At 35.1% G+C, this 72,089-nt stretch overlaps 6 protein-coding genes, 2 long non-coding RNA genes and 1 pseudogene across 11 annotated transcripts in view; 5 read left to right on the top strand and 4 right to left on the bottom strand.

Annotated features, from left to right (window-relative positions):
- The first annotated feature begins 14,945 nt into the window (after positions 1-14,945).
- LOC125212153 (Late embryogenesis abundant (LEA) protein-like protein) lies at positions 14,946-16,354 on the top strand. The gene is made up of 2 exons (XM_048112235.2): positions 14,946-15,227; positions 15,444-16,354. The coding sequence occupies exons 1-2, from the start codon at positions 15,002-15,004 to the stop codon at positions 16,241-16,243; spliced, it is 1,026 nt and encodes a 341-aa protein (XP_047968192.1). The 5' UTR covers positions 14,946-15,001; the 3' UTR covers positions 16,244-16,354.
- A 1,589-nt stretch (positions 16,355-17,943) lies between these two features.
- LOC125212152 (receptor-like protein kinase THESEUS 1) lies at positions 17,944-22,349 on the bottom strand. Of its 4 annotated transcripts, none has more exons than XR_016137065.1 (4): positions 22,001-22,349; positions 19,127-21,824; positions 18,423-18,712; positions 17,944-18,349 (listed from the first exon to the last, which is right to left on the bottom strand). XR_016137065.1 is itself a non-coding variant. In XM_089068270.1 (2 exons), the coding sequence occupies exon 2, from the start codon at positions 21,725-21,727 to the stop codon at positions 19,241-19,243; it is 2,487 nt and encodes an 828-aa protein (XP_088924396.1). In that variant the 5' UTR covers positions 21,728-21,824; positions 22,001-22,349; the 3' UTR covers positions 18,917-19,240. The 4 variants fall into 4 exon arrangements, 1 of the variants encoding a protein (XP_088924396.1); XR_016137064.1 differs by having other exon boundaries at positions 18,423-18,638; XR_016137066.1 differs by having other exon boundaries at positions 18,423-18,468.
- Positions 18,060-18,603, bottom strand: LOC148930394 (phytohormone-binding protein-like). The gene is made up of 2 exons (XM_089066454.1): positions 18,423-18,603; positions 18,060-18,349 (listed from the first exon to the last, which is right to left on the bottom strand). The coding sequence occupies exons 1-2, from the start codon at positions 18,601-18,603 to the stop codon at positions 18,060-18,062; spliced, it is 471 nt and encodes a 156-aa protein (XP_088922580.1).
- Positions 22,350-28,617: 6,268 nt separating the features above from the next.
- Positions 28,618-30,489, bottom strand: LOC125212154 (uncharacterized). Its single transcript, XM_048112236.2, has 2 exons — positions 29,734-30,489; positions 28,618-29,224 (listed from the first exon to the last, which is right to left on the bottom strand). The coding sequence occupies exons 1-2, from the start codon at positions 30,258-30,260 to the stop codon at positions 28,846-28,848; spliced, it is 906 nt and encodes a 301-aa protein (XP_047968193.2). The 5' UTR covers positions 30,261-30,489; the 3' UTR covers positions 28,618-28,845.
- Positions 30,490-37,883: 7,394 nt separating this feature from the next.
- Positions 37,884-41,845, top strand: LOC125209551 (DNA (cytosine-5)-methyltransferase CMT1 pseudogene; annotated as a pseudogene).
- A 3,389-nt stretch (positions 41,846-45,234) lies between these two features.
- On the bottom strand, positions 45,235-46,975 carry LOC125195953 (uncharacterized). Its single transcript, XR_007171805.2, has 2 exons — positions 45,579-46,975; positions 45,235-45,493 (listed from the first exon to the last, which is right to left on the bottom strand). It is a non-coding gene; the product is annotated as an uncharacterized LOC125195953 (long non-coding RNA).
- Positions 46,976-47,515: 540 nt separating this feature from the next.
- LOC125192620 (uncharacterized) lies at positions 47,516-48,266 on the top strand. The gene is made up of 2 exons (XR_007171437.2): positions 47,516-47,581; positions 48,040-48,266. It is a non-coding gene; the product is annotated as an uncharacterized LOC125192620 (long non-coding RNA).
- An 11,303-nt stretch (positions 48,267-59,569) lies between these two features.
- Positions 59,570-65,438, top strand: LOC125211475 (Cyclophilin-like peptidyl-prolyl cis-trans isomerase family protein). Its single transcript, XM_048111287.2, has 12 exons — positions 59,570-59,776; positions 60,499-60,756; positions 60,845-60,934; positions 61,771-61,866; positions 62,624-62,731; positions 62,923-62,972; positions 63,169-63,268; positions 63,805-63,858; positions 64,430-64,588; positions 64,677-64,799; positions 64,877-64,926; positions 65,036-65,438. The coding sequence occupies exons 1-12, from the start codon at positions 59,642-59,644 to the stop codon at positions 65,145-65,147; spliced, it is 1,335 nt and encodes a 444-aa protein (XP_047967244.1). The 5' UTR covers positions 59,570-59,641; the 3' UTR covers positions 65,148-65,438.
- A 6,408-nt stretch (positions 65,439-71,846) lies between these two features.
- The window catches only part of LOC125215436 (Peroxisomal membrane 22 kDa (Mpv17/PMP22) family protein), a 2,928-nt gene continuing 2,685 nt past the window's right edge, over positions 71,847-72,089 (top strand). The window contains exon 1 of the mRNA XM_048116859.2: positions 71,847-72,089. This exon is cut by the window's right edge and continues 283 nt beyond it. Coding sequence (XP_047972816.1) covers positions 71,908-72,089 — 182 coding nt within the window. The 5' untranslated portion in view covers positions 71,847-71,907.

The raw sequence follows: 72,089 nt of genomic DNA, 5'->3' as shown, positions 1-72,089 counted from the left end.
CCACCAATTATCATTATGGACCGAAGCTAAATTAACCTCAAAGCTGACCAAAGCAAGATTTGCACCTTTCTTCCCATGCCACACGCGATTTTTGACATAATTCTTCTTTTGGTATCCATATTCACAACAAAGGAAACAACTATCATATCCTTATGTTGTTTCTTTTATGATAAACCCTTATCCATAACAGCATTCTCAATACACTTTTTCTTAATGCCCTTTACTTTATTTCTTGAGATACTGACCAGATGTGCAACACCAAATGCCCAAGAAAGTCTTTAGAATTCAAGCTTAAGTGAAGCAACGTGAGACATTTTCATAATGTGTTCCCTTATGTTTGCCCTTTCCCTTACACTTTATTGAGATCAGGCATGCTTGTCTCAGCTTTATATTTTTCGCAAAACGTTCCTTAATTTTGGAAAGGTATTCAATGATGATATACTTAGATGCAGCGCCTCAAAAGGCTACTGGGATGCTATACCTAATCATCAGTTGACTTACGCGATTCGAGTATTCCCACTTCTCATAGTTTCTTCTTTGAGTAGAAGTACTATCGCTATCGCCCGTAGGAGAAGTAGGTTGCTCAATCCTTAACGCGTAATCCAGATCCATGCAACCCAGAGCAATTAGAATATAATCATTCCAATCCATTGAAATTTGACCCATTAAACACTGACATATTATTCATGCTGCAAGAAAATGCAGAAGCAGTCATCATAATTGAACAGAGAACAAAACCGAAATAACTATCATCATGCTCACATAATAAAATTCAAATAAGAAGGTAACATCTCGAGGTACCGACACAACTTCCATATCAAGTCTGTGGATAGTAATATGAACTTGCAAGTGGCAACCTTTTGCAGTAATCAAACACTGACAATAAGATCATGTCAAGTAGTGTCCACATGTGGGCATCACACTTATTCACACAAAGACTAGATAATCATCACGTATTTATCACCACAGGTATGTGTGTATCTCGGGCCAAATATTAATCTTCCTGTGGGCCGACTAATATCCGCATCAAAATACACCCACACTTACCGTTCCTAACAGTCGCAGTAAAGAAGTCTAGACAAGAGAGGTTACTGTTGCAACGTCTTATTTCGACTAATCTATTTTGAACATTAGTAAATCATATCAAGGTACCTAGCACAACATTCACATTAAGTCTTGTGGCAGTAATGTAAATTTGTAAGTGACAACCTCCTTACAGTGATCAAACACTGACACAATAAGATCATGTCAAGTAGCGTCCACCTTTTGGCATCACACTACTTGCACGAAAACTGAATAATTGTCACGTGTTTATGATACGCTCGGATTTTGCACTGTTTTAAGGCCATTATTTGGTGCGTTTTTGCTGTCAAAATCACTCTACATGTCCAATAATTGCATATTTTATACATTTTGGTATTTTAACGTGTTTTGTGAGAAATGTGCATATTTGAGCCGAAAAAGGGAGTCAAAACGCAAAGTCTGGAAATCTGGAGTTCAGACGGCGACCAGTGAAGTGTAGCAGCCCGCCTCGGAAATTCGTTCTTGGAAACGAGTCTCGCCCGACGACCGCCGGAGGTCATGCGGCGGCCCGCCGCCGAAGGTACCGAGACTCTGGACTGCAATGCGGCGACCGCTGGAGAAGATGCGGCGACCCGCCGGGAAAAGCGGCGAATCCGATTTGACCTAGATTTGGGCCCAAGATTTACCAGATAGTTGTTTTTCTCTGTGTTTTTATCTGCATCTAGTTGTTTATTGCTTTCTATTGCTTTTAGTTTTCAAAAGTTTTCAAAATCTTTCGGTTCTTCCATATAGTAATTGAGTCTTAGTAGAAGATAGACAGTATGTGTTTGTTTTCCCTATGTTCGATATCTGGTACTGACCTTTAGCTATACTATATATACTCTGTATACTTGCAGGTTTATTTAGTGCTAAAAAATAGTGCATCAATTTATCACCAAAGGTATGTGTGTATCTCATGCCAAATATTAATCTTCCTTTGGGCTACCTAATATCCGCATTAAAATACACACATCAATAAAGGGACATGAGAAGAACAAGAATTATTGAATTTAAAACTTTAATAGAATTCTCAAAGAATTCTTAATTCTCAATTAATTGAGAAACTTTATGCTAATTAATTATTCAATTTCTTAATATAAAGACGTTAAAAAAACCGTCCACACCACAATAAATTGAAACATTAATTCACGTTCAATATATGCATAAATTTTGCCGAAAGGAAATTCACGCAACACCAATACACCAACTAAAATCATACATGCATAAAATCATAGTTGAAATTATCAATTCATCATGAATACTTATAGTCATTCACCAAAACAAGTAAGAATAAAAACCCAAAACAGATGCAAAAATCCATAAAACCTTAATCCTTGAAAATTATACAATTTGCGATATTCGGAACCGAAATAGAATTAACACACAAACGTAACATATGTGAAACTGTATTCTCAAAACTTAATCTACCAAAATGAAATATGGGTCTTATGCTGAAAATGAAATATGATTCAAAAGATAGCTCCTTGACAACTTATTGAGATTATATGAAGCTACAAGGGTTTTCTATTTCAATACGAAACACATATCCTAAGTATTACGTGCTTGGATGCTCAAAAGGTCGAAATCCTAAGAATGTTAAGAAATTTACTAAAAAAAACTCAATGTTCAGCTCGTGTTAATTGTATTGTAAAGGATAATGATAAATTGATTGTGACTTGTATTGATTCCAATCACAATTATACTCTTGAGCCACAATTTCCTATGTTAATGTCGAGTAACCAAGAAGTAACTTTGCATATGAAATGGTTATTGGAAATCGAGATATTTCAGGTTATAGAACTAATCAAAATGAAACGACGCTAGAAGTTATGGTTGTTGGTGCACAAAATTTAGGTGTCAATAAGTGAGATTGTAGGAACTTTATTGATAAAAGGAAAAGCCGAGACATGGGGAAGGGAGGTGAAAGCTATACATGGGTTGTTTTTGCGGATGCAATTGCAGGATCATAAATATCAGATTATGGTTGTTGACGATGAATGGTGACTACGTAATAAGATGTGGGTACATCCTCATAGCATAGTTGCATATGAAGATTGTCCTGATGATGTCAGTTTTGATAAAAACATATCTTGTGAACAAATATAAGATTATGCTGAAACATTCGTCCCCAATGACAACTTATATTTGTTCACAACATAGGTTGTATCAACACTAACAACATCATGGATATCTTCATATGCAGCTATGCCACGAGGATGTACCAGCATCATACACAACCACCCTTCGTCGGCAACATCCATAATGCGGAAAAAAGTACTCCCTCCGTCTGCGAATAGGAGTCCCATTAGTTTTTGGCACGGGTTTTAAGAAATGTTAAGAAAAATGAGTGGAATAAAGTTAGTGGAACAGGGGTCTCACTTGTATATATTAGTTATAAATGATATGTGAGTGGAATGAGTTAGTGGAATGTGAGGCCTCTTTACCATTTATGGTAACTATGAACCGGGACTCCTATTCGCGGACGGACAAAAATGGAAAAACGGGACTCCTATTCGCGGACGGACAAAAATGGAAAAACGGGACTCCTATTCGCGGACGGACAAAAATGGAAAAACGGGACTCCTATTCGCGGACAGAGGGAGTATTATCTTGCAATTGCATCCGCAAAAACAACCCATGTGTAGCTTTAGCATCCCCTTCCGCAAGTCTCACCCTTCTCCTTTTATCAATGAAGTTCCTACAATCTCACTCAGTGACAATTAAATTTTGAGCACCAACAGCCATAATTTCTAAGGTAGTTACATTTAATTAGTTCTATAACTTTGAAATATCTCGATTTTCCAATAACCGTTTCATATGCAAAGTTACTTCTTGGTTACCTGGCATGCACATAGACAATTGTGGCTCAAGAGTATGATTGTGATTTGAATCAACACACGTCACAATCAATTTATCACTATCCTTTACAAAACAATTAGCACGAGCTGTACATTGAGTTTGTTTGTTAATTTTTTAACATTATTAGGTTTTCGACCTTTTGAGCATGCAAGCGTGTAATACTTAGGCGACGTGTTTCATATTGAAATAGAAAATCCTTGTAGTTTCACATAATCTCGATAAGCTGTTAAGAAACCATCTTTTGAATCATATTTCAGGCATAGGACCCATATTGGATATAACACCATTGCCTAAACCATCACCACAGTCTAACCAATTAGAATCTACGATCACATTATTTGTTTTCTCATATTATCTTCCTTTTATGATAAATCATGACTGTAGACAAAAATATCTTTATAAAACTTGTTCAACTTCATATCTTTGCCCATGTCGCCAAAAATGTTATCATATACGTCAGTTCAAATCATATCTTCTTTATAAAACCTAAACTAAATGAAAATTGGATCTTGTACATAAAACATTAGAATTAGTGATGCCAGAATAATTAATCCTTTCCGTAAATCATATTTCAAGCAACAAATATATATTTCGAATAGTAACCAATCAAGACATTTGACTATAATTTTGCTTATTTTTAATAGTTCCACACATAAAGTTTGTTATCGATATACAAAAAAAGTGGACACAAAATAATTGTTTTGTATATCAATAACAAAATAATAGTTTCACAAAATAACGAGTGCTGTCTGACTTAAACTTTATACGGAGTATTATAGTAGTAGTATATGTGAATCTCAAAAATATAACTAAAAAGAATTGCAGAAAAATTGGCCTTAGTTTTCATTTAGGTGCAGTCCCAAAATTGACATAATAAGCAAAGCAATTCTTGCGATGTCATAATCTATCTAGTTATATTTAACTGAACATGGATAAATAAAAGTACAGAGGCAGTACCTTTAATGATTTTTTTTTATCTTGCAACGCCGACTTGGATTAACAATGGTGAAGATTAGAGGAATTAGATTAAGATTTTTGAGATTTCTCGAATTGTTGACGGCGATCAATGAAGATTGTTGAGCTCTTCTCGTGAATCTTGATTGATATATGGAGTATTATTTAGATAAAGATATTTTATTTGATTTGATTTTCCTATTATATTATTTTTTATTCAATTTTCCTTTCATTTAAAAAATATAGGCAAAATATAAATTCTATGTATTGAAAAAAAATAACATAATGGTACTATGGCATAAAGGCATTATATTTCAAAATCACAACCGTATCTCTTAATCATGTTGTCTATTGTAAATTAACTACAAATTAGTGTTGCCTTATTTATTGAACAGCGATAATAATGAGTACGTAACATAATTTTATATGAATAACATATTGAATAGACTGAATGTTGGAAAAACAAAGGAGCCGTTCCTCATTTATTGGAGATGAATTCCTAAACAAATGGAGTTTCCAAGTGTGTAGAATTTCAATCTCATTTATTGATATATTTGAAGGATCTCATCTATAAATACTAGGATAATGAGCAAATGTATACAGTATACACAACAAAATGAATGAATATACACTACAAATATTTCTCTATCTACCTCTTCTTCTAATATATCTTACCAATCTACTCTATACCTATCTCGATTATCATCTTTATACTAAAAATACCCTTAAAAAAGTTTCACAAATTGAAATCTTTTTATGGGCCAGCACGTTGTGTTTTCATTTCGGCTGTGAATTGGGTTCGGTTGGCTTTGTGGTTTATTATTTATAATAATATTACAATAATTGATGAATACTACCTCCATATCCAAAGGCCCATGACTTAAAAAAAAAAAAAAAAAAAAAAACTCAAAACTAATTCTTGCCCACCAGTAAAGATACTCTTCATTTCCCACACTCAATGTCCGATCATCACGAACTTTAGCGAAAGGTAGATCACTCATCATGTATTATATAGACAGAGAGAAATCAAAGTTTACTTGTTAGATCTTATTAGTTACTACCTCCGTCCCCCAAAATTTGCTACACTTTGACCCAACACGGGTTTTAAGAAATGTAATGGAAAGTGAGTTGAAAAAGTTGGTGGGATGTGGGTCCTACTTTTAAAGTATTAGTTTTATAATAAAATGTGAGTAGGAATGAGTTAGTGGAATATGAGGTCCACTATCAAAAATGATAAAAGTGAAGTGTATCAAATTTTCAGGAACGGACCGAAATGGTAATATGTATCAAATTTTCAGTGACAAGGTAGTATTAATTTTGAAGTGGTTGATATTTTCAACAATAGTAGCGTCATTTATATACAGAGGTTCAAACGTTGTTCGATCGTTCTGAAATTTTAAAGAAGTAAACAACTCATCCAACTCCATTTTTCTCGAAGGAAATTAAATATGAACAGTTATATTAATCATTATTAATTTCCGAAGTGGATAAGTTCAAGATGCTTATTCCCAAATTGAAACATATTAAATGTTTATATTTACTGTTCAAATGATAAAAGATTGGATTTTTTAATTGGTCTTATTGCAGCAAAAAAAGGTGATACCGTCGCCTTAGCGGCCCCCACACTCCGGTACGACATCATGTGAGAGGTTTAAATCAGGGTACGCATTAGTCCGTTAAGGGGGAGGCCTTAACCCACTGGCTGCCAGAAGCTCATCTCCCAAGGCCTCACACTTGTGCCTAAGAGATGGAAGCAACTACATGACAGCAGTGGGATTCGAACTCAGACTCATTACAGCAAGATCTGCCCCTCTGTTGCCAACTGCGCTACGCCCCTGCGAGCAATTAAATTGGTCTATTGACTTGTAGCAACGACGTCCATTGAAAAAACTAGAATAAAAAATGTTCAAGCTGAAAGGATATACAACAAGAGTAAAATAGTTTCTACAATTAACTACCGTGTCTAATAAAATATAGTGTTACTTAATTTATAATGTATATTTTTTTTAATACTATCACTTATTTAAATATTTTGTTTATAACTATCCTCTCAGTTCTGAAAATTTATCACTTATTTCTGTTTTTATATTTCCCTTTCATTTTTATCATTTTTTATATTGGACCATACATTCTACTAATTCATTTAACTCACATTTTATTATTCCTATAAAACTAATGTATAAAGATAGGACTCACGTACTATCACCAACTTTTTCAATACACATTCTATTAACATATACCGAATCTAATAACTACAAATTACAAAAAGAGAGAAAGAATTATTTATATATTCACTGTATTCGACTCCTCAAATTAAGATTTCTGCATTATGGTCAGTACCCATTGCTTATCATATATAAATTTTACTTTCGTTGTATCCCTATATTATAGAAAAATTCAAGGACGTCTTCCCACTTTTCTAATATATATAATTAAATATTCTTTTTATTCTATAAAAATATACATTATTTTCTTTTTAATCATATTAAAAAAGGATATACTTTTTAATTTTAGAAATTCATTTCTCTCTCATTCTTCATAAACTATACTTCGATAACTTTTATTTGTATTTTTCCTTTACTTCTTTGTGTACTCCCTTTGTCTTACTGATAATTCACTTTTTTTTTTTATTTGTCCCAATGAAAATGGCTTATTACTGAAAATAGGAACATTTTTATCTCTGGTTTATTCCTCCACTTATTTTATTCTTTTCACTTTATATACAAAATAAAGTTGCATAAATTTTTAGAGAAAGTCATCTTTCTGACTGGGAAGAGTATTAAAATTCATGTCTAAGTAAGTGTGCATACTCTTATGGCCTCTATGGTGTAATTAATATGACCTTATTTTATGAATAGAACTATATTATTTTCTTGGGAAGTAGCAAAATGAAATGAGTGTCTATTGAGACGAGAGATTGGAGTATTTTAAGGGCTTGTTCACTTTTACTACAAAAGCGTTTGCAGAATCCGAGCGAGAAAATGGGAATTTGGGAGTGGATGGGCTCTACAGCTGAGGCGGTAAAGCGGAACGTCCCAGATGTGAGGCCGTTGCTTAACGCCACCAAAACTTGTGGTAGTAAGATCGATCAAGCTGTGAGGGTCCATGGTCTTAACAGGATCTATCAAATGATGCCCGCTGATCAAATCAAATCTATAATTTACTGCTACACCACCAAATTCGCCAAAAATGCTGCCATCTATGCTCTCCACCAAGGCTACAAATTGATACCACTTAATTACCTCCAATTTTCATCTATGTACGATGTGGCCACGGTTCAAATATCGCCGGTTCCGGTTCGTCGAATGCTGGAACCGTAACCGGCCCGGATACCGGTTATCCGGTTCCAGTTTAACCGCCGGTTCCGGTTACTTACCGCCGGTTTTCCAGCGGTTCCGGGCCGGTTCCGGTTCTTTTTTTTTTTTTTTTAATTTAAATCTTATAGTTATAACTTTTAAATTCAATAGTAGAATCCAAAGAGAATCGATAACGATAAAGAATTGCAATTTTATTGATTTGAAAGCGGTCGAAAACCGCCGGTTTTCTGACCGAACCGCCGGTTTGTGTCAAAAAATCGCCGGTTTCTGACCGAAAACCGGCGGTTTCCGACACCTTTTCAGATCCTACGCTGCAACCCTACGCCTACGCCTGAACCCTAGCCCCGAACCGTCGGGAACCGGCGGTTTTGTGTCAGAAACCGCCGGTTTTCCGACCTTTTTCAGCCCTACGCCTGCAACCTAGGAACCTACCAGCGACGGCTACATATTCCCGGTTAACCGTCGGTTCCGGTTGCGTATTTTTTTACCCGTAACCGGCCCGTTATAATCGTGAAACCGGATTTTGAACCGGAACCGTCGTCCGGTTCTGATTCCGGTTCCGTCGTCCGGTTCTGGTTCCGGTTCCGACCCGCCGGTTGGGAACCGGCGGTTAACCGGCGGGCCGGTTGGGTTTGGCCACCTCTAATGTACATGTACATATTTTTGTCTGAAATCGTACTCCTTTTATTCCTTCATATTTGAGATATAGTGTGTTAAGTGTTAAGACCATCTCCAAGGATACACTAAAACCTAAAATGGGATATGTATTTAGTTCAAATAGTACTCCAAAACCAATCTCATTTTGGTTTTTGGAAAAAAATACTCCATCTGTTCCTTCATAGTTGAGTCATTTTCCCATTTCGGGAAGTTCCCTCATAGTTGAGTCGTTTCCATTTATAGTAATTTTTTCCTCTCTCTTACTTTACTCTCTCTTACTTTATTCTCTCTACTTTATTCACTTTTTACTTTATTCTCTCTACATTTTTCTCTTTCTTACTTTTTTATCTATTTATTTAACACACTCAACATTCATTTCTTAAACTCCGTGTCGAAAAGTTACGCCTCAACTATGAGGAAACGGAGGGAGTACCTATCTTTAGGTTTACACTAAACTCAAACCCAAATTTTTTTTCAAATTTTGTGAGTAAAAAAAACATATTATAGAGAATATTCTTTTATTTTTGAGTTTGGTGTAAATGATTGGAGTTGAATCATATTTGATGTGACATTTACACTAAAATGAGTTTGAATATAGTGTAAACGGTTGGAAATGCTCTAAATGGGGAGATAATAAAGTAGATAAAATAAGGAAAAGAGAAAAAAAGTAAGAGTAAACTGGAATAATAATAATAATATAAAAAAAAAAGAGAAAATGAATTAATTATTGTTCCCTTGTTGCTTACTACTACCTTCGTTCCTCAAATATTGTCCAACTTTGAACCGACACGGGCTTTAAGAAATATAATGGAAAGTGAGTTGAAAAAGTTAGTGGAATATGGGTCCTACTTTTATATATTAGTTTTATAATGAAATATGAGTAGGAATGAGTTAGTGGAATATGGGGTCCACTAGCAAAAATGGTAAAAAGTGAAATGAGACAAATTTTGGGGGACGGACGAAAATGAATAAATGGGATGAATTTTCAGAGACAGAAGTAGTATGTAATAGAGGTATTTTTTTTGACATGGATTTAAAAAAAATTATTTAAATAAGTTAAATGAAAGGATAATAAAGTGAAAGGGATAAAGGTAGAAAAATTAAGCAGTAGTAGTAAAGTAAAGAGAGACTAAAGTACTTTTTGCCAAAGATAAAATGACTCAACTATAGTTAGATAAGCCAAAAAGAAATACTCCCTTCGTCCACGAATAGGAGTCTCGTTTTTCCATTTTGTTCTGGCCACGAATAGGAGTCCCGGTTCATAATTACCATAAATGATAAAGAGACCCCACATTCTACTACTACCTCCGTCCCCCAAATTTTGACCCAGTTTACTATTTTAGTCCGTCCTTAAAAATTTGACACACTTCACTTTCTACCATTTTTTGTTGTGGACCCCATATTCCACTAACTCATTCAAACTCACATTTTATTATAAAACTAATACTCCCTCCGTCCCCCATTAGGAGTAGCACTTTGACCGGGCACGGATTTTAAGAAATGTAAAGAAAAGTTGGTTGAAAAAGTTAGTGGAATGTGGGACCCACTTTTTTATATTGGTTTTATATTAAAATGTGAGTGAAATGAGTTAGTGGAATGTGGGACCTACTTACCATTTATGGTAAAAGTGAAGTGCTACTCTTAATTAGGGACGGACCAAAATGGAAATTAGTAACTCTTATTTGGGGACGGAGGGAGTACTTTAAAAGTAGGACCCACATCCCACCAACTTTTTCAACTCACTTTCCATTACATTTTCTAAAACCAGTGCCGAGTCAAAATGTGTCAAAATTTGGAAGACGGAGGTAGTAACTCATTTCAATCACATATCATTTAAAACTAATATATACAAGTGAGACCCCTATTCTACTAACTTTCTTGCACTATCTTTTTTTAAAATTTCTTAAAATTCGTGCCGAATAGAAATAGAACTTCTATTCGTGGACGGAGGGAGTATGAGTCAGCCATAGAGTGATGGAAGGAGTACTATTAAAATATTCTCCACTTGAGTTGCCGAGAATTTACCTAAGTCACAACACAGATGCTAAATAGGCTAGAGATTAGAGGAATTCTCTAGATTTGGTAAGTCCTGAATTATTCATAACTGCATATTTACAATATATGCGTGGCGATCAGTTGGACCTTTGATTAATTCAAATTTAATTGGCCTCCTCCTTTCTTTAATCCACAGGAGTTCCAATTTGAATTGTTGTGCAAGCGACTGAATTCATTTCATTTTAATTGGATCCATGAAGAAAAAATCACGCTCTGTAGGATTTGAACCCACGACATCGGGTTTGGCAAACTAACCGACTTAGTTAGCCTATAAATAGGCTTAGTGTGTGTGCACAAAAGAGCTACGTGTGCATGTGTGTAGTAAGAATTAGAAGTGACTAAGTGAGGTTAAGTGAGTGCGAGGCGTGTCCTCGGGTGTCTTGTGAGGTTGTCCTCCAAGAGTGTATTTTGGGGGTGTCCTCAAAAGTGTTGTAGTGTTGTGTTGATGTTGTGTCACCATCGTGTTGTGTATTGGTGTTTCGTACACTGTCGTCGAGTTCGGTTTGTGTGTTATTATTATTGATCGAGTTCCGCTGATACCCAACAAGTACAATATATGAAAATGAATCAACTATGAAGAAACTGAGGGAGCGAGTAATTGATAAATCTTACTTCTTGGGAATTGATGAACCGTGGCTTACTAGCTTTTGCTACCATCAAGAGCTGAGAAATGAAAAAGAGAAGAGGAAGACAAGAAGGTTGATCACGAAAAGTTAGGATAACAAGAAGTTAGTTACGAGCAGTTAGAAGATGGTAGTTACGGGCAGTGGATGTGGTATCAAATAGATGAGGCATCTTCGCTTATGAATTGTAACGAGAGGTTTTGTGGCTCAGCAAGTTTTGGTGAACAAGTTGAGATTGTATCTTCATACTGCATTCCACCATTTGTATTTTTTACCAATACTCTATTTCCGAGAATCTCTTTGATAGTTCATCATCTTCTTTAATATGTTCGCGATAGAAATAAAGTTTGCATCATTGGTATATATGTTAAAGAAGATGATGAACCATTAAAAAACTCTCTTTGTATATATGGAAATAGGTTAATGGTGGAGATACAAATGGTGGAATACAGTATGAAAATATAATCGAAGAAGAATGTACAGTCTCAACTTGTTTAGCAGAACGTTTTGCTGAGCCACGAAACCTCTCTCGGTTACAATTCATAAGTAGAGACGTCTTCTTGTTTATCTATTTAGTGTCTTCCACTGCCCGTAACTACCTTCTCCTTAACTGCTCGTAACTAACATGGTGATATCCTAACTGTTCGTGAACCACCTTCTCGTCTTCCTCTTCACTATTTCCTTCTCCAGCTTTTTACAATGTTATCGTAGGAATGGGATGTTGAATTAAAACAAGGGCGTAATGATGTGCAGGTGGAGTTGCTGTTTCGAAGATCGTGTCTAAGACCATCAAAGATGTAAAGAATGATAATCTTAAACTGGAGAGGACAATTGCGCGCGCCACCAGCAGAGGCAGCAGCTAAGAGCGCAGAAGACGTGATCAATGCTTTTATGATGAAGGAGTTTTTCGGCAATCGGTTCTTTGATCATCTAATGGTCTCTCAAATAGCAAAAAAGGAAGGAAAGTCAAGCTGCACTACTCATCAACCATCTTAATTATCTATCTATCTATCTATCTATGTGTTAAGCCACCTGGGAAAAACCCGAACTGTATTTTCGTAGTTTGTGTCTATCTATCTATCTATCTATCTATCTGGAAAGGACCTGAACTGTATTTTTCGTAATTTGGGTTTGTGTCTATCTATGAATATATGTTAAGCCACCTGAAAGAAACCGTTTATGGGAACTGTGTTTTCCTATTTTGTGTTGTTGGATTTTATTTCTTGTTTGGGCAGTTGGGTATGCATATCGCATGAGCATAGAGAAGAAAAGCATCTCTAAGATCACCAACACATTCTCATTAGCTTCTTCCAGAATGAGAAGATGACTGATAAAGGACAAGATGTGATATGGTTGATATGCATACTTACCTAGTTATTTTTAGTTAGGATTTGATTAGATTTTAATCGCACCAGGATTCATCATAATTTCCTATATAAGGATGAGTCTTATTATTAAGAGGCATCTTGGAGATAGAACGGTATTTAGACCGTGGGATGTGAGGATTATATTTTCTTGTATTTCATTCAGTTAAAGTTAATTCCATTTTACTCCGTAGCAAACACAAATTCCATTGGTGGGTGCACACCAACTTGGCAAGCGGCTGAGGCTGTACAAACAGAGACGTTTAGGATACCGGTGAACGTCCAGCTCAGCCATTCGATTGAAATGTTGAGATCAAACTTAGAAACTTGGCCATCACCTACATATGCCACATCACTGCAAATTACTCATTTATTCATATAATTCTCAGATTGAGATCTATATAGATTACTCGCAAGAGTCTCGTATTCTATCGAATAATTGAGCCATTGTAGCATTCGAGTAATACACAAATATTGTCATATTTATGTTGTTTTCTGCAATGTTTAGATTGTATTTTCTAAAATGTTACCTCTCCCAAAATATTAAATCTCAGCTAATAACATGCATGTGCAGACGATTAATTAATCACTAGTATTTTGATAGAATTAATCTATATTCCTAATCTACCAAGAATGACAACAAAATTATGAAAAGCATAAAACTGCAAGTAAAATAAAATACAGTATGCCATGAGCAAAGGGGGGGGGGGGGGGAATGGAAATTCTGAGAGAATAGAATGAAGCACTTGCGGAGAATCATAACATGAGCATAGATCAGAAAAATTAAGTACTATAAAAAAAATTAAAATCAAAGTCAAAATGTGATGGATACTTCCTCACTCACGTGCCGCTATGCAATGGAATTGACAATTAATTTCAAATTAAAATAAAGTCATCTTAGTTGTTACTAACAAGTGGATTAGTAATTTTAAGCTCGTTAATCCCAATTTATCTATGAATATGTTTAGGTAGCTTGGCTTGAAAACCACCGTCAAAATTCCAAACTAAGATTTAGGACGCAAGATTAATTATTGAATCAATTTTGCATTTTTTTTTTCCAATTATTAAAATGAAGGACAATATCGTTTTGATAGGCCAATGCCATGTTAATGTCAGTACACAAATTATATCACTGGGCTACTACAACGGTTTATCACATGGATTTGTTGGTTTTAATATTGGCAAAATTTATAATTGCACACTCTATGTCCAATACTAGTAATTTGGCAGTGAATGAGACATGTTTGAAAGCAATATTAGAACATCTACAATAATCATACCCTTTCTATAGGCTAGCAAATGAATTTCCCACAAATTTCATATGTCACATCATCAAAACTTCCTACAACTCAACAATAAACTAGCTGACGCCTTGGTCAAACAAATAAATTCACAAATACGAAATAAAATTCGACACGAATACGGAGAAAGTGAACAATAAGTTTTGTACCCTTAAAGTGCGAAACTAAGATTTGTGTAATAACCTCAAAGAAAATTATAACAAGACCCCCGCATTTAATAATTGCTGCATGTGATGTGAAGCCAAAACTTCATAATTTGGAAATGTCAATAGATTATAGATTGTGCAATTAGGCCTAACTCCTCCCTAATATAGTTTACATGTATAAAGCACTACCGATTTTGGCCAAAATGTCCTTAGTTACAAGTTGGAGAAACAGAATCATTTGGTTTAAGATTATCACCAACTTGCATAGCACATTCCAATTTCCAAGTCTTTACGAAATTTGCGCTGCATCAACAAAACAAATCTAAGCAAATTCTCTCTCTCATGCAAGATTCTTCTTGCTATACATTAAACTAAAGAATAATGAATTCTATATTTTTAACTTATATACAACTGACTTTTCAGACAACGACTTTTTATGTCCAAGTTGTGGCATAGTCAATTCTTGCCAAAACCATAAGCTAAAAGTCAACTCTGTGAAAACATAACATGTACCTTTGGGTTTAACTTACTTAATCAATGCATCACCCATGATTTACAAATTGCAATTGGGCATTAAGAAAAAAAAAATAGACATCTCAATCTAGTTATAAAGCAGTAGCATGGGATGTCCGAAACCTCATCAACTCACTCTAAACTAAAATCATGAAACTCACCCTCTCCAAATGTGTGTTCATCATTCTTTTGATACATGCATCTCACGTTTGTGCAGTGTATGAAGAGACAGTGGTGTGCACCAACAAAAAGAGCCCATGCTATCTCAACAAAATAAGCTGCCCCAAGCAATGCCCCACCAGAAAGCCCAAGGATCCCAAGGCGAAAGCGTGCTACATCAACTGCGAATCTCCAATCTGCAAGGCCGAATGCAGACGTAAGTTTTCACATTAGTGCCTGTTTAGTAGGCATATTAAGATAACTCAAGATAATTAGAGTAAGATTTGCTTTAAGATAAAGATGGGCTTTTAGTGCCTAACATGGGCCTCATCTTATCTACCAAACAGTCAAATAAGCACATATAACTTATATATCTTGGCCTTATCACCCTGTTTTTTCAACTAATTAACTAAACTAGTTGAGGTCTTTTCAGACAGGAAGCCTAGCTGCAACGGCGTTGGAGCAGCATGCTATGATCCGCGTTTCATTGGCGCAGACGGCTCTGTTTTCTACTTCCACGGAAAGAGCAGCGAGCACTTCACCTTGGTCTCAGACACCAACCTGCAGATCAACGCCCGCTTCATAGGCCATCGCCCTGCAGGAAGGAGCCGAGACTACACATGGATCCAATCACTAGGGATTCTCTTCGGGTCCCACAGCCTAACCGTGGAGGCCACTAAAGCGGAGAAATGGGACAGCAGCATAGACCACTTAAAATTCATGTACAATGGCGATGAGGTCGCCTTGCCCCAAGGCTTCCTGTCTTCGTGGAAGTCTGAAGGGGGCGAGGCGACGCTGGAGAGGGTAGCGAGCGCAAACAGCGCGATCATATCCATCCCGGGGATCGTGGAGATTGGGGTGAATGCAGTCCCTATCACAAGAGAAGATGACAGGATTCATAACTATCAGATACCCGCTAATGACTGCATTGCACATCTGGAGGTGCAGTTTAGGTTTATGGATCTGTCGGGGGAGGTCGAGGGCGTCCTTGGCCGGACTTATAGGCCGGACTACGAGAGCCATGCTAGGCTAGGTATTGCAATGCCGGTGGTGGGAGGGGAGGATAAATACAGAACTACATCTCTTCTTGCACCAGACTGCAAAAAATGTGTGTTTTCTTCGATCAACAACGGGGGTGGAGAGCCGGTCCGAGCCTCGATTAACTATGGAAATGGAAGGATGGACTGCTCTGATAGATTCTCTGCTGGAAATGGGATTGCCTGCAAGAAATGATCTAGTATAAGATGAATGTTTGTGTTTTCATTACTATTAATTAAGCTGCTTTCTTTCTTTATGAAATTTGTTTTGTTGTTTTTTTTAATAAAAAATGGACCGTTTTCAATAGGGATGAGAGTTATTCTAACTTGATTCGAAATTGTTTTTATCCTATTTTACCAAAAAAAATCTATGAAATTCTGGTCAATTGCAAATTCGCGTTGGTTTTATGCTCTCCACAGCTAATCACTTGTCGGGGGAATTGTTCACATAGATATAAGTGGATGATAAATATAACTTTGGATTTAGTTGATGGTAAATATATACTCCCTCTTTCCCATTAGAAATGAAACGTTTTCCTTTTTAGGTTGTCCCATTAGAAATGAAATGTTTCCTAAAATAGAAACAACACTTTCTCTACTTTTTCTTCTCTCTTACTTTACTCTCTCTTCATTAACTCACAAAACACCACTGCATAAAATCTTGTGCCGAAAAGCAAATATTGCATATTTATTGGGACGGAGGGAGTATTATACTAGTAAAATAGTAAAATTTATTATTTATTTTAAATTATGAAAATGGATTACTAGTGTATATAAGAATTAATGGTTTTATATATAAGTATATTTCAAATTCATACTCCTTGCGTTCCATAGTAATGGAGACGTTTCTTTTCGGCACGGAGATTAAGAAAAATTGTGTTAGTTGAGTTAATAAAGAGAGAATAAAGTGGAAAATGAAAAAGGCAGAGAGATGAACAGAGAAAAAAGTAAGAGAGAGTAAAGTAGGTGTAGAAAAAAAATATTGACTTTTATTAAAAAAAGAAATGACTATATTATTATGGAACGTACCAAAATAGTAAAATGACTTTATTATAATGGAACGGAGGAGTAATATTTTATGAAAGTGCTTGTGATCCAGTTGTTAAGCTGGTGGTCAATACCTTGTCAATGAGCAAGGAAGAACACTATCGATAATTTATTTAAATATTATATATGTGAGAATAGGTTCAATCGTTTCACAATTTATGGACAAATTGACCGATTTCACTGGTTCAAAATGGCACATCATGCCACTGATTTTTATACCATATTTACAAGCAACCAACCAACTTAACCCAACTAATTACTTTTTCAATAATAAATTAGTTTTATTCCTTTCACATGACCAATATTTATCTAACCGAATCATATATTTTTCGGATGATTTATCAGTGACCACCCTATTATATACTCCTCTGTCCTGTTATTGAAACATTTTTCCTTTTAAATTGTCCCATTAAAAATAAAACATTTTCTTAAATGAAATACCATCATGTCTACTTTTTTCATCTTTCTTACTTTATTCTTTTTTTATTAATTCATAAAACAACAATACATAAAACCTCATGTCGAAAAGCAAATGTTTCATATTTAATAGGATGGAGGAAGTATTTATTTTTATTATTATAATTTGAAATATTTTATTATTGTAAATAAATGAAAAGAAAAACAATAAATGACAATCTAAGAATACGATATGATGGTTTCAATAAGGTACCTTACCTACTCACCCCTACTTCTACCGGTGAATGCCTAGGAATTACTGACTATCGTCTTTTGCAAATATTATTTTCTTTACTTATACTTATTTTTTATATTTAATTTTTTTTATTCTGTTTTGATATCAGCAGTCGATATTTTGTTAAATTGTTCATCTCTTAATACAAAAATCGAAAGTTGTGAAACCATCCAACCGCATGTTTCAGAATCAATAACAATAATATGAGCGATCACATAATAGGAAAGCAGCTGATGCAACTTATTTATTTGCCAACATACATAAAAGAAGCTCACTAATTTGGTTCTTGCTTCAGCAGAAAAGCTTCGAGTTCCTTGATGAAAGCGATTCCAGTCGTCACCGTTTCCCCTGGAGGCGCATTCGTCTCTTGGCGTTCAGTCTCATAATCGACTGTGGCATCAACTAGAGTTTCCGAATCACCAGTTGCAGTGAGCTGGAACGTGTTTTTGTAGTAGGTGAAGCCTAGGCCAAGGCGACCCCCCTCGATCACTTGCAGCCCAATCCGATGCACACTCTCATCGAGTTCCACTATTTCTTCCTTCTGGTAGCTCATATTTGGCACACCTAAAAACATCCTCAGCTTCAGATCCTTACACAAAATGATCAAGATTCATTCTTTTAAGTATATGTAACTCACCAGTGCCAAATTTGAAGTGGTAAACCGTGCCCAGGCGGCCGTCTCCCTGCAACATCTCGCCCTCCGTCACTAAATTGGGGATGAGAATCGGAAGAAGAGCGCTCAGGTCGTTCACCAGAGCCCCCCATAGGAGATCAATTCCCACAGAAACCTTAACTTGCCCCTTTTCTTCCCTTTTCATTGCCTTTTTTTCCTTCTAACAAAGGATTTGTTGACCTTTGGCAGATATAAACAAGAGAAAAGCATCTTTATGTCTGAGAAGATGCCTATTGTCTTGTCTGACCTACAGACTATTGGTGGATTTTTTACTTTTTTAAAGCTTTTCACTATTGAATATATAATGCTAGAGTCCAAGTGGGAGAAACTCCAAATCAACAACTCCATATTACATAAATCCAGCTCTTTTACTTATATTTAATTTTTATCAGTGTCTTCAAAAGTTTATGCTTTATACTAATTCATTTAAACAACAAACAAAAGGGGGGATTTCTGCAGAACTTACAATATGATTGTAGAAACAAATGGATTAATCCAATTAAATATAGGGATACATTTCATTGGGATATATGCAAAAGCAACATGGATTTGCTTTGCTTTGCCCCCACCAAACTATAGTCTATATACTATACATACACTCATGTTTGTATTTGTATTATTAGGGGAAAAATAAGGAAATTCAAACAATAGAATGAATAGCAAATCACCTTTGTATACTCAGAGTCATGTAAAATCTGTAGCTCATCTTTGAATCCGAAAGTCGAGTCCAGTCAGAATGACCGATCACAGAGATGCAAAATCAAATCGAGATTTTCCATTGTTCACCTGCCACGAGGATTCACTAGCTGAGAGAAAACCGCACTGGTGGCTGCATCGTCGTCTGTTCCTGAGTTAACTCCATCTATCATGCTCACGCTGTTGTCAAATGGCTCCAGCGGCGTTAAGGCAATGCCAGGGATATGGTTTGTGCTATTATCATCCGGCTCCATAAGGGCGGATGTCGTCTCCTCCAGCTGGAGAGCATACTCCAAGTTCCACAAAACATCTCCCATGGAAGGCCTATCGACACCGTGCTCAGCCAGGCATTTTTCTGCCGTCTCACCGAATTTCTTGAGAGAAGCACTGTTTACCTTCCCTACAAGATTCTTGTCCATGATATGGTCCAGCATTCCCTTCTTTTGCCAGGTCATCGCCCACTCGGCAATATTCACTTGCTCTCGAGGAAGAACCGGGTTGAGGGCTGGTCTCGTGCAAAGCACCTCCATGAGAACCACACCAAATGAGTAGACGTCCGATTTCTCAGTCAGCTGTTGCCTTCTGAAGTACTCGGGATCAAGGTATCCAAAGCTACCTTTGACAGCTGTGCTCACGTGTGTCTGATCAATGGCTGGTCCGGCTTTAGACAGACCAAAATCGGCCACCTTTGCAACGAAATTCTCATCTAGGAGTATATTGGTTGTTTTCACATCTCGATGAATGATGCTCTGTGCCGCTCCAGTGTGGAGGTAATGAAGCCCCCTAGCTGCACCGATACATATCTCCAGCCGCAGTTTCCAGGAAAGGGGTGGAAGATCTGTTCCGTAGAGATGGCTCCGGAGAGGCCCGTTAGCCATGTATTCATACACTAAAATCATCTCAGACCGCTCATCGCAGTAGCCAATAAGTGACACAAGGTGACGATGGCGGAGCTTGGACAACATTTCAATCTCAGTTCGAAATTCAGCAATGCCTTGCTCGGATCTCGGATTCCCTCTCTTGACAGCCACCCTAGTTCCATCCTCCAGAGTTCCTTTGTACACCCTACCAAAACCACCAACACCGAGTAGCATGCCTTCATCAAATTTATTAGTTGCATCCATTATTTCTTGAAACGTGAAGAACCGGCCAAGACTGGAAGAACCTAACGAGATGCAACTGGCTGTACCACTCTTCTGAGAAACAGTAGACATTTTTGTCATAGTCAAAGAGTTCCCATACAATGGCAGAGGAAGCCAAGAACTTCCTTGGTTGGCTTCCTTTGACCTACGAGCCACAAAGCAGAAGTAACACAATCCACAAAGGAGCAATGCAACCACAGCACCAACCACAGAGCCGATTATGGTACCGGTTTTATGCTTTTTGGGAGGCAGCACGAGGAGAGTATCCACGGGCAAGCTACCAGTTAAGCTTTTGGCATCATTGCTGATCTTCATGATTTCAAGACCATTCAATATGGCATTTGGGAAATCAGCATTAACGTCAGGACCAATGCTTACTGTGAGAGTATCCGAATCTGCAGGAACTTTGGAGACAAAATCTGTGTAATATGGCACATCCAAGTTGCCAGCTTTATTCGATAGATCCAGACTCCCAACAGCAATATCAGTATTGATGTATAGGTTAAATATCAGACTATTCAGAGATTTGCTCACAATATCACAGAAATGCACCCGCAAGAAATACGAGAAACTGGGATCAACTTGGAGGACCCATGTAATGTTAAAGTTCACATTAGACACGCTCGCATCTCCCATGGTCTGAGCAGTAGCATAGACATAATTAGGAGCTATCTCAGGTGCAACAGCATCACCATATTTTATATTCGAAGGGCTGACAGAGACGTTAGACGCAGAGCTGTTCACATGGAGATACTTGGCATCATTCTCCCAAGTCCTACTCAAAGTGTCGTTCTCAGCAGTAATAAGAGGACCGCCCATATTCAGACGATAGATGGTCTCCAGAGCCAGCCCGGAAAGGCCGTCAAACTGATCATGTGGCGACACAATAGATGCCTGGTCAGGAATCAAGCTGTCCGGGGCAGACACTACTTCAATGGCATTCACAAAGGCCACAGAGCCATTGGCAGGAATGAATGTAACCAACATGCTGCTCGAAGTGACATTGACTGAGTACTCTTTGTAGAGATACGAGCCCTTGTAAGTGTCGAAACTGAAGTTGTGCAAAAGCACAAAATCTTCAGTCACAACAGTGATGGAAGAAGAAGTCAGATTCTGGCCCGAGAGAGGGTGGAAGTGGAGGCGAACCCAATGCCGGCCCTGTCGCTTTATATCAAATCTGTACGACGCCGTGCTCCTGAAGACTCGGGCTGACTGGTAAAGAGGGAAAGGGGCGGTGGAGTTGGAGGCGGCAACATAAGAATCCCCACGGCTTTTCAAAGAAAATGAGGAATCAGGAACATATGTTTGGCCAAGAAACATCACGTTTTGTGAAGATCCGCAGGCAAGCAAATAGTTATTAGCAGGTGTGAATGCAGCCATTGACACACTACTAGCAGCAATGCAGAGCAAGAACACAGCTACAATGTCCATAGCTTCCCACCACTCCAAACAGATTTTTCAATCAAGATTGGAACTTTAGCAATCCCACAACTTCCCACAGCCAAAATTGATGCAAACAAAGCAGTACCTAAGAATTCCCAGATCTATTCAGCCCATATAGTAGCAGAAAAACAAATTGCATAGCAAAGAAGAGAAAATCAATGTAGGAACACATGCTTTCAAAAGAAATGCACACAATTGTTGCTCAAATGACGAATCTTGCAGAGTAAAAAGACGAAATCGAGGATTTAGCAACGGAATTACCTCACTCAACGGAGCTAAAAAGGTGTTCCAATGAAGAGGAGTGGGAAAATTGGATAGATTTTGAAGCAGTGAGTGGTGCTTCTTTCTGGTGCGAAATGCACCAGCTCTTTCCAGGCTGTTGATTAGGCTGTCAATTTACAGAGGGAAAAAGAGAAGTTTAAAAATAATGGATAAATAATTTTAGGTCCTACAAAAGAAATGGAGCTTGAGTAAAATCAATCTCTGCAACTGCAATTTGCAAACAGCTGTTGTCAATATAAATAACATGGGCATATTTTCTGCACTCTGGACTCTTGCCTGTCGGAATAATGAGAGAGGAAGAGAACTGGGAATTATTGCAATCTATGCTAGCAAAATAAAATAAAAAATTTTGTGGTTGTAATTTAAGTTTCTTATATTTTTAACATTAAATAGTTATTTTGATTTAAATTTCTTGTATTTTTGGTGAGAGAATCCCTAAATATGGCCATTTGTTGTAGTTGAGTGAATTGCGATTTTAGTGCTTTATTCAAAAGAAAATTGTTTTGGATAAATGTTTATTTTGTCTATTAGAATATTGACATGGTAGCCGAACTACTACATGGCAATGAAATTTTGAAAAATGTAAGTTTGCTCAATTTTATCTCATAATTTTTGGACATTTACTCGATTATGTTGTAGGATATTGTTCTAATTGTTTTTTAGGACAAAATCAAGTAAATATCGTAGTAAGTAAGATACAAATCCCAGTAACAGTTGCAAATAACACCTCATACAACATCGATATGTAAGTTAAACTATAACGACAATATGTGATTGCAAAAAAAATAAATTTGTGGGACATTTTATTCCCGAAAATTAACAGCTATACTAAATGGTGAATGATATTTTTATAGTAAACGCTTCAAACGATAGAACAAAATCGACTATTTACTCAATAGTTTATGTATGAACAAAATCGATCATGTCACATGTGTCGCTTAGCAAATTAACAAAATAAATCGCGATAGATGGTCAAAATTTGGTGATTATGGTCTGTCCAACACATCTGAAAAAAAATCACAAAGTCTGATACCATTGTGCAATTATCCCATATTTCTCCTTTCCGGTTTAAAACACATTGCTACAATGTCATTTCGAACTAAATTAGACGTTCTCATTTTCCCAAAGCTGATTTGTCCATGTATTTGAAACTGACTATCACGTGAGCGTAAAATTTGCCTAAAGAGGAGAAGGATGAGATACTTGTAAAAATCTCAAATAATTTATTTTTTAGATTTTGAAAAGTAAAAATCTCAAACTTTGTAATTTATTTTTTAGATTTTGAAAAGTGTAACACTGACAAGAATTTATCATTTTTTGTAAATTACTCCCTCCGTCCCAGATAATTCGACTCAGTATTCTATTTCGGGTTGTCCCACATAATTTGTCCCACTTCACTTTTACCATTTTTGGTAGTGGACCCCATATTCCACTAACTCATTCCTACTCACATTTTATTATAAAACTAATACTTTAAAAGTAGGACTCACATCCCACCAACTTTTTCAACTCACTTTTCATTAGATTTCTTAAAACCCGTGCCGGGTCAAAGTGTCCCAAATTATCTGGGACGGATGGAGTATGTGACAGTCCCGGATCTGCAATGGCTTTTTCATGATTTACAAATTGTTCAGTTAATCATTGTTTATAATTCAAATTTAAACACTAGAAGCGAACCAATCGAATTGATGTGCCGGTATCATTACAACCCATTAGAAGCAGTTATAGTTCGGAATGGGATCCCCTGCTGTGCAAAATGCCACAGCAGGGAATGTTGTGGTGATCTACACCATTGATTAATCTCACACACTTGTATTATTATTTTTCATTTCAAGAATGAATGGTTTGATATGGCATAGCATCCCCTGCCGTGGCATTTTGCAAAGCAGGGGGATCTCAACCCTTACAGTTCGGAATGGCTAAACTGATTAGGAAAATAACAAAATTATGATGTTATGATTTGAACCGTTCGTCCTTGAGCTAAACTACGAAAATAACTAAGTTATAATGCTATGATTTGAACCATTCATCCTTTGAATAATTCATATACAATACACATATTGCACGTGATATGTGGTGTTTATAAGAAACACAATATATATGAGAGATACCATCATAACTTATACACGCGGTTTGCGTATATCATTATAAGCTACTCCTCATTAACAACTAAACGATTATTAACGCAATTTACGCATTGACGTTATACTAAAATTTAATCAACATGGATGACATTAAAGAACTCAATTATTTGACCAAATCCTGCATAAAATTATTACCGCAATTAACGCTCTTCTTTTGATTTTTTTCTTCATTTTATTCTATGTGCATTTAAAATTTCTCGTGGAACAAGCTGTATGATTTATGATTTCTTAAACAGCAGTATTCAGTATCCATTTATTCATTTATCAGAATCATGTCAATTGGACCACTCCAGACTCCAGCAAGGTTCGGGTAAATCCTATTCAAATTGCGGACTAATCTAGTTATATTTTATCGGGTTATAAATATTTAATTATGATTTTAAAAGTTCGGATTTCGAGCTAGCCCAATAGAGTAGTGGACTAATTGGACGACTACTGAAAAAATTAATAAAAGATTAGTCCATTACATAATGATGAAAATGAATCATATTTATAGGTTGTAAAACAATTAATTATGATAATTTTGAGATACATACTTAAAATCGAACATGATTAAATGCTAATTTAAGATTTATGGAGTACAACTAAAATAAAATATAAAGACATTTTGAAAAAATTTAAAGCATATTTTAGAAATTAAAATATTTGTTAGATTGAATTTGAATTTTCTAATTCATTTATCTATTATTTCCCCTGGCCTTGAAAAAGTATGAACTATTTCCTTATTAGTCCGTCCTTGAAAAGTACTCTCTTCGCCCCTCAAATTTTGTTTCATTTTTCCATTTTTGTTCTTCCCACAAAATTTGTCACATTTCACTTGTTACCATTTTTAGTAGTGGACCTCATATTCCACTAACTCAATCTCACTCACATTTTATTATAAAACTAATATATAAAAATAGGACCTACTTTTATTAACGTTCTCAACTCAATTTCATTACATTTCTTAAAACACGTGTCTGGTCAAAGTGTAACAAAATTTATGGGACATAGGGAGTATTAACTTTCTAATTTTGGAATAGTGAAATACTAACACATTACTCATATACATCATTTTATTTACAACTTATATCATTACACTACACTATATGATGTGGAGCTCACTATTCATTAACACTACTTACTTTATCCTTTATTTTTCTGTCTAACATTGACAATTGTACATTAAAACTCGTCTCAAACCAAATGTTTATATTTTTGATGGACGAATGGAATATTATATTAATAAAAATCTAACATATATTTATGTTAACTAGAAAATTGAAGGTTATTTTTGTGTAGTTATTTATTTTAGGTTTGGTATGCATAAAAGCATGTTTCGAGCATGAATAAAGTCTTGCTTGTATAAAAGAACTATACAATCCACTTTTAACCAGTATTATTCTAGCAGTTTCGCACGAATAGAATCATTATGATTATTATATTGTGTTTGCTTGTACAATTATAAGATGTTTTTCCAACATAAATGTATAAGAAGCAAACAAGTACAAGTCTTTGTTTTAGTAGACCGATTGTGAGCGTCGTTCACTTTAAGATAATACGGTCAGTTCTGAACAAAGGAAAAACAGTATTTCACAACCCAGATATGCTTTGACTACCTATCTAATGGTTACAATGTCAGTCCATATATTTCTAGCCTTACTGAAATAAGATGACATCAGTATAGTATAATATTGAATGGATCTAACAACAAGACAAGCGTCACCTCTCTCTGCAGTCGGCGATGAGAATTCTCTTCCCACAATCTATGCGATTTATGTCTCCTCTTTATTCTAATCCTATGTATTTTGATAAGTGTTGCTCATCTAAAGTGTTCACAAAAAGTATATTGCATTTAGTTTATAATCACAATTCTATATAATATATATAGAGAGATAGAAGCACTGGCGGAGCCAATATAGAACATGGGGTACCATTGTACCCCAAACATTGACTCCTTAAGCATATATTGAGACAAAAATATCAATGCGGTGGTTGTGGCGCAGTGGTTGTGCGGTGGTTAAGGTAGAGACTCAAGTTCGAAACTCAGCAGACCTTTCACGAGCTATCTATATAAAATATTCACAATTAATAAAAGTCTTGAATTTTAAAGCTCTAAACCTCTGCAAATATTGCACCCCAGAATCAAAATTTCTGGATCCGCTACTGGCTACTGGATAGAAGGGGGATAAGGGAACAACGTTAGCAGCGGTCAGTTGTCCCACGCCGCCGAAGACGCCATAGGGAGGAAGAAGATGTGGTCGTGGCGGCGGATATGGAGAATAAAGTAGTAAACTATGTTTTGCCAGTGTAATCAAGGAGAAAGCTGTTCTTAAGTGAACCGGTCATATTGACGAACCAGGTTGGGTTTCTAACCAAGCTATGAGCTAAGGTTTGTTATTGGTCTGTCTCCTTATTCATTGGGCCTGATTAAACTTGGGACATGAGTTTATTTAATTGTTTCGGCCTATTCCTTTTTTATTTAAATTGTACATGAGCTAATTTTAATCGAAGGTGTGAACTTAATTTATTTAAATTTAGAACTATTAGCTACTTATTTATTTCGGGAGGGATTCCTTTTCTTAGTTGAAGACTTGAGAATTCTAAATTAGTGGGCTTGATTAATAATTTAGGTATTGGTCTCGTTTAATATTATCGCCATTTAATGATTTCTCTCTTTTCCATGCTTGTGTATCAATAACAAATTCACTAGTTCTTATCCCCTCATTTTCACTTTAATAAAAGATAATTTTCGCAGTTATAGAAATTATTTTATTTAATTCATATCTTAAAAATAGATAATTTCTTGACATTTTATTTCAAAATCTACCATTACTATTTTTATAATTTTTTGTCTTCTTCTCTCTTATTTACCTATTTTTTTTAATCACTCTCTTAATTTACAAATAGTACTCTGTGTCATTTTAAAAATTTCTATTTTTCAAAGAGGGAGGTAGTATTATCATATCAATATATAATTATAATATATTACCACTGAAGTGAAATGAATAGTTAATTTTTTTTATAGATAAGTAGAAAGGAAATTGTAGGATTTAAAATCAGAATTTTCTTATTCTTCATTATCCCTTGCAACCAAAATAGAGAGGGATAAAAAAGTAAAAAATGTGATCCGAAGATGTATACTTCCTCCATTTCACTATAGTTGAGGCGGAACTTTTGGGTACGGAGTCTAAGAAATGGATGTTGGGTGTGTTAAATAAATAGATAAAAAATAAGAGAGAGGAAAAGGTAGAGAGAATAAAGTATAAAGTGAATACAGTAGAGAGAATAAAGTAAGAGGGAGTAAAATAAGAAAGAGAAAAAAGTTACCATATATGGAAATGACTCAACTATGAAAAAACTTCCCGAAATGAAAAAAATGACTCAACTATAGTGAGACAGAGGGAGTATATATATATATATGATTGTGATCAATTGAGATTTTTTATGCTAATTGAGAAATGAGATGCAATATCAGCCACTCATTTTTATTAAATGAGTGGTCCAGATTTTTCCACATGGAAAATATCTTTAGATTAATTAATTATGAAAGGGCAGAATGGTAATATCATGGTAAATTTTATTCAATAAATATTTTTTTTTAATTTTTAATTTAAATTTTTTATTAATTTTTTTAATTTTTTTAATTTTTTTTTTAATTTTTTTATAAATTTTTTAATTTTTTTTAATTTTTTTATTTTTATTTTTCAACTACATATACAATTCATGTCAGCTACACACATATAATGTCAACTATGTGTACAATCCATGTCAACCACACACACAATTCATGTCAACTACACACATATAATGTCAACTATGTGTACAATCCATGTCAATTACATATACAATTCATGTTAACTACACAATATAATGTCAACTACATGTATAATTCATGTCAAATAGTATTTATTGAATAAAGTTGTTGACATTTGATGTGTTGTTGACATGAATTGTATATGTAGTTGGAAAAAAAAATGAAAAATAAAAAAAATGAAAAAAAAAATTTAAAAACAAATTAAAAAAAATTAAAAAAAATTAAAAAAATTTTTTTAAAAAAATTAATAAAATTAATAAAATTACAATTATGCCCATCTGTTGACATAAACTAAATGTTGTTGACATTTCACAAATATTCTGGATGAGTGGCTGAGATTGCATCTTAATTAGGTTATAAATCTCAACCTAATAAGACCCTATATACCCTATATATATATATATATATATATATATATATATATATATTACCTATATATATATATTACCGTTTTTTCCGTTAAAATGCTATACATATTCTTCATTCTTGGCCAGTACTTGTCTTAAATATACAATGATAACATTCATCGATAACCACGGAATATTTTTATTCGAATATAATTAAATTAAATTAAAACTTGTGATCATAAAACCACAAACAAAAATCAATTATATAGACTGTGTAATAATGTTATGATGAAGATCAAAATCGTCAATTCATATGAATACTAATATAACAAGCAATGGCAAAACATTTCCTTGACCTCTTCATACCAAGATATAGAAGTAACATTTTTATTATATGAAAGAAATTTACAATTCGTAGAAGCCTGCTCTTCTCATCTGGTTTTTCCCCAGACAAGTTTAGAAGTATAAAATGAGAAAAGCAAGAAAAATACGTATTTTTCTCTTAAGTAGCTATAATTATAAAAGTATAGTAGTATCCTAATTAATAGAATGGGTATAATTGAATCTCCAATCAAGCCTAACTTCAGCGGAGCCAAGAAAATGGTGAGGTGGCTTACGGAAGGAGACGATGTGGCTGGTGGCCATAAACGCCGTGACTCCTTCCGACACACTTATCTCCTCCATCTTCAGCTCTTTCAGCCTCTGCACGTACTCCTCTGCGTGAACTAGGTCCCACACCACTCCTACTCCTCCCGCCTTCAACACCCGAACCAACTCCCCCAGCACCCTCATCCTTTCTGCAGCCGCTGCTGCCGTCTTCTGCCCGAATTCCTTCCCCACTGTGTGCACGAATGCTGCGGATACTACCACGTCGAAGTAGCTGTCGCTGAACGGCAGCGTCCGTGGATCTCCCGGCCTGCATTCACATTTATTTCTCTAGTTTTATAAAATGTAAATGACAGTGAGTTAAAAAAATTACTGAAATACGATATGAATCTCATTTTTATCTATTAATATTAATTTTATAATAAAATGTTAATAGAATGATTCAGTGTAATGTGTTCTACTTACTATGGTAGGGACGGATGTAACGGTTGTGAATATTTTCGATATTGTCGTCATTATAAGTCGAGATGGCATACTTGGTAGGGGCTTCCAAACAAAGATGGACATTACGAGATACTCCCTCTGTCTCTTATTTCTATTTCAGTCTGTCCGTGAATTAGAGTTCCATTTCACTTTTACTATAAATGGTATATAGGCTTCACATTTCGTTAACTTATATCACTCACATTTCATTTAAAATTAATATATAATCATATTTCACTAACATTTTTTCATCCACTTTACTTAATACTTTTAAAACACGAGCCGGAAAGAAATTGATAATTAAAAGGACGATCAATAGAAACTAGAGATACATACCGGCAAGTGACGTATTCCTGGACGCCCTCGAGGCCAGCGGTCCTGAGCGTATGGTTAGGGACGGGAGCGCCGGTTCGGGGCGGGGTGAGGCCGACGACGCGGCCGGAGGATCCGGACTTCTTGAGCTGGAGGGCGACAGCGTTGAGGAGGATGCCGCGGCCGCAGCCGAGGTCGAGGGCGTGCCTGACGGACGACCAGTCGGGCACCGAGGAGACGATGCGCTCTGACATCTCCCAGTGGAGTGCCACGGCGGAGTAGAAGAAGTTGGCGGCGGCGAAGAGGAGGCACACGGCGGAGAGAGCCGTGACGGAGCCCGCGAACCCGGCCGCAAAGCGGGCGGCGGCGGGCCCACGCAGCAAGTGGTGGCGCTGGATGAGCAGGCAGATGGGCTCGAAGTAGAGGAGGAAGACGACGGAGAGGGCGGCGAAGCCCGCAGCGTTCATGAGGAGGAACACCGGCGTCTGCCACTCCTCCACGCCGTAGATCGCGTAGATCTGCGTCCAATCCCTGCCGCTCTTCTTCCCCATCTCACTCTCTTAACACTAACCAACACTCAATTTTAGATCTCTTTACAATCAATAAGAGAGAGAAGCCAACAGAAAAAGTTGGCACTGAATTGATGGATTCTTATAGTACTTAAAAGTGTACAATATATATACATGTGTTTTGTAGGTCTATAATAGGAGAAGAAAGGATCTTAGGAGGTTGAGTGAAATGTGTGTTGGACTCAGCTTTGATTTGGTTTTTTTTTCTTCTAACTATACATTGTTGACATCTTCATCTTCTAAATTCTAGCAAAATGTGTAGGAGTTAAGACAGATACTTATGTAATACGCGAACATGATAGTATATTAATATAAGTATAATTTACTAGTGCATTTGATGCCAACAAGTGGTAGGGCCAGCCAATTCCTCTTTACAAAACCATACTTTATTTCATAGTATTAAATTATTATTGATTGCTAACAAAAGATTTGGCTTCTTCCTCAATGTGTGTGTATAATAATTCAACTGTTATGGTATATTTGGATAATCTTAGAATATGTAGGATTTTAAATTGTTTGTATCTCATTGGAGTTTTCCTGGCCTTTTTTCTGCAGTTTGATTGTACATGTGTAGTATTGGTGCATTAATGGAGCATTAGAACAAAAATTTCGAGAAGATAGTGTTTCTGTTAATTTGATAAAAAGAAATCATGGATCACATGGCGAGCTGACCGTACTTAATGATCAGAGGACAAATGGCAATTTATTGACGAAGCTAATTCATGAATTAGATACTCTTACCGCTAATCAAGGGGCATATCTAGTCAAATGCGGACCGATTCTACTACTTTAAATCTTTAATTGCTTGTTTTTCTTGTGTAAAATAAAAATAAAAATTATAATAAAAATAATGATAAGGTGAGCTATCAGATTGGAATGATTCGTTACAAATAAATGGAATGGGTTTTATCCGATGATAAATTTGAAACAATTTATATTATGAACAAATATACAAATATAGTGAAAAAAATGTACCTGCATCGTCTCAATACACATTTAGCATTGTTGTTATAAAGTTATAGTATTTAGTTTGATTTTATTATATCAAAAACTTTTATTAACATTTCTAATTTTATAAAATTAAAGTTTAATTTATTCATTTTCTCTATAATTTAAATAAATGAATAAAATAATAAATCAAGCTTTATATTTTATGAATTTTTTTAAATTTAAATATACTAGTTTCATTTTTTTTATTATATTAGAATCAATCTAAATATATAAAATAAAATAAACAATGATAAATGTGCATCAGATAAGAATGGTGCATACATAATGTATCTAACATATCAACAACTTACAAATATATATATTTAAGGTTCTTCTCGCCTAACATCCTTCTTTAAGATACTACACCATCTGTACCAACTAGGTTGAATTATATTCCTTTTTTGGATATCTCAACTAAGTTGGTAATTTTTTTTTTGGCAAAAGACAAAATATCGATCACTCTAACTTTTTTCCCTTTCATAATCCCTTTTCTCTTATCTCTCTTACTTTATTCTCCCTCCTATATTATTTTATCTTTATTTAACCCAGTGAATAAAATTTCTTAATCTAAGTGCTCAAAAAAAAATGCCTCAATTTAGTTGAGACAAAGGAAGTTTATGACTCAATCTGGACCACTAATTTGAAAATGGATGGTCTAGATTCATCCCAAAAATATGCTCCCTCCGTCCCCAAAAAATTGACAAATTTGTAGACAGTATGAGTTTTAACGGGCAATTGGAAAAGTAAGAGAGATGAGAAAAGGAAAAAAGAGAGGGAAAAAGGTAGTGAAATGAGTGTTAATGGATTGTGAGGTCCATTAAATTATGTGTAAGACTATTATTTATTGAAAAACTTTACGACTTTTTCTAATTTTGGGGGACGACCCAAAATAGTAAAACTAGTCTATTTTTCAGGGACATAAGGAGTATCATTCTCTTGCTCTAATATAATTCTATAATTAAAAAGGGCAATTTAGTCATTCGGTAATTAAAAAGGACTATACAATTTCTCTATTTTGTATTGAACTCAATATCATTTCCTCTATTGAGTTTTTGCTTGTATTTAATATCATTTTTATTGAACCGAACCCTATATCATTTTCTCTATTGAGCAATATCATTCTTACTAGTATTCAACATCATTTTCTCTATTAACAAATACTCCCTCCGTCCCAATAAATATGAAACATTTGGTTTCCGACCCGGGATTTTATGCAGTGTTGTTTTGTGAGTTGATAAAGAGAGAGTAAAGTATGAGAGAGGAAAAAGTAGAGAGAGTGATGTTTTTATTTTAGGAAACGTTTCATTTTTAGTGGGACAACTCAAAAAGGAAAACGTTGCATTTCTAATGGGACAGAGGGAGTATCATTCTAACTTGTATAATGTATTCATATCATTTCTATCAAACTCAGTATCATTTTCTCTACTGAATAATATTATTCTTACTCGTATTCAATATCATATATTATCGAACTTGTTATCATTTTGTATTCAATATCATTTTTACGTCTTTGTATCATTACAAAATGATGCCCTATCTTTGGGTATAACCTATACATAGTCACTAATACAGTTTTGAAGATTTTCTCATTCTCATTGTCTACACTTGTAGATCCTTTGCTCCCACTGTCTGAACAACATTAAAATATGATCACAAACTTTTGAACTTCTCTTGTCCAACATTTTGTTGTAATTCAGAATCCATTGTCTCTTTGTAGAAATGTTCATTTGAATTAGCGTCTTAAACCAGATCCCGTTAGACTACGCTTATTGGTGATCCGGTCTCCTGCCATATTATATTGAGAATTTATAAAATAAAAAAAAAATTAAATGGAGGATATCAATTTTTTTTAATTTTTCATCCTCTACAAATAAAGACCACATTTGCTATAGTTTGAAAAAAAAAAAATGTCATCTTTACACTGCATATAATTCTTTTTCTTTGATATACTAATGTCTTATTTTTATGAACTTTATTGTGTAATATTTAAATAATTTCCATAATAATATTATTATCTAAAATCAATATAGAAATAAATATATAATGGTGTGGTTGGATGGTCATTGATAAACCATAAAAAAATGTATGGTTGGATTGGATGAATATTGATGATATGGAAGATGATGTGGAGGAGATAGAAATTAATTAAATATTGTAAAAGTGAATGGTTGGGTTGGGTTGGGTTGAGTGGTTGCTGATAAACGTAGTCTTAGTGTATGAAGCTCCCTAATATGATCATTCGTCGCTTATTTAATGCACAACAAGGTTCTACGAAGGACACGGCGCAAAACTTGATATAGATAGATGAATGATGCCACAAATGGATGGAGAAATCGTCTGATAAGTCATGAATAAAATGATTGATGCCACAAATGATTGTAAAAGTTTGTTTGATAAGTCGGATAAATGTCTCAATACATTGAAACTCAAGTGAAATAAAACTCATAAAAAGTACTCCGTCTGTCACATAAAGATGTCTCACTTTCCTTTTTAGTTTGTCCCACCAAAGATGTCACATTTTCATTTGTGGAAAAAGTTCCCCCTCACAAAAATATAAGTACTATATTTTCTCTTTCTACCTAACATACAAAACAAAACCTCCTAAAATCTCGTGTCGTCCCACAAGTGTGATGATGTTAATTTTCAAGTCTCAAATTCAGTTCACATAGTTAAACTTAATGACACATAATTCTATAAAATAACTCCAAAATTACAACCTTTCTGCAAGAGTACAAATGTAGTTGCAGTAAAAGAGTGCCAATCATAGGGAGGTGAAAGATTGTTTAAACTTACTAAAACATAAAAACATAACAAAGGTTTAATTTTTGGTTTTGAAAGATGTTGACAAAATTAAAACAAATGAATAAAATCAGAAGGATTTCACAAACGAAAAGACATGTCACTCCAAGTTCCTCATTAGACTTGAATCATTCTACCCCTACATCAAAACACATATTTTGGGATTAATTAATCAACCTAATAGCGTGCACTGAATATGTTTGCGACGTATAGTTCACAGTCAGTTGAACACTTGTTCCATAAACTAACTTTCAAAGATATTAAATTCCTGTAGAAGCCCGGGAATAAAAGATCATCTACTATATAAACTTAAGTAATTGTCGTCAAATTATCCTCTGCGCTACTCAAACTATCATCTCAAGTAATCCTCTTGAATATTCTTAGGCCCAACATCATGAGAAAATCTTGTTATGCATTTTTAATTTTTAGATTCATCTCTTAACATGTACTCCCTCCGTCCCAGAGAAGTTGGCATACTTTGAAAATGGCACGGGATTTTAGGAGGTGTTGTTTTGTGTGTTAAATGGAGAGAGAAAATATAATTTTTATATTCATGTGAGAGAGAACTTTTTCCAAAAAGGGAAATGTGACATCTTTTGTGGGACAAACTAAAAAGGAAAGTGTGCCAACTTCTCTGGGACGGAGGGAGTACTTTATTTGTCTTTGAAATGTTGATCCCTAGACCGCACTACTCCCTCTACGAGGTGGCTATACTGTAAGATTTGATGGTAAAAAGGTGTAATTGGATATTTATAGTACTCCCTCTATACCAAAGTAGTTGAGTCGTATATCTTTTTAGATTGTCTCAATGTAGTTGAGTCATTTCCTTTTTTTGTCATAAACTTTTATCTCTTTCTTTCGCTCTCATACTTTATTCTCTCCACTTCAACCTTTAACATATTGTGTTGGGGTTTGGTGCCCCTTGCACATCGAAAGTTATGCATAAACAAATAAATCATGCAACAGATATGTTAGACTGATTATGAGATTAAATACCCACATGTTAAACAATCAATTGCATGCTAGAACACAAATAAATTCATGCTTAAGGAAATTTAAACCATAATACATGAATTCCTACGGTTTAGGAAATCTGATTCTCCAAAGAATCGATGATTGCTTGCGCCTTCTCCACGTGATGTTCTTCGTACTCAACCACGAACCTTCTAATCTGTATCCCGAACTCAGATAATGACCTTTGGGTGGAAAAATCTTATCAGAATCGAAAATGGCTTGACTAGAAAGAAGACAGAATATCAGTTCTATCAAAAACTGATTTTTCCGTCCACTCCCACAGGGGAGCACGGAAATTATGAGATAGTTAACTCTAAATCTCCTTTCTAATCTCCTTTTATATAGAGTTATGATGGGCTAAATTAGGGATCCATGGAGGTTGGACTTGGGCTAAAGCTGTTGGACTTTTACTAATTAAATTGAGCCTCGGTTTAATATAAGTCCAACAAAATATTATTATCATCCATTATAGCATAATAATATTGATTGCCCATCCAATCTCAAATTACGAGTAATTCGAGCTTTACCTCTTTAATTTATTATTTCTCGTGTTTATGATATAATATCCATTAATTAATTTAAGTCTGCTATTTGAGTTTTATTAATTTATATCTTTTTCCAAGAGTTGTCTAGTTCAAAATCTTTATTTATTTCTGGAATAAATTCCAACCGATCGGGTTTCTGAATAATAAAACCTTTTTCGAACACCTGTTGAGGATACTAACAAACTGGACTCACCCAGCACACGATTCATTGCAATAACAATACTAGCACCTCTAGACATTGATCACCACTACCCAAGATATCAGGATTTTTGGATTGCGAAAAATCCGCACAATTTGATAAATCAAAGTAGTGCATAATCAATATCGTATGTTCAATGTTATGTCGACAATGATTAAGAAATAACAATCACCGAGACCCCGTCTTTAAGTAAATAGCAAGAAAGACTTATCTCAACTGTTAGATCCTTCAGTGCTATACCACACCAGTGTCGTTTATTTCCTAAGGTAAGGAAACATGCGGACTGACATTGCAACCTTTCACGATAGGTAGCCAAAGCTTATCTAGGTTGTGAAATTCTATTTCTCTTCTACAAAGGACCGACTGCGTCACCATCTGTGAACACTTCACGACCAGTCTACTATGCAGAAGAATCAGACTTGTTTGCTTCTTATACATTTAAATATTTGAGAAACATCTTATAAATGCACAATCAAACACCAATGCGATAAAATTACTTCTTCTCACCTTGGGTTAAAAGTGGATTGTAGAGTTTATTGTATACAAGCAATTCTATCCATGCAACATGCTCTAAATATATTTTTCAGTATACCAATCCTAACATACTGATACGCTCGGATTTTGCACTATTTTAAGGCCATTATTTGGCTCATTTTGAGTGTCAAAGTTGCATTATATGTCCATTATTTGCATATTTTATTCATTTTTGGTATTTTGACATGTTTTGTGAGAAATGTGCATAAGAGAGTTGAAAAGGGCATAAAAAGGTCAAAATCTGGAAGCTGAAACAGAAGCGCAACCCAGTGAGCCGCTGGTGCACACTAGCGGTCGCTGAAGACCAGTCTAGAGAGTTTGGAAGCTGTCTAGCAGCCCACAGGGCCTGTTCGCGCGTAGCAGTCCCAGTTCAAACCCATTTTTTTCCGGCTATTCTAAAAGTCCGATCAGAGAGTTCTACATACCATTCTCTTTGTATTGATTGTAATTTCATTTTAGGCATATATCCTTATTGGAGTGGGAGAAGCAGATGATTTTTATAACCTACTTGTGGAGTGGGAGAAACTATTGGTTTTTATTTATCCTCAGAAAATAAAGACGCATCCAGTATCATGTCAAAGAAGAAGTTGAAGATGATTAGGGGTGTCGAAACCGGTAACCGCAAGTATACACACCTGATTTCAGGTACCCGACACCCGACCCGCCAGGCATTGAGGGTATCCTGATACCTGCATCGGGTAACCCGCACCTGCAATTGCGGGTACTCGTACCCACAAGCAGTTAATAAAATTAATTATTAATTAATTTAATGTATGTGCATCTACCAATCTACCAATATTTGTATAGATTTGGTTAGGGACTACTATCAAATACTCGACGATGTGGGATGGTTTTTAATCTTGTGAATACGCTCATTAACATTTATGTACAACTCATATATTCATTTATATTTTATGAGATTGGAGCTTGCCAAGAGACACTCAACATCAATTAACGACAATGTGGTGTTATCACATATGAAGATTAATGTTTTTAACAAAAAATTTTTGAATATGAAATAAACACTCAACCACACGACAAACCTTCTATTATCGAGTAAGTTGAAACATTCTTTTTTAGTCTAAGTACAACTATTTTTGTAAACTCTTTTAATAGTTGTTTCATTTTTAATATTCAAAATTAACAATAAAACTTTATGTTCGGTTGAATAAGTTGTCCAAAATTATTCATTTCCACTTGATTCAAATTTATATTATTTGAATGATTGAATTTTATCGAGATAATAGAGGTGGTGGCTAACCAAGTTATCCCACATTGAAAGTGAGATAAAATGATAGAGGACTTGTGCAATATATATATAAGATAAATCCTACTTTACAACCGGGTATTTGGGTACACCCGATCGGATAACGGGTATACTCGATATCTGAAATTTTGAAAATTTTACTACTCGATCCCAAATTTTGGGGGTAACGGGTATCCGTGTATCGGGTCGGGTTGGGAAATACCCAATACCCATTACCCGTTTCGACAAACCTAAAGATGATGGTGGGGTAGAGGAAGATGAAGAAGACTCTGAAGTGTTTGAAGTTGAAGAGATTCTGGAAGTTTGTTGTGGGGACCCCTGATACGCTCGGATTTTGCACTGTTTTAAGGCAATTATTTGGTCCATTTTTTATGTCAAAGTCACTCTACATGTCCATTAATTGCATATTTTATACATTTTGGTATTTTGAAGTGTTTTGTGATAAACGTGCATATTTGAGCCGAAAAAGAGAGTCAAAACGCAAAGTTTGAAAATCTGGAGTTCACACGGCGACCGCCGGCGCCCGGCAGCAAGTGAAGTGTAGCGGCCCGCCAAGGAAATTCAAGCTTAAAAAGGAGTCTCGTCCGGCGACCGCCGGAGGATGTGCGGCGGCCCTCCGCCGAAGAGGCAGAGACTCTGGACTACCGCGCGACGACCGCCGGAGGATATGCGACGGCCCGCCGTGAAAAGCGGAGAATTCGATTTGACCTAGTGAAAGTACGGTCGTTTGTTTCTCGGTGCGCACAGAAGGAAATAAACAGGTTCCCTTGGTCCAACAAATCCACTAGATCACGAGGTCTAGGAACTCGTTGGTCGTAGGAAATCCTGGTCGTCGGACACACAGAGCACTCTTTCAAAAACCCTCAACCACTTTACTAAACCTAGTATAGGGAAGTAGGGATCGATCCCACAGAGAAGGATGCGTAATAATTATGTTCAAGGATTTGGACTTGTTTTTGGGGTTGGCTGCTGCCACGCATTTTTTTGAGTTGAGGAAAAGAAAAATAAACTTAACTTGGAAATTTTAAAACTACTACGCTAACAGCTAGACCTAGGCGAAATAACAAAGAGAACGTTGCAAAGAAAATTAACCGCTCAATTACCAGATCTAAGAAAACTACTCTAATTACCTAGACTCGGGAAACAAACTGACTGTGGGGACCATGACTGAAAAAGCAGAGTACGGACGAAAAGCTGGCAGAATAACTAACTCTGGTACTAACTAACAGCGACATCATCTTCTTCAACCAAATTGCGTAAAAACTCATAAGAAAAACAACATGAACGAAATCAGAGCAGAGCAAACTAAATCTAAACCAATTTGATGCATAACAACAAGAACTAAACAGATCCAGAGATGCTAGACGAAGTAAAACAGGAAAACAAGCGGAAAACTCAAATCCATCCAACAACTCTCCTTTCTCACTTCGGATCCAACCTCAGACGCTAAATCCATTTCGGATCCAAGCGTCCGACACAAACTCCAACCAACAGAAACATTTCATAACTCCAGATTTTTAACGACAACCTCCAATAAATCAACAATCCACAGATCTATCACCAAATTCCCAGATCGAGTACCACAGCTTCAAAATAAAAAACAGAGATCGACATAAAACTTGTTAAAATAAACCCTCAGCAGCAAGATCTACGTAAATCAACTTGAAATGTCACAAATAAACGCAAACCAACAGAAGCAAAAGGATAACAAGTAACATCAACGGCCAAGTCGACTCGCAAAAGTGAAGTTCGATCGCAAAAGTGCAAAAACAACTGAAATTTAAAGAGATTGTATGTTCGCCCACACGCGGACGGTGTTGCAACTGAAACTTTCTAAAGAAATGAACCCTTTCGTAACTCGAACTACCCCAGATCTCCCATTCTCAAGTGTGTGTTATGTGTGTGAGCTAAGAGTGAGCGAAAAAAGTAATGATATCTTTTGTGTTGCATGCTCTTCTATTTATAGGCGTTGGAGTGGGGCCCAGCGAGGTATAGATAGACTTTGTTGCCCTCAGCTACTGACTCCCTCCGTCACACCTTCTTTTCCTTTGAATTCTGCTCACTTCACTTCATTCTTTCGCTAGACTGCTCCCTTCAGCATTCCCTCGATCTAGCGATTTTATCACACACCTGGCTTAAGAAACATGTTAGACCCAGCAAATTGTAACGTTTTTCACCATATAACCGATGCATGAAATTAGCCTTATCACCTAGATTTGGGCCCATGATTTACCATATTTTGAAGATCTTTTCCTTCTATGATGATGAATGACTTTCCCCTATAAATAGGACCTCAAGCTTCATCAAATTAGAGCTTCTTTTTGCAATATAAATTCCCAGAGATTAAAAGCTAGAGTACGTCATTGTACAAAGAGTTGAAGAAGGATTTCAAGAACATCAAGAACGACAAGAATTCAACCTATGGGTTTTATTTTCTTTAGTTTTATGTTCCAATTGTTTTCCCTTCAATGTATGTGTTTAGATTATTTCATTATGTGTAACTAAACTCATAGGATTCTAGGGATGTGTTAATAACGACTTTGGTTATACAATTTCAGTTTTTCTATTTAATATCCGATTTTTTTATATTTTGTTTCTTCCCTAAGTTAATCTTGACGCTTCATGATTGAGTGACACAATCGTGTATGATTTAATATAACTTGCTTCATAACTGTGAGAGATTCTAGCGAGTTAGCTCCACTTAGTAGACGCTACAATTAACTTCCTTTAAAACGACACTGGTAATTGAGAGTGAGGACTTTTCAAGGGTCTTAGGAGCTTTTCGGAGTTACCTGTTAGGATTGACAACCTTAATGTTAGTAATCAACGTTTGCATCGCATGAGCATAAGCTAGGTTACTCGTCCTATCAAAGTAATAACTGTGCTAGGGTATTGTAGTTTGGAATTTATAACCATAACTGTGAACGCACATCCCTGGAATTCCCCTTATCTCTATCGTTTATCTCTATATTTTATCTGCATCAAGTTGTTATTTGATTTCAATTGTTTTCAGTTTTCAAAAATTTCCAAAAATCTTTCGGTTCTCTAGATAGTAATTGAGTTCTAGTAGGAAATAGACACTTTGTGTTTGTTTTCCCCGTGTTCGATATCCGGTATTGACCTTTAGCTATACTACTTCTATTCTGTATACTTGCAGGTATTAATAGTGCTAAAAAATAGTACATCAACCCCAATAACAAAAAATCTTATGAACTAACTGCATTTTAAGATACAGTGGAAGGGTTATGACCCTGATTATGATACGTGGGAGCCCTTTGGTGGTCTGAGTTCTTGCCCTGAAAAGCTGAAGGAATTTATGTTAAGAGGTTATAAGTCTAGAATTTTTCCACTACCGGGAAACTGTTGATGTCATATGTGGTGGTCCACCTTGTCAAGGTATGAGTGGATTTAATAGGTTAAGGAACAAGGATGCACCACGTGAAGATGCCAAGAATAAACAACTTGTTGTGTTCATGGATATTGTGTCGTATCTCATGCCAAAGTTTGTGTTGGTGGGGAACGTTGTTGATCTTGTGAAGTTTGCAGATGGTTTTCTTGGTAGATATGCAATGGGCTGCATTGTGGACACAGGTTATCAAGCTAGAATGGAATAATGGCAGCTGGTGCATACGGCCTAGAATGAGAATGATGGCAGTTGGTGCATACAGCCTGCCTCAATTTTGCATGTGTGCTTTCTTGTGGGGTGCTCTTCATTCAGATAAATTACCCTCATACATGTTACCAACCCATAATATCGTTGTTAGAGGAGTAACTCCACTTGAATTTGAGGTCAATACGGTTGCATATGAAGAAGGGTGTAAATTGGATTCAAAAAAGACATTGGCTCTTGGTGATGCTATCTCTGACCTCCCTCATGTCGAGAATGATGAAGGGCGTGATGAAATATCTTATGACTTGGAGCCTCAAACTGAATCTCAATGCTTCATAAGGCTAAGAAGGGATGAAATGCCAGGTGCTTGAATGTCACATCTGAGGTGATTGAACATCCATTGTGTGATCATCGTCCCCTTCTTTTAAATCAAGATGATTATGAGCGTGTTTGTCAAATACCAAAAAGAATGGTGCAAACTATAGGGATTTGCCAGGTGTAAGAGTTCGTCCTGACAACAAAGTCGAATGAGATCCTGATGATGAGGACAACGCAGACTCGAGGTCGAATCTTTTTCTAAAAAAGGAGTATGATGCAGTTCTAGCATGACTTGGAGGTAAAGTAAGTTATTTTTTGTTTTTATTTATTTCCTAGTTATTTCTCCCCTTTCTTTCTCCCTCTTCTTTCTCTCTCTTTCTCCCTCTTCTATCTCTCCCACACTCGGCCTCTTAGCGCCACTGCCACCGCTGCTGTGGGAGTGGCGGCACTCTGTCGCCCTCCGTCCCTTCCTCTCGCTGGCTCTGCCCCCATCATCACCATCTACCGCCAACCGTCCATCCCTCCCTCTCCTCTAGAGATCACCGCCGCGTCTCTCTCTCTCTCTCTCTCTCTCTCTCTCTCTACCTCTCACTCCAAATTTTCGAAGGCAAGATCCCCAATTCATCTTCCCTTTCCAATTCATGTCGCAAATTGCCTAACCTCTGAAAAGGATGTGAAATCGTGGTTGTTCGGACGACTTCGGGTCTGACGAGTCGTGGCTGCCGGAGCAACAGGACATGCGGGGCCAACGAAAAGCAGCGGTGATGTTTCTCCTAGCGGCTGAAAACGGCGTCGTTTTATGTGTGTAAAAAAGACGTCGTTTTATGCAAAGCCAACGATTTGCCAAGTTACGCCGGAGGGGTGCCACGTAGGATAAGTTTTTGCCGAAAAACTATTGGGTCGGGTCGGATGGAAAATTTACACGGTTCGATAAAGTTCATGACTTTTCATGCAACATATAAAGTTCACGGAAAAAACCAAACTATTGTGAAAGTTCATGACTTTAGAGGCAATGTACCCTAAAATTAATATTCAAAGTCTATGTTTTTAGTCCAACAATGAGGCCTTTTATATAGGCAAAAGAATCCTAAACTAATGGGAAAATAAAACTTAAAGGAATTAACTAAAAGGAAATTCACAAAACGGAAATCCTAATTTGGTAGAAGGAAAAATAATTAATATTTTTTCATCTACTAGTTCTACCAATTGGGAAGTAAATAAAAACAAAAATAAGTTGTTTTATGACGACAATTAGACCGTTAACTTATGGAGGGACGCCTAATCAATTTGATGAATACCTCCATGTCGCAGGTAATATTGACCGCGAATGTGTAAATAAATTTTGTCGTTGAATTGTGGAGACGTTAGTTTTGTGACACATATTTGCGAAGGCCTAGAACTGTCGATGTCCATTCCTTTATCAGTTTCACGTGAAAATTCACAGTTTTCCTTGAAGCATCGATTATGTGTATTGAGCTTGAAAAAATTGTCTGACTACATGGAGATGCGCGTATACGAGCAAATACAAGGATTAACAATGGACCATCATGCTCGAAGATGTTCTTTATAAATGACTATAGATCTAACATGCATTATTCAATATGATCGATTCAAACAACGAAATCAACGTACTCAACTTATCGTGAATCTTCAACTCTTTTTGTGGCTGAAAATGAAAGGAATCTTATCAGTGTTAATGTGGATGCAACTTTTCAGCTGATGATTTACTTATGACAGCTTAAAACATTTAATTATGTGAATATAAAACTTGAAATTTCATCAACATTTTCACATTAATCATATAATGATGTAAATATTTGAATTTGCTTGAGGCTTTGGGTACAAGTTTAAAGTTCAAGTTAATTTAAAAATTGAGTGCGCTGTTGAGGTTCGAGAGTTTGATAATTTTACGATAATGAAAATGAAAATTAGTGTGTTTATAAGATTGAGAAGTGTTTTGGGTATATCAAATAATATCGTGTAAGATATGAAATAATGATTATTTTTATGAGCAATAATCCTAAAATTAAATGTACTAACGAACACTGCTTGGATAAAATCATCATGATTATTGATTTCATAGTATTCTTGATCATTCAAAACAGCATAACATCTTAAGATGTTGAAAGTGTTCATACAAGCTAGTTGGACGTATAGTTTTATTTTGAAAAATAAAATAAAAAAACACCAACATAACCATATACTATCATACCGAGCTAAAAAAACAGCAATATAATCGTAGTAAACTAGAATATTACATTGAATTATTCCACGAATTTGATGATTCAAGAGTATATAAAAATTATAAAACCTCTGTAATTATTAAACTATAATAAAATCTATTTTTCCGAATAATAAAAATTCTAAAGTCGCTCACAAAAGGATTATTTTAAAAAATGATTTAGTTAATAGTATTAATTATTTATCAAGCTGGATTATGTATTATATTATAATGAAAGGCAAAATAGTATGCTCAATCTTGATTTTGTACTGCGAGTGCATGTAATGATATTTACATATTTTTTAGATTTGATATTTACGCAGGGTCCTCTTATATTACTTATAGCATCATAATTCAATATTAAAACCAAATCTAAACCCTTATATTTTAAAATGAATGGATGAGATTAAATCTCACGAATTTAATAAATAGTAGATAAAATATCAACAAAGAGGTAAGGTCGTCATTTAGTTAACATATTATAAATTTCGTGGTTTTTTTTATATCAACATAGTGCACTATAAATATCAACACAGTGACATGAAAATCGAGAAAAAATTCCCCAGTCTAGACATACCATTTGGCATAATGTATTGGTACGACCAACAAATAATTATTTGACAAGTGGAACTCTATAAAATGTGTATTCTAAATTATACATAACTATACATGGAAACAAGTGGATGTAAATCTACATTCAATTAGTATTAGTACATTAAATTATGGAAAATTTTTCAAAATATTTTGAACCTTTTTAAAATACTCTCAACTACATATTCTAATGGGAGTAATATATGCGTACAAACAATAATACGTCTTTTGCAATTTTATTTTTATAATTTTAAAAATTTCTTAAATTTTTATATACTATCAAAAAAATAGAAAAAGATTGAAATTCATTCATTAATATGTTAACAAAATTTAAGTTAATACCCACACTTCATTATTTATGTACTCTGTAGAATACACGTGATATTATTACCCAAACGTATATTAACCTAAAATAAAAAGTTTGTCTATTAATTTAAATCTTGTTGATAGTATATTACTACCTTCGTCCTCCAAATTTTGACACAATTTACCATTTCGGTTCGTTCCTGAAAATTTGACACACTTCACTTTTACCAGTTTTGGTAGTGGACCTCATATTCCACTAACTCATTCCTACTCACATTTTATTATAAAACTAATACTTTAAAAGTAGGACCCACATCCCACCAACTTTTTCAACTCACTTTCTATTACATTTCTTAAAACCCGTGTCGGGTCAAAGTGTGTCAAAATTTAAGGGACGGAGGTAGTATTAATTTGTAATACCCGCACCCTTACTTTTCTTTTCCCTCGTTGTTTTTTTTATATATAGATGTGAAGTTCCCCGTTCATGAAGAAGTTTTGAAACTCGAGCTTTTGTTGTGAACTTTTAAAAGCCTTTAGTTACAAGTAAAAGCTAAGTAATCAATTGAACTAAGAAGTTGGAAATTTACATTTGTAGAATATCATGAAATTTTCGAATAACATTTCTAATACAACAGACGAACAACTAATGTCAAAAATACTACAATATGTGGATCAAGGCTTCGAGGAAAGAAAACAAAGAAAATAAACTTTAGATGCTATTCGGGCCTTCCTCCTCAGGCCCAAATCGTGGCCCGTTTGAGCAACCCACCGGCCGAACGACGGGCCGAGCCCGCGAACATCAAACAGCCAAGGTGACCCACCTGCAAAATGAGATAAGAGCCTTAAGTTTCAGCTAGGGACAGGAGGTTAAATGGAGTTTAGTTTAAGGAATTGAGACAATCCTACCTTAGTGATAAAGGACTAAGGACCTACCCAAATGTGGAAAGCCAAATCTGCCTTGCACTCACCTCCAAAACAGCCTGCACATCAGCTTTTCCTAGCCACACAAACCACCAAAATAAGTATATGAGAAGCCCTTTGTCCTTAGCAAAACACCAAGTTCCTTCAAACAAGAGTAGTGGAGATCAAGGAAGTGAGAGATTGCCTGCAACTTGCAAACAAATGAAGTTATGAAACAAAGTACTATGAGAGCATGTGAGAACAAGCTAAATTAATTAGTCAAACTCTAGTACTCCAAGTAGCACCAAAATGTGTCATGTAAAAGGCTGCTTTGGGATCAAGAACAAGAGATATGCTGGGCAATAAACCAACCAAAGTCAGCCTCATTAACTCCCCTAAGGTACACAAAATCAGCCTATAAAGCAAGGGCCTCCACACCATATTCGAACTCCCTCCCACACTTCTCAAATAACCAGCAAATTTCAGAGAGAGTTAGAAAGCTTGGTGCCTTAGGAGCTGATCTCAAGCAGCAACAAGGGCAGCCTCACCCCTTCACTACATCAAGAGGTAAACACCTCAACACCCCAACACCTTATCTGCATCATGTTTAGATCAATCACCACATAGCACAAGTGTTAACCATACTAAATCCAGCCTCACAGCAAGTAACGAGCTTTAATAATCAAGAGACCAGCGTTTCTTAACCAAACTTATAGGATAACTGCAGATTTGTAAAGCCCCAGTAGAACTCCAACTCTTAGAATCGAAGAAACAACATTTAACATAGCAAGATAATCTTTTCAAGCTCATTCCAGTGAGTTAAGCTCCACAATAAAGTCTTTAATCACATAGCTACTGCCCAGAATTTTTAAACAAAATGCTAAGGAATGAAGGAAGTGAAAAGAACTTAGCTTTAAAGGAATTTGTGCTTGAGCTGCCCGATCTGGACAACGACGGAGGGCTGCGAGAAGGCGGCGGCGCCGGCGCTGGTCTGAAAAGCAGATTTTAGCAGCGTCGGCGACGGCAATGGGAGGCCGCGACGAGCAGCTTCCAAGCTCTCGGACAACAGCCGCGTCGCGGAGGAACCGGAGGGAGAGATAGATGGAAGGCTGCGACGGCGAGCCGCCGCGCGGGCAGCAGCGGCGGTGGAGTGAGCAAGACAGAGAGGGACGCCGCCGGAGGCGGATGGCGGCGTTGGATAGAGGCGCCGTTTCCGAAACCTCGCGCGACGGCGAGACTCGCTGGCACCAACCGTCGGCGACTCCGTGCCGCCGAGGAGCTGAAGCCGGCGGCGATCCGGCGACCAGGTGAGGCGGCGTCTCCGCCGAGAGGAAGAAGGGGGAAGAAGTTGGGGATTTCAATTCTCCAATTTAGGGATTTTGTCTTGTGATTTCTGAGAGAGAGAGGTCGATAGAATTGGGGGAAAGGGAGTATTTTGGGCCTCTTCTTGGGCCTTTATTAATTAAATGCATGGGCTAAGGTTTATTCTAAAGAATGGACTAATTCTTTAATAATCTAAGAAGTTGGGCTAATAATTAAAATAAAATGGGAGTTTGCTTTAACCTAATTAAATCATGAGCCCACTTATGTTGCTCAATCAAATAATTGAGGTTAAGTACTGGCCCGCTAAATTATTTCCACGATGATAAATTTAATTCCCGGACTTTAGTATTTACGCTCGAATAAGTTATGGTACGAAATGATGAAAAGACCTCGAGTCCATTTTAGTGCTTGAATAAAATACATAGGAGGCAACGCTCTCTCGTTAAGCGAATAATTGGTAGACCTCCATACCAAACTAAATCGCAAGATTTATTTAGTGCTCAAGGACTTTTTATGAATTTAAGAAAAAGGAATAAAATGACCACGCACTTAGGATGCATCCATGTTTAAGCTTAATGGATATCTCAAAAATCTAATTAAGTATCATTTTATTTTCCTAAAGGGACGTCTTCGAACGTCATCTAGGACCAAGTTAAGGAATTTCGGAAGGAGCTTTAGCTTTTGAGGTGGGCATTCTTTTAAAATGTGTTTTTAGTATGAAAATGTGATTCTTTGCTCAAGTATGTTGTCATGCCATGTTTTGTTTTATGATTACCTATCTGCTTGGCTATGCCAATTTAAGTTAAATCGAATTCGGGTCCCAGTAGGGCCGCAAACCCTACTCGGACTAGTGTACACATAAGGGGACCGTGAGCTAACAAAAGGGGTTGGCCGGTCCAGTGACCGTCGTGGAATGTGGCCACATTCCCGGTTCACACAAGGTTCAGATATGGTATATCTATGTTACGTGATTGCGCAATCAAAATCTTTACTAAAGGAAAAGTATTTAGTGACTCGGGTCCTTTAAGTAAAACCCCGTGATCACTCAACTGTGGCATTGACAATTAAAGATAGAACTATTTTGGCAATGTGCCCACTGAGTATATCAAATACTCAGCCCTGCATGTTATTTTCAAATGTGCAGGTTGAACGTGGACGAGCAGGCGAAGGTGTTGGGACAAGCATATTAAATAAGTAGCTAGGTAGCCCAAAGTAGCATGTCTTCATACGTGCTATTTTGTCTTGGACTCTTCCGCTGGAAAAACTTAGAATCATGTACTAGAAAGCTTTGAACCTAGTCTTGATACTCTGAACACGTTTTGACTATGTACCCATATGCCTTTGATACTATTGATTTAAGTGATTTCATCATTTTTATGTTGTCCCTTGATTATTGAGAATTGTTTAGTCGCGAAATAGCTACGCTCACTAGCACTAGGGAGTTGTGGTCGTGACATAATTATTTTTAATTTTTTCTACTTTTTTGATAGCATATAAAAATTTAAGAAATTTTTAAAATTATAAAATAAAGTAGCAAAAGACATGTATACTTGTATAAATATATTACTCCATATATTCGGAGTATGTATATGACGTAAGTCTAAAATATTTTAAAATATTTTCTATAAATTAATGTAATAATTGACTTTTAGATTTACATCCATAAGTTTCTAGCTTTAATTTGATCAATATACACACGTATATACTATCTCCGCCCAGTATTAGAAGTCACATTTGCTTTTTTTCACTCATTTTATAAAAATAATAATAAATAATTAAAGTGAAAAAATAGTAAGTAAGAGACACGATAATATAGAGAAGACTATTTATTAATAAATGTTCTATCTTTGACACTAAAATACATCTATGTCTTTGTACATGTAAACTCAATATTTGTATTTTTAACTATACTAATCTATCACAAATATAATAACAATATAAATATTCAAACTATAATAAAATATCCAAATACCAAAAAAATATCAAATAGCCATATCTAGGTTAGGGATATTACATCGACATCCGCAACTTATTCCTCCATCTCCTACCAAACCAAAACCAAATTATCACAGCTTTGCTCAAAGGTAATTGAATCAATAGGTTAGGAATGTTAATTTGCGACTTGGTAATTTAATTCTCTAGAATTAGTATTTCATTGTTTATTTTTATCTTAGTTGGTCAAGCTTGAGTTTTGGCATGAATTTAATATATAGTGTCTGATTTAATATTTGTATTTCTCTAAGCTTTGTTTTCTATCTTAAAGATCAAGAAGAACCAACTAGAATATACAGAGTAGGGACCATTGTCTTGTGCCAATTTCAATCACTTTTAAGATGATATTGAGCGGGGAGAGAGAGATGTTGCAAAATTGGAGCCCACAATATTGTTTTGTGCAATATGGAAAGCAAGACAAGGGAAAAGGAGAGAATAAAACCAATGGGATGCCATTTGCACATCGTAAAGGTAAGTAAATGAGTGAAAACAACCAACATAGAAAGAAAAAAAAGCAAAAAAAGTAAAACTAAAATCTATACTTGTTGAAATTACTTTAATACTTTTTCCTCTCATTAAAAATGATCCACTTTCTTTTTTGGTTTATCCCAACCAAGATAATCCATTACTTAAAATGAAAACCTCATTATCTCTATTTTATTTCCTCTTTTATTTACTCTATTTAACACACAAAATAAAATTGCATAAAATCCTGTTCCACCCAAAAAAAGAGTCTTCTTTCTTGAAACGGAGGGAGTATCATTTTTGGAGCGAAAATGAGAAGCTAATGTGTAATATCTGTATTTACATATTATTGTATTTTTAAAAAATTGGTCCAATGGTGGTACTACAATCTTCAAGAAATAAAAACCTACAGCCTACTACTCTGCAGTCTAAGAGTATAGACATAGCGTACAGGGCAATCTTGAAGCAAAACCTCTATAGATACCAATACAAAACAAATCACAATACTTCAATTCAATAAGCTCCATTTTGACAGATCTGTGCCAAGAAAAAAAAAAAGCACAATGGCTCAATGTTTTCTGCCTTTTAACTTGCCCAAGATAAAATCGGTAGGAGAACACAAGACGGCGGGGAAGGTGAAGCAGGATGGAAGGAACCCGGCGAAGCAAGCGGTGGAGCGACGTGCAGGGCTGTAGGCGTGGTGGCGCAGCAGGCTGGTGGGTGTGGCGGCGTGGTGGCGAGGCAAGGCGAGTTCAGCCGATTGAGAGGGAGAGGAGGCGCCTACTGGAATAGAGGGAGGAGGTGAAGCAGGGCGGTGGAGCGTGGCGGCGTTGTGACAAGGAGAGAGAGGAGCGCCGACTGGGAGAGAGAGATGAAGGGAGAGGAGGAGAGGAGGCGTGAGATAGAGTAGAGAGAAGGAGGCGCCTTTTTCATGTAGGGTTTCTGGAAGTGGTTCCTCTGCAGTGGAGGATAATCACAGCATGGTGCTGTGCTAGGAAACGACGTCGTATTTGGTTTTGGTTCTTTTGCTAATTACTAAGATTTTGATATCCTTATTAGTTACTGATTTTTTAATAGGTGATACATAATTGTTATAATATTTTAATCATTTAACAACACTTTTTCGTAACAGGAAAATGGAAGTGTAAAAATGTATGCAAAATAACGATGATAATTAATAATAATACTGTATGCAAAATCCTTTTTTACAAAAATGCTAAAATAATATTCTGAAAATTGAAATGGAAATTGAATTAATTACATAGTGTGCATATATATGATAAAATTCACAAACCCTTGCGCGTAAAAAAAATTCAAAAATATTTTGTTTAGATTTCTATTGGCCAAAGTTTTATTGAAAAAATTAAATTATATTTACTCCGTCCTAAGATAGTTGGGCATTTTTTTTGGACACGAGATTTAAGAAATTGATGTTTAAAGGTTAAACTCGAGCGGGTAAATTAAAAGAAAGAATAAGTAAAAGAGATGAAAGAGAGTGAGTATGAGAAAAGGTAAAGTTTTTGCCAAAAATCAAAATGACTTAACTATCTTGGACAAACCAAAAAGGAATACGACTTAGCTACCTTGGGACGAATGAAGTATGTTTAACGAAAATATATAATAACTTTTACTTGTAAAAAATATTACTAGTAATTAATTGGCTAATTAAATTCAAAGTGAAATATATATATTTTTCTTTATAAAACACACCTATGTATTTATTATTAAACTGATTTCTATTTCTCTGTTACACAAGTATTGTAAATAGTAGGAGTAATTAAAAATGAATAGCATTATAAAATTGTAATTATGATTCTCATAATTTTAACTATGGAGAGAATCTACTTAATAGCCGACTAATTAAACGAGAGTACTAAATACAAAAGAATTAGAAAAACTTAAACATCCAAGGAAACCAAAAAATGCAGATAATAATCTTCCAGAAAAAACGAATGCGAATTAATATTATCATTGTTATTTCCATTTCCCTATTACAAAAAAGTGTTGTTAAATGAATAAAATATTACAACAATTATGTATCACCCATTAAAAAGATCACTAACTAATGAGGATATCAAAATGTTAGTAGTCAGCAAAAGAACCAAAACCAAATACGACGTCGTTTCCTAGCACAGCACCATGCTGTGATTATCCTCCACTGCAGAGGATCCACTCCCAGGATTTCTAGGGTCTATCATGTGTTATTTGGAATTTATATTTTATTTTATTAATTTATGAATTCAATAGGGAGGAGAGAGCAATTGGCGTTTTTTTCATGTAGTGTTTTTAGTGTAATTTATGTGTTATTTGGTATTTGTATTTTACTTTTATTAATTTATTATTAGTTAATTGTTAGAGTACCAATTTACCATACTAAATTATTTGGATCCAAAAAATTTTAAATCTGATACTGAATTCGTATTGTACAATTTTATTTAACTAAAAGTATAAAATTGTATTGATAGATAAAAAAAATTAAAAGATTTCAAATCGAACATAGCGTGTAAACTAATAATAATTTGGAGAGAAGAAAATATATAGTACAAAAATCAATAAATTAATTTTTTTTAATTATTTGAATAGAGTTCAAAAGTTAGAGCTATATTATTATGTTTTAAAAGCAAGGTTTAATATGGACTACTAATTTGTTGTACTTTGTATAATATATATTCTCCAAATTATTATTTTTAATTAAGTAATTAAATTTATATATTAATTAATTTGTCTTCAATTTGATTTATTCTACTACTAGATAAGATAAATTTGTTTATGACTTTGAGTTCTATTTTTTTTATAATTTTTCAAAATATTATTGATGTACTATTGAATTTAATTTCGAAGAAAATGCATTTATTAGTTGTGATTTTATTTTATTCGTTTTATCATGTCTACTTAATTATAAAAAATAATATTTTTAGTTATAAACAATTATGTTGCAATTTCAAAACTTATAAACTACTGATTTGTTATTGATTTTCTTACTTTTTGTTTGCATTTATGAATACTTATGTTTTGTTAATCGAAACTGGTGAACTATTTATTCGTTTAAATAGTTTTTTTTTTCTTTTTTAAATAGTAATATTACATTTTTCTTTATTTGTATGTCTTATTCTATTTTATCCACACATCTCTTCTTTTGTTATTTCTTTTATTTTATACTGTTATACTCATATCAAATACTCCCTCCGTCCCACTTAAGATGACATGTTTTCCTTTTTAGTTTGTCCCAACTAAGATGACACATTTCCTTTTTAGAAAACTTTCTTTCTCCAATTAATACACTCAACCACTTTTTCCTACCCCTATTAAAATATTCATCTTTCTTTCTCTCTCTATTTTAATACCTCCACATATCTTTTCTCTCTCCAATTAAACACATTAACCAATAACTCCTAAAATCCCGTGCCAGCTAAGGAATGTGTCATCTTAGCCGGGACGGGGGGAGTATTAAAATAGTACTCTCTCCGTTCCATAGTAGTGGAGTCATTTTGTCATTTTGATACGTTCCATTGTAATGGAGTTATTTCATTTTTTAGTAAAGTCAACATATTATTCTCACTTACTTTGCTTTCTCTTACTTCATTCTCCCTTCGTTTCTCTATTTTTTTCATTTCTTACTTTATTCTTCATTTACTTAACCCACTTAACACAAATTTTTATAGATTGCGTGCCAAAAAGAAACGATTCAATTACTATGGAACGGAGGGAGTATATAATCATCTGCTAAAATATAAAATGTTTCATTGAGAGTGGGTTGAGAGAAGTACAAATATCTTTATGTCGTTGTTTATAATATTTTTAATTGTTTATAATATTATAAATACTTATTTTAATTAGTTCTTATCTCTAAATATATTTTTATACTCATGTACACCATATTCTTTATTTTAAGTTAATGTATCTCATTATTTAAAAATCTTTTGTCCTGTGTATAGCACATGTGTTAACACTAGTCCTCTTAAAAGCTACATTATTACAGAGTGTGGCAGTCTCTCTGTTTTATACTAAATTAACTGAAATGTCCTTTATGGGTCATGGGGTGAAGGGTATTTTCAACCAAAATAAATTTTAAAAAATGAAAAAGTAATTCAAACGATACTAAGGACCTCATATAATATTTTTAATAGTTATATACCAAAATTGATACCAATCCATAGGTCAGAGACAAAAAATATGTTCCATCTATTTATGAAGGTCATAATTTTGAACAATTATATCTCATTAGGGATGTCAATCGGGCCAATTCACCGGGTTTCGGGCCAACCCTATTCGGGTTATGGGTTAATCGGGTGCGGGCTAATCGGGTTGTGATTTTTTTCGGATTATAAAAGTTCGACCCTAACCCTTAAAAGCTCGGATTTCGGGCTAGCCCAACGGGTTAATCGGGTTGCTACCAATAAAGTTAACATGCGTTCAATCCAATAAATAATGGTGAAAATTAGTTATATTTATAAAATGTAAAATATTTAATTATGATAAATTTGAGATATATGCTTAAACTCAAACATAAACATGATCATATACTAATATTTGAGATTTATGCAAAATAAAACATAAACATCAAGAAATTTTAAAGCATGTTTTGAAATTTAAATATTTTTTTTAGTGAATTTGAAGTTTCTAGTTTATTTATCTATGATTATGTTAATAAAAAATTTAATATATAATTTATATATTTAATATATAAAATTGAAAGTTATGTTTGTAGTTATCTATATTATAAAATAACCAATGAAGTGTCAAATTAGAGTCATACAAATAGAACGATAAAAATTTTATCGGGTTTCCGGGCTAGCCCATCGGATTTTCAGGTCTGGCCCTAACGGATTGCGGGTTAATTGGGTGCGGGCTAATCGGGCTGTAATTTTATCGGGCTAAAATTTTCAGCCCTAACCCTATAAATATTTGGCGGGCTATTCGGACAAGCCCATGTGTTGCGGGCTACATTGACATCCCTATATCTCATGATTAAATATGTACTTCCTACATCCCGTTATAGTAGAGGCGTTTTTTTTCGACACATAATTTAATTGTTTTAAGTGAGTCAAGTAAAAGGTAGAATAAAGCAGAAAGGAAAAAAAGATAGAGGGATGAATAGAGAATAAAGTAAGAGGGAGTAAGTACGATAGAAAAATGTATTATTTTTTCCGAAAAAAGAAATGGCTTAGTTACAGTGGAACAACCCAAAAAAGAATACTACTCAGCTACAAAAGGATGAAGGGAATATTATGTTTGATTTATGAAATTGAATCTCACAATTTAATCTTAAATGGAGTGTTATGTTTGTGTCAAGGCCTAAGGGTCACAATTTCTAAAAGATCAATGATTTTAATGTGCGATGGTAAAGTTGATGACATGATGGCATTGGTGATTTTGTAGTTAATGTTGTTTACAAGTTTATCAAGATTTAAATCTATTTATTATTATTATTATTATTATTATTATTATTATTATTATTATTATTATTATTATTATATTTAAAATTTTTAATATGCTCATGATTTTGATATTTTAAATACTATAATTTGTATATTAGTTATATATTGGTCCCTATATTTACAAACTTTGACCATGTTTTGATATTTCCCACGAACTTTAAAATCGGTAAAAAATAAAGTATTTACGAACTTTATGTTCTGTTTGTTATTTCCTAAGGCATGTCAATCATTATGCGTCCGTATTTCAATATGTCTTTTTATCCTACTTATTACGAATTTAAAAATGGTCTAAAATATCATAACAGTATCACAGTTGCCCATGTGGGATAAGTTTTTTACCGAAAATATCTTAGTTGGATCGGTTTGGGATAAACCAACGGAATGCAAAGTTTTTGAAAACTAATAGTACTAGAACTTGACCAAAGTTTATGATTTTATAGACTAATATAGCTTAATATTGATTCTGCTTCATTGTTAAACTACTAAGTATTCATTTCATTCCTTGTTTGTAGTTGGTGGTATGTTGTCGTTTAAATATGTTTGTCATTTTAAAATGACAACTTTTTTTTAACACCTTTCGATGGAGAGTTCTTCAGCCCATTATCCCTGTATTTCAATGCATGAAAATTACAGAGCTAGGTTGCGCCCAAAAGTGGCATACCGGAGAAAGACTATTACAAGAGTATGAGCCAGTCCAGCCACCGAAGGGTTAGACCTCCTCCTACTCTTGTTTACAAAGCAAAAACTAACACTTAATTAGGTTCGGGTGGATCACTTCACAGGTTTGGGACCCCGCGTCTCCAGACTGGCCATCGCTTTGATGATATTTGGACAGGAGTTTGCGTCCATGGTATGCAGCCTAGTTTCATTGAGCCCATGTTTCGCCAGCTCCCCAGCCGACTTGTTTCATTCTCTTCGAATTGTCGAGAATCTCAGGGTGAGATCTCGGCTAAGAAGCCTTATCCTGGCTGTGTCGTGTCTGGTCTCCGCTGGTCCTGCTCCCCCATGCAAGATAGCCAAGGTTTGGGCTGATTCCATTTCCACCCAGATGGATGATCCATACTGCTTTGCTATTTGAATTCCATTTTAAAACGACAACTTGACTAGGGCTGACAATTTTTGACACGACACGATAATCCGACACGAATCCGCACGAAATTATTAGGTTTGGATCAAGTCTTATTGGATGCGGGTCGTTATTGGGTCGACCCACTAAGAACACGAAAAAATCGGGTCGGATGCGGGTCGGGTCAGGTAACCCGTTAAAAATTAATATTATTATTTTTATTTTGAGTAAAGATAAATTTGCAAAAATTGTATACACAAAATGCCCTTCAAATTTTAAAAAGGATAATATTAATTTATTTTGATTAGATAGCATCATTAATTACATATTTTTGTGACTAATTTGACCTTATTTATAATTTTTCATTTTTCATTTGTATTGTTGTACAATATGTACCAAGACCCTTATTAAAAGATAAAATTTTAGAAAGAATAACCATAAATAGTATTTTAATGGAATAATAATGGAATAATTTTTTATTCATTTTATTTAAACTATCACAATGATATAAATACAAATAAATTGCTTTTTTTTACAAAGTATAAATTAGGAAAACACTCTTTTGTTAGGAAATTCTCTCATATTATTTTTGAAACCATTGATATTTTATCATTAATTTCTAACTTTTAATTTTGAAAATAATATTATACATATTGGTTGATATACTATCTAAAATTATTAACATTATAATATGGGTCATTCAATGATGAGACATTGTTGGACTCAACACATATAATAGTAATACAACATTCAAATGTATAGCACTTGCTCCAAAAATTGATAAGATCATGAAAAATTATTAGTATTACTATATGATAAATCACAATATTTTCAATATTTCATTTACTGTATTATTTTAATATTACTTTTATAATTATTTTCATAGTGCGTAATAATATCATAATAGAGATGGTATGATGATAACATGTGGAACCCAACATGTAAGTTGTAACATATCCTTTAATTGAGATTTGATCTCCTGAGCGCCCATATATGAGCGATAGATAGGCGACCACTACGTGGCAGTGGAATAATAAAATTTTCTATTAATTTTTTTAGTAATTAATTATCCTTAATATTCTCTCTCTACTATAAGGCAGAATCACAGAAGCACTTCATCTCTACCAAGTACCTACTACCAAGTACCCATTGCATCATTAAGTGTATCTAGCCGGAATTATTGTTCAATATTCTGCGGAAAACTTTATTTTTCCAGTTGCGCCGACCACTTTAAATGGAGTTTTTTTTTACTGGGTCTACTCTCTTCGTCTTAATCTTTCGTTCTTCCTTGTCAAATTTGTTCCTTGTTAGCATGCAATACTCCCAAAATTTCTCTCCAAACTTCATCCCTGTGGATTTTATCACAACCGCATCAAATTTTTTTGATTGATTTCAAGCTTTGGCGGAACTCAGCAAAAATTAAGAAGGGGTTAGTGGAAATAAGAAATTTGTTGTGACATTTGCGTCTCACGCTTTGCAATTTTCTGAAATTTTTAGGAGAATAGAGAGAGTGGGAGGGGTTTTACATTGCTCGCTCTGCAATTTTGTGATTTCTGAAATTGCAGGAGAAGCAAGAAATCAAAAGTTGAGATGTGCTGTCGAATTTCAATTTGGAGAAAAAAATCATGAAAATGGAACTGCTGGGTTACGCATAATGTTGAAAGAGAATAAGATCTGGAGAAAAAAGAAGAATTAAGACAAAAACTTTATGCCTTCTGTCGATTCGACATCGCCGATTTGGAGCCCGGTGAAGAGGTCTTTGATGTGGAGGGGGAGGTCCGGATGATGCGTTTCAATATATGCAACGGTGAGGCGAGATTTAATTTGGGAAAATATCAAAAAGGCTACTGTTATGGCAATGAAGAGCTTAATGGGGAGAGAATTGCAGAAGCCGGAAGGGAGATTGCAGAAGAAAGAGAAAAAAGAGAGAGAGAATTGAAAAACGGAAACAACTTAAAATCAGGCATACGTGGCATATAGGCGCCCACAGTCGCTCATATTCATTTACTGTATTATTTTAATATTACTTTTATAATTATTTTTGCGTAATAATATCATAATAGAGATGGTATGATGATAACATGTGGAACCCAACATGTAAGTTGTAACATATCCTTTAATTATATGATTGCTATATAAATTGATATATTTAAATATTATGATAAACCACAACAAATTTTAGACCCATATTATAAAATTAATTTATGATTAATAATCTGTTATATATTATAGTGCATCAAATGATACATAAGAGCTAGTTCGACGATAGAAGGTTGTTGCTATCAACGTCTAGGTTGTGACACTTCAACTATATTAGTTAATATATTCAAAATATATAATTATGTCTTCATTCATGTAATTTTGGATAATAATATTAAATGACCATGTAATGACCCTACTTTGCATATTTCTTCATGTGTTACAATATATAGAAAATATTTGAAACTACAAGCTTCAAATTATATTTCAAATTACAAAAATTAAAGTAGTCGAAAGAAATGAAATAATACAATGTACGTGAGAGATCCAAGTGAAAAATAAAACTAAATCAATTAATGTTTAGAATAAAAGGATAATTTGAATAAATTTATGAAAAATAAGTTTATACTTATAGATACAACACGCTAATTCAGATATTATGTACTAGCAAAACTAATCAACAAATAATTTTATAATATAATTTATTTTACTATTATATTCTTTTTATTTTGATTCAATAAATTTAATTTAATTTTTAGTATTTTCACTCTTTTTTGTTTTGTTCTTTTTACTTCTTTAGTTCTTTTATCTTGTTTCAAATTTTTTTGTTGGGTTTTGGAACAAAAGTTATGTATTTTGTTGGGTTTTTTTGGATTTTGTTGGAGTTTTGTTGTTTAAAATGGAACATCTTCATGCTATATGGCTTTTTAAAGTCTTGATCATTTTTTGAAGCAATATGTAATCGTGTTGTTATCGTGCTTAGGTTGTTGTCGTGTTGTTATCTTGTCGGGTCAACCCAAAATGGTTCGTGTTGGTATCGTGTTCAGGTCGATATCGTGTTCTTATCGTGTCCAGGTCGATATCGTGTTCTTATCGTGTCGGGTCAACCCAAAGTGGTTCGTATCGTTTCGTGTTCGGGTCGTGTCCAAGTCGTGTCCGGGTTTGAAGGTGGCGGGTTGGGTTCGTGTTCGGGTCTGGGGTTTCCTTAACAGGTTGGGTTCGGGTTTGGCCTTATTGGGTTGGGTCGTTATCGGGTTGACCCGATAACGACCCAATCCGCACGATTTGCCAGCCCTAAACTTGACAACCATAGCAAGCTATTTGCGATACATCAACAAATAATCTGCAATACATAAGGCAAGCAACTTGTCATATAGTTCTAAGCAATCTGTGATATGAAATCAGAGTATTATGTCATAGTTTAAATGACAACCTAGACAAGCAATATGAGATACGTAGACAAGTAACTTGACATATAGTTTCAAGCAATCTGTGATACGAAATAAAATATAATCAAGCAATCCTTAATTCATATGCAAGCAAGTCTGCCACATGATAGACTAAGATTGAATTTATTCCTAAATTCAAAGGTCCTCATTGATGATACGTTATCATTTTAATTTGGGTTTTCATTTTAGTTTAATCATGTTAGTTACAATACGGATAATCAATATATACTTTTATTTAGAAAAAGAAAGTGAACACTGAAACTAGAGTTAACATGAATGTTCGAAAAAAAAGAGAGGTATAAAGAAGATGAGAGGATTCCAGATTAGGCTTTGGATGAGGCGCGCCAAAACCACACCATGGCTCTTCCTTTATCAGCTTCCATCTTCTCTTCATCCCTTCCCTTTCCTCAACTCTCTACCCGCTTCTCTCTCCCCACCAATCCACACCGCAAATTCAATCGCATTCTCGCGATTAAGGCTTATGGCCCCACGGTTAGTCCGCATTCTCTCTCACTGCACTGCAACAACATGTTCCATTAACATTGCTTCTTTCTTCTCCACATTGTACCCTTGATTATACTAGGATGAGTAACGTTGACTCATCGTATGTAATTGTAATGCCTATAAAATTGCATCTGACTATGTCATCAGTGAGAGTTCAATCTCTAAATTCATCGCTAATTCTTTAATTATACAACAATTCTGGTTGAATTATTGAATTTTAGTGTGGATTCGTTCACATGATCGCCTCCATGCCTGAATTTTTACTCGAATATCATTTGTTTGATTCATGGTGCCTTATTTCAGTCCAGATTACCTCTATGTGTTTTAATGAGAAATTGGTAAAATAGGAGAGAAGGTAAAAAAGTACATAAGATAAACAGACATATGGAGAAAAAGTAAGTAAAGTATGAGATTGGAAAAAAAGTGGATAAAATATGAGAGAGAATTTCCATTTTTAGAAATGGGACTATTTTTTATGGACATCCCAAAATGGCAAAATGAGAGTATGAGTTATTGCCAAATGCTGGGAATTTGATCAGTGCTTAGTGATTTTATTTGGATTTCTTCCTTGTTTGCATGATCTGATTTGTTCAAAAAAACATTCTTTGCAAGATTTTGGGATCTCATTTTTTCTTGTTGTAAACTCATGTACTGTTTGATTCGTGTCCAATGTTAACACCAGCTCCTTACATGAGTTGTTTTTCATGCAGGAGACAGTGAATGGACAAGATTATTTCCCCGACCTAAAGACATGGGTACAAATTGGAAGGAAGCCGTTTGAGAAATCTTTTGCTGTCATCGTCCTCTTTCTCCAACTGACATCACCAATACCCTCGATATTACATGATTATTGGCTCATTCCTCCAGCTCAAGCGGTACTCTATTCCCCGGAGACAAAAATTCCTCGGACTGGAGAACTGGCTTTGAGAAGAGCTATTCCTGCTAACAAAGATATGAAAGCTATACAGGTTTGGAAAGTACAGTGACTTTTTATTTTATTCAAAGGTTAAGATGAATTCAATAGCCAAAAAATCATAATTTTTCCATCTCTCTTAGGATTCTCTGGAGGATATATCATACTTGCTAAGGATTCCACAAAGGAAGCCATTTGGAACAATGGAGGGAAACGTCAAGAAAGCTTTAAAGGTAACACTTGTCTTTTGTCTTCTAAGATCACAGGTGCACTGCACAAGAAATTTAGTGTCTTTTGCGGGCTAAGTGTTTTGTTCGACCTTCCTTTAGTTACAAGCTGCTTCCAGATGGGTAGAGAATTTCGCTGGTATGTTGGATATTTGTTATCCTTGTCTGTGGGTGCAGGTTGTATTTGGCAGTTATACAAAAGCATTCACTAGGTTACAAAAGGAGAGATAATGATTTTGTAAGAGATGTGATAATACTAATTTAGTGGAGCGTCATTGTTGTATAGGACTGTTAGGTTGTTTCTCTTCCTCACCTGCCACTTTGCCGGTGCTAGTAGGCTTAATTCAGTTGATCCTCTTTGTTATGTGGGACTGTTGGATTACTTTTAAAAAATTGTTTTATCTGCATAATACTGCTTCATAGTTGTAACTTCCACATTCAGTGGTTCTTTAAGATCTATTCAGTATTCATCATTCTGCACATAATCATATGAAGGGGGAATCTTAGAAGCTTTAAGAACCCTCCTTCTTTCATCTCTTGTTAACTTATAAAATTATTCTCCTTTCATTTGTAATAACTTATAAATTTCTATTTCTTTGTTCTCTTGTTTCTAATTAAAACTCCTGTCTGAAACTGAATTGGGTCAAAATGATTCTTTGCAAGAAGTTATATCTATCTATATATGTGTGTTTCTCATTCCATTATTTATTTGGTGTACACATTGCTACACATTCCATCAGCTATTTGGTGCACATTGCTATTTAGTTAATTCTTCTAGTGTCTTATCTTTTAATGCTGGTGGCAATGGTTCTTACCGTTAACTTTGTTCTTTTCGTTTTCAGATTGCTGTAGATGAAAAGGAAGCTATTCTTTCTAGCATGCCTGCTGAATTTAGAGAAAATGGTTCACTTCTTTATGCATCTCTAACCGATGGACAGGTAATATAGATGAAACAAGTTAAACTCATGTACTTCAAATGGAGAACACAGTTTGTGTTTGTAGGGTAGGTATCTTATACATTAGGATTCTACGTCCATGCACGGTGTTCCTGTGGTATCATTTTCATGTAATTCCAAGTTCCTTCTATTTTACTACCTGCTTCTCCTGTCTAATGGGGCTTCTCCTGTCTAATGGGGTTCTCTTAGAAACAGCAGACGATGGTTAAAATTGTTCCTCTTCTATTTAAGTTCTTAGTCATGAAATCTCATGTATGTTCATGCAACTACTTCCTTTTAGCAATGATTTTTTAGAAAAAGAACCCATCCGAGGTTAAAAATATTTTAGTCATTGTATATGAGCTAAGTAAACTAAATTTCCTATTTTCTCCGAGCAAGAGATCAGGCTCCTAGCAGTTCTACTTCTTCTTAATGGTTTTGTCCAGTCAGGTTTTATCTTTTCCTTTTGTCAAGATAAGACAAATTGGTGGAACTGGTTATGTGCCTATATTTTTGTTGTTGGGGAGTGTCAGTTAGTTGTTTCATATTATTCAGTAATATGCATTCTAAAGCTTCTATTCCTTTTGTTTCTGACCCTCCACAAACCAAAATGTGGAATTTAGTTCCATTCCATAATCCATCAGTCTTGTGTGGCAGAGGCAACATACACCAAAACTAGAAAACTTTCAAATCAAGGCTGCGCTGATAACATTTTGGTAACAGTAAGCATGAAAATAATGAAGACTTTTCATTATTTCAGGCTGGGCTGAAAAACCTTCTTCAGTACATCAAGGATAAAGACCCAGACAAGGTATCAGTTGGCCTGGCAAATACGCTGGATACTGTTGCACAGTTGGAGTTGCTACAGGTAGTTGTAGTTGCAATCAGAAGCTGAATAAATTCTTAAACCTAACTGCATGAAATATAGCTAGAGGCGCAGAAAAAAAAGAGAACTACAAATTTGTACTTATCCTTTCTGTAGTTGCCTTTTTATCTGGTTTGACTAGTTACATGTTCACTAATTGATCAGTGATATGTCAAGGCTGTATTTGTGAACAGGCTCCAGGATTATCATTTTTGTTGCCTGAGCAATACAAAAACTACCCAAGGTAATCATCTTACTTCTCATCACATTTTCAGTCTTCTATTCGAAATTTTTTCTACTATTGTCTTTTTGATGCTCTGTATAATCTATATTATGGCACTTTTTCCAAGACATGTTGCTTCTGTTATTAAAGTTCTTACATTATATATATAAGAGTGGAAGTTTATACATTGTGGCTTATATCTTAAAACTTCTGAAAGGCTTACAGGGAGAGCAATAGTTGAATTTGCTATTGAGAAAGGAGATGGCTCGACGTTTTCTCCAGCTGCTGGCCAACCCAGAAACACTGCTATACTTCAGGTGTACCAAATACCCTTTTAAACTAATGTTGGGACTGGATAAACTGTGTTATACTATGCCAAACTACTGAAAAATCCTGCTGGAATATACCGTAGATAAATAATTGGCGCATTTTGTCTCATGATACATGCTTGTCAGTCATTTGATCAGTGTTAATGCACTTTTAAGCTAATGTTTGGACTGAATAAACTGTCTTATACTATGCCAAACTACTGAAAAATCCTGCTGGAATATACCGCAGATAAATAATTGGCGCATTTTGTCTCATGATACGTGCTTGTCAGTCATTTGATCAGTGTTAATGCACTTTTAAGCTAATGTTTGGACTGAATAAACTGTCTTATACTATGCCAAACTACTGTAAAATCCTGCTGGAATATACCGTACATAAATAACTGGCGCATTTTGCCTCATGATATGTGCATATTAGTCATTTGATCAGTATTAACACCACTTCATAACCCCCACCCTATGATAGATATAGATGTGTGAATATCTATGAGATGCTGTTTTCTTACAAATCAATCTGTCTTTAGGTTGTTGTAGATGGATACTCAGCGCCTCTTACAGCAGGGAACTTTGCTAAACTGGTAAGGTAGTGGAATCTCTCTTTTCGAACATCCATTGTTCTCCCACAGTGACAATTATGCACTATTATTCACACTATGCCATTTTCCTCGTATGACTGTTTACTAGCATTCAGTTTTCACTTCTTGGTGATTTTTTTAATGAATACAAACATAAAACAAGACAATCTGAAATAGCAGTCGAAATAATTGTCTTATTCGATATGCATTTTGCTAGCTGCTACCATATGATACATCAGCTTAGCAGATAAGAAATATAAACCACTCTCTTTGGATTTGCTATTAAAATGAAAAGATTCTGTTTTATGGCTGGCTGCGGACTGACACCTAAAACCTGGAAGACGTATCTCTGCAGGATAAGCATGTGCGCACATGGAGATCTGTAATTGAATAAATGGGTAAAGTTGGGCTATGGTAACCATGGAGAGATCTTGATTTCATTTTCTTGTACTTTGTTCACTTAATATGATTCAGAAAGTTTTTTGCTTTCATATCTGTATGCATCATATATATCTCTCACAGTCACGGCTTATTAGAGAAATGATTCTCAACCTGGTTTTTAAAATTATGTTAGGTGGTTGAAGGGGCATACGATGGTATGAAACTAAATTGCACTGACCAAGCTATCCTCTCGGACAGCAAGCTAGGAAAAGACAAGGGATACGTAGTCCCCCTCGAGATAATGCCATCTGGGCAATTCGAGCCACTCTATAAAACGACTCTAAGTGTCCAGGTTTACCAAGCTCATCTATTTTATTGAACAATGCAGCCCGAGTTTCAATTTCAGTTACCATCAGTGACATCCAAATTTCCATGTGAAGGACGGGGAGCTGCCTGTGCTTCCACTATCAGTTTATGGAGCAGTGGTCATGGCTCATAATCCAGACTCCGAGGAGTATTCTTCACCGAACCAGTTTTTCTTCTATCTTTATGACAAGAGAAATGTGAGCAGTATGAACTTCATCAAATTCCTCATACTTTTTCGTAAAAAAATTCAATTCAAATTACTCTATGTTTGCAGGCTGGCCTTGGAGGGCTATCCTTCGACGAAGGCCAATTTTCTGTTTTTGGGTACGCACCTTTAGTGTCAATAATTCTTAATCATGGTTTATTATAAAGAATAGATAAATCTAGGACACCATTTTGATACTTTCTGAAATAGTATTGCCCTGGTTGACAGTTACACGACCATGGGGCGAGAAACACTATCTGAGATCAAGACAGGGGATGTGATCCGATCTGCAAAGTTGGTAGAAGGCCAGGATCGCCTCTTTCTGCCTAAACAAGGTTAAAAATGCCCATTTCTTTTTCTTTTTTATTTTCCCAAATGAAGATAGAAATTCTCCAACATGCTTGCTAGTGTTGCCTGTTTTAAGTAGTTCCAAATCAGCAGGAGAAATTATTATTTGTATCTATCAAGATGTCATTTCTGTTGGTTGGAATCTTTGTATATGTAGCATTTGCAAACAAGATTCTTGACAAGAAAAATACATGTGCGTTTGCCTTCCAAACACAGCATGTTATTATGCACAATGACTTGGAATATGTTGTTACCAGTTTATAAATATATTCGTTGCTTCTCAGACGTCTTCTTTTCTATCTTCTACCATGATATAGCTGTCATTATGTATTGTCTGTGGGGGTGGACAAAAACAGACTTATCGATGCGAAAAAAATATTGGAAATATTAAATTTTCTGTACGGTATGTTACCTGATAGGAAGATTTCGTAGTGATAACGGAAATACCGCGTCATATCAAAATATTGGTATATCTCGTAAATTATGATATATGACGTTACTTAAAAGAAAAAATAAATTACACCAGCAAACATAAAAACAAAAAATAAAAATCTCCAACTCAACGTCGAGCAGCGGAGCCCTGAATTCCGACATGCAAACACCATTGCGACGTCTTTGTTTGTTAGAATGTTAAGCGCTTCATTGTCGGTTTCCAACGGGATGCAAAACACAAAAAAACCTCATTGTCCTTGTCATTTGCGGAGGCTCCGGACTTCTCCTCCACCGCCTCCTCCTCATCCATGTCGTCGGCTTGATCCTTGCTTGCATGTCATAGGAACATGCAGTGATCGATCGTAAAAGGAAAATATGGAGTGCAAATTGAAGCAAGAGAATAAAAGCGACGTGATGATTGAATTATCAACAACAAAAGCTACTCCCTTTGTCCGCTTTAGCAGCCCCATTGACTTTTCGGTCCTCTTTTTGTAAAAATGATAAAAAATAGTTAAAGTGGAGAAATGGTAAAGTAAGAGAGACAATAATGTAGATAAGACTCTTCTCTATATTATTCTCTCTTAATTTACCATTTCTCCTCTTTAACTATTTTTTATCATTTTTACAAAAAGAGGGCAGAAAAGTCAATGAGACTGCTAAAGCGGGACGGAGGGAGTATAATATATGAGTCGCAAATGGACCATGAGTTGGGTCTATATACTCGGATTTTCACCTTATTCTGTTTTTCCAAAAACCTTTTCACTTCTTCGCCATGAAAACCATTCAATTCTTCAATTATAACAAGAACAAAAAATATTGCACTTCTCCATATTTATAATATATATTCAATTAATTTAATTATTCATGTCTCTATCCTTTTTATTTCCTATTTTATTATTCATTTACCTAACTTACATAACACAACTTTTCTTAAATCTCGTGCCGAAAAGAAACGCCTCTACTACAGAGGGACGGAGGGAGTAGTATATATATTTGAAAGTGAGACGTTTCTATTCGGACGTTGTTTTGCAAAATAATAGTACTCCCTCCGTTCCATAGTAATGGAGGCAAAACTTTTCGGCACGAAGATTAAGAAAAATTGTGTTAGGTGAGTAGTAAAGAGAGAATAAAGTGAAAAATGAAAAAAGGTAGAGAGATGAAGATAGAAAAAAGTAAGAGAGGGTAAAGTATGTGTGGAAAAATGTGTTGACTTTTACTAAAAAAGGAAATGACCCTATTACTATGGAACGGACGGAAATCGAAAAACGCACCTATTACTATGGAACGGAGGGAGTAATAAATAGTTAAAGTGAAGAGAAAATAAAGTAAGTAAGAGAATAATGAATATGCAACTCTCTTTTATATTATTATCTCTCTTAATTTACTTTGTCTCTACTTGAACTATTTATTATCATATTCGCAAAACAACGGCCAAAAAGAAACATCTCACTTGTAGTGGGATAGAGGAAAATTATATTGACAATTTTTATTATCTCAAAAACTGCTTATATATGTATAGATTTGTAAGACTTGTACTTTTTCTGAATCTCAATAAAATGACTTTCTTATTTATTTTGTTATGAATTTAACATTATAAATTATTTGCTATTTAAATATTAAAATTAAATGGTAACTAGAAAACGAAAATTTTAAATTAAATGAGAGGCTGTGTGAGAGGTATGAAGAGAGGTGTGAATTGTAGGAGTTGTGGTTCACATATACCACGATGAGTGGACTAAAATAAGGCCAAGCGTGCAACCTCGAAAACTAATAAATTCCCTACTCGAGAATTAAATTGAAATGAATAAATTAGATTAGAGAATTAATTGGCCTTTGGTCCCATTATGGTGTGCCACGATGTCAGATGTGACATGTGAAATTTATGATCTATCGCCATTCGCCACACATGTCCACTTTATAAGAATTTAAGTTTTTGTTTTATGTTCATATTTATTTCTTTTATTATACTGTTTGACACTGTTTTTTGTGGACCAGATTTTTATGAAACATGGCACCCATATCTCGTTGGTATATATTGCTTTTAATTATCTATTATCCATTTGATTTTGCATGGTCGTGAACTCGTGGTAATTTAGTTCAAGGTCTTTCGCTTTTGATATATCATGTTAAAGGAAATTGTATAAACATTTTTTGTACTTGCATTCGTTACCTTGTGATAGTATGCCAATAGGCCATGAGATTCAATTTAGAGCTTTCAAAAAACAAATTAAAATTGAGTTTGTTAAATGTCTAAATCTTCTCTCATATCGACTTAATAATGATCTTATTTTATCTATATAACAGTAGATAATCCTCTCCTTTATGAGCTCTTTGTGAGCGATCCATTTTTAATATGATATCAAAACAGATCCAAAATTGACGATGAATCTCTTTATCTCTTATTTATCTCACGAGTGGAAGTTCGATGTCCATTCCGGTCCACATTGAAGAAATGGGATCACTTATTTATCTCTTATTTACCCAAAATTGTTACAAGTTTGATGTCCATTTCTTTTGATTCTCTAATACTCCATCCGTCTCAGTTTAAGAGTCACATTTTGCCATTTAAGTCTGTCCCAATTTAAGAGTCACATTTAGAATCTACATTATTTGGACATAAAATTTTAACCTAATTATTCATCAAATTTACATTCAAATGCCATTACTTTAATTAAAATAAAACAAAACAAAATTCTAAACATACAAAAAGTCAAAAGGGTCTCACTTTCCACTATCCCACTTCAATTATTACACACTCCAACAACCACTACTTCACATCATTTAGTACACATTCCACCAATTTCTTAAAACCCGTGCCATAACTAAATTTTACTCTTAAACTGGGAGGAGGGAGTATCTCTTCTTATCTTTCCTACTCACACGTTGAAGTCCGTGTTCATGCTGAAGGGGTTGGCAGCGGAAGCACTCACATAAATCAATTACATAATAATTTTGATCTATTTAGCAGATTATTTAGACAAATTCTATTCGCGTAATTATCACATGTATCATGCTCATAACTCAAATAAAACATGCTTTAAATTAATTGAAACCTAAAACATGCTTTACTACGGTTTAGCCATTATATCTTGATGATTCTCCAAAGAATCGAAGATAACTAGCGCCTTCTCCACGTGAAGATCTTTAATACAAAACCACGGATCTTCTGTCTGGTTCCTGGACTGTAAATTAATATCAGGGTGGGCTGATCTCACCAGTGTACTAGGACTTAAATAAAGAAGACGGAAATCCTTTCCCTCGGAGGAGAGAAAATCGCCCCTTGTCTATGTGGAGAGGGGGGCGAAATTTTTGAAGAAAAATAATTGTAATTGTATTTTCTGTCTCCTTTATTCTCCTATTTATAATAAGTCATATATTGGGCCCAGACAGGGATCTATGGAAGGCTTTGGATATGGACTCCTCCAATTAGCTTTTTACTAATTAAATTAAACACAATTTAATATAAGCTTATAATTGGAATATTACGAGCAGCCACTACAGAAGTAATATTGCACTCCCCATCCAAATCCGAAATTATAAGTACTTTGGGTTTCCATTATTTGATATTTATTTCCCGCGCTTAAGATAGAAACATCCATTAATTAATTAGTGTCTGCTATGGACTTAATTACTTAATATCTTATTTATTCCAAGAGAGGACTCAACAAGAAAATCTTACTCCCTCTGTCCCATTAGAAATGCAACGTTTTCCTTTTTGGGTTGTCCCACTAAAAATGAAACGTTTCCTAAAATGGAAACATCACTATCTCTACTTTTCTCTCTATCTTACTTTACTCTCTCTTCATTAACTCACAAAACAACACTGCATAAAATCCCGTGCTGGAAACCAAATGTTTCATATTTATTGGGACGAAGGGAGTATTTATTATTCATAGAGTAATTAAACTCCAACTAGCTAGGTTCCGAATAATAAAACCTTATTTCAAGCTTCTCTTGAGGATGTTATCAAACGAGACTCACCTCGCGCACGATTCAACATAATAGCAATCCTAGTACCGCTAGATATTAATCACCACTACCCAATATACCGGGCTTATTTGGTTGCGAAAAACCCGCACCATTTGGTAAGTCAAAGTAGTGCATAATCAATACCGTATGCTCAATGCTAACGTACATTGATTAAGAAATAACAATTTACAAGACCTCGTCTTTCAGTAGATAGCATAAAGACTGTCTCGTTGTTAGATCCATTCAGTGCTATACCACACCAACGTCATCTTATTGCAATAAGGCTTAGAAATAATCGGACTGACGTTGCAACCTTTCACGATAGGTAGTCTAAGCCTATCTAGGTTGTGAAATTCTTCTTTTTCTTTGTTTAGATTTGACCGTGTTACCTTAAAGTGAACGACGCCCACAACCGGTCTACTAAAACAAAGACTTAGACTTTGTTAAGTTACTTATACATTTAAACATGTAATAAACATCCATTAAATGTAAAACATAACAACATTATGACAAAAATAATCTGTTTATTCATTTGGAAAATAAAATGAGAGTTTTAACAGTATTCAATCACTCGAAAGGTGATTTCTAATATACAAACTCTAACACATGCCGTCCCACATCAATGTTGATTCTTACAAGTTATACTCTTATCTTGCCTACTCACGTTGAAGTCCGTGCGGGATGTGTCAAATGACTAAATCTTGTCACGTTGACTTGGTAATAATCTTATCTCATCTATATAAGAATGAATAATCCTCCTCCTTTATAAGACCTTTTAAAGGAGTGAATGACTCATTTTTAATAGAGTTTTAAGAGAATCTTATTTCAGCACAAAACCAAGTAATATCTTGCCTGAGTTTTAAGAGAATCTTATTTAAACACATAACCAAGTAACAAACTTTACTGGAATTACACTCTTTACTCATAACATATATAAAAGTTAACCTTATGTTGGTATAACTGAATTAGGTAATAAGTTATGGGATTTGGCTTCCCTGTTATGGAGGAACCACAATAGAGATACTATGCACTCACACTCCAATATTTTATTTATTAAGTACAATATTAAAATATTAAAAAAAGTTTAAAACATTGGTATGTGAGTGCACAACACCCTCTACTGTGATTCCTCCACAACATGGATCCAAGTCCTAAGTTATGATCATAACTTATTGCAGGCCAGTTTTTTTGGCCGGTCTGATTTCAGCCATAATCTTGGATTGGTCATTTATGTTTTGACTGAAAATGAGAACGATCTTATTGCAAGTGCTTTGGTAGATACTAAACGCTAACATGGTATGCGAAAAATAGACTGCTAAAGAACTTTTTATTAGCACTAAATAAACATACAAGTATACAAAGTATATATAGTTACAAATTAGTCAAAAGTCAGTACCAGATATCGATCATGGGGAAAACTATTGCAGTTTTTCTACCTTCTACTTAGCTACTTCTAGTATTTGGAAAAACAAAATATGTTGCATGTCAATAATCATCATAGAATGTGTCACTCAAACATGAAACATTATCCAACACTTAGAATAGAAGCGAAGTAATGAAAAAAACGGATATTTAAATAAATAGGAACTGTATAAACCAAAGTCGTTACTAACACACCGTTTACACATAATGGTATAATCTAAACTCACACTTTGTAGGGAAAACATAGAAAACATAGAAAACTATAACAACAGAACCCAAAGATTGAATCTTGTAGTCTTGATCTTCTCTTGAATCCACTCATCAAACTCCTTTAGCAATGATAAACAGTGGAATGAACTCTTCAAAATATTATGCTCTGGCCGCTGGTCATCGTCCGAAGGTTGTTCTCGTAGATGCCATGGAATTTGGTGATGTCGGCCTTCATCCGGTCCCAATGTTTGCGGAGCTAGTCTGCGTTGTGGGCCTTTGCATAACCAGGCTTCATTGAGGCGTATCCAATAGCGAATCACCCCTAGAACCCTCCTTGGAACAGAGGGTAACCGTCGGCGAATTGGAACCTGCTAGGAAATGCTGATCCGTCGGTGTTCCAAGAGTTGTTATTGGGATTCATCCGAACGCCGATGCACTTGCCAACGGGGCGGTGTTCGACGATTGCCGCCAATCTGCAATAGGCGCCGATCCGTGCCCTTATTGCGAGTGCTCTAAAATCAAAATTTTCATGTACTAATTCATTATTTATAGACAATTAAACTAAAACGAAAAACAAAATCCCAATCTACAATCTTCTATGCTGACCCCACCAAAAATATTCAGAATATACTCGTTGAACCACTTCAAATCCATCACACGTTAAGAAGAAGAGAAGAGAGAGACTATCTCTCTCTCTCACATCGCCGGCGCAAGGCGCAATGGCCGCCGCTGCCGTCATCCCGCAAGCATTCCTTTCTATCGCCAAATCCAAACCCAATCCAAACAAACCCCCCCCTCTCTTCAAACCCTTACCCACCATCAAGCACAAGAAGCAGCAGTCCCTGCAGCTGGTGAGCTCACTGCCCAACGAATTCGACATCATACCCGTGCAGAGCGAAGA

The sequence above is a fragment of the Salvia hispanica genome, chromosome 3 (assembly GCF_029641045.1).
Source record: "Salvia hispanica isolate PSC_SH4W2 chromosome 3, Shi_PSC_v1, whole genome shotgun sequence".
In the NCBI taxonomy this organism is placed as follows: Eukaryota; Viridiplantae; Streptophyta; class Magnoliopsida; order Lamiales; family Lamiaceae; genus Salvia; species Salvia hispanica.
Note: the sequence above shows the minus strand (reverse complement) of the source record. Positions and strands in the feature narration are given on the sequence as shown.

What these genes read in the sequence shown, in the direction of transcription:
- LOC125212153 (XM_048112235.2), top strand. Translation starts at nt 15,002, where the DNA reads ATGAAACTCACCCTCTCCAAATGTGTGTTCATCATTCTTTTGATACAT. An exon ending in CTGCAAGGCCGAATGCAGAC is followed by an intron (nt 15,228 to 15,443) that starts GTAAGTTTTCAC and finishes AGGTCTTTTCAG; the next exon opens with ACAGGAAGCCTAGCTGCAAC.
- LOC148930394 (XM_089066454.1), bottom strand. Translation starts at nt 18,603, where the DNA reads ATGAAAAGGGAAGAAAAGGGGCAAGTTAAGGTTTCTGTGGGAATTGAT. An exon ending in CCACTTCAAATTTGGCACTG is followed by an intron (nt 18,350 to 18,422) that starts GTGAGTTACATA and finishes GGATGTTTTTAG; the next exon opens with GTGTGCCAAATATGAGCTAC.
- LOC125212152 (XM_089068270.1), bottom strand. Translation starts at nt 21,727, where the DNA reads ATGGACATTGTAGCTGTGTTCTTGCTCTGCATTGCTGCTAGTAGTGTG.
- LOC125212154 (XM_048112236.2), bottom strand. Translation starts at nt 30,260, where the DNA reads ATGGGGAAGAAGAGCGGCAGGGATTGGACGCAGATCTACGCGATCTAC. An exon ending in CAGGAATACGTCACTTGCCG is followed by an intron (nt 29,225 to 29,733) that starts GTATGTATCTCT and finishes ATGTGAATGCAG; the next exon opens with GCCGGGAGATCCACGGACGC.
- LOC125211475 (XM_048111287.2), top strand. Translation starts at nt 59,642, where the DNA reads ATGGCTCTTCCTTTATCAGCTTCCATCTTCTCTTCATCCCTTCCCTTT. An exon ending in CAATACAAAAACTACCCAAG is followed by an intron (nt 62,973 to 63,168) that starts GTAATCATCTTA and finishes AACTTCTGAAAG; the next exon opens with GCTTACAGGGAGAGCAATAG. An exon ending in ATCTTTATGACAAGAGAAAT is followed by an intron (nt 64,800 to 64,876) that starts GTGAGCAGTATG and finishes CTATGTTTGCAG; the next exon opens with GCTGGCCTTGGAGGGCTATC.